This window comes from Mytilus trossulus, chromosome 4 (genome assembly GCF_036588685.1).
Source record: "Mytilus trossulus isolate FHL-02 chromosome 4, PNRI_Mtr1.1.1.hap1, whole genome shotgun sequence".
NCBI classification, from domain to species: domain Eukaryota; kingdom Metazoa; phylum Mollusca; class Bivalvia; order Mytilida; family Mytilidae; genus Mytilus; species Mytilus trossulus.
This window is the reverse complement of record NC_086376.1, coordinates 7,858,735-7,919,682: the sequence shown is the minus strand read 5'-3', so window position 1 is coordinate 7,919,682 and position 60,948 is coordinate 7,858,735. Positions and strand designations below refer to the sequence as shown.

At 31.8% G+C, this 60,948-nt stretch overlaps 2 protein-coding genes across 2 annotated transcripts; both read right to left on the bottom strand.

The window, feature by feature from the left end:
• Positions 1-5,722: 5,722 nt before the first annotated feature.
• On the bottom strand, positions 5,723-22,873 carry LOC134713710 (ficolin-1-A-like). The gene is made up of 6 exons (XM_063575000.1): positions 22,520-22,873; positions 19,559-19,655; positions 18,400-18,533; positions 16,985-17,081; positions 13,663-13,830; positions 5,723-5,969 (listed from the first exon to the last, which is right to left on the bottom strand). The coding sequence occupies exons 1-6, from the start codon at positions 22,838-22,840 to the stop codon at positions 5,767-5,769; spliced, it is 1,020 nt and encodes a 339-aa protein (XP_063431070.1). The 5' UTR covers positions 22,841-22,873; the 3' UTR covers positions 5,723-5,766.
• A 3,974-nt stretch (positions 22,874-26,847) lies between these two features.
• On the bottom strand, positions 26,848-32,276 carry LOC134714427 (uncharacterized). Its single transcript, XM_063575667.1, has 4 exons — positions 31,241-32,276; positions 30,480-30,725; positions 27,313-28,031; positions 26,848-26,949 (listed from the first exon to the last, which is right to left on the bottom strand). The coding sequence occupies exons 1-4, from the start codon at positions 32,274-32,276 to the stop codon at positions 26,848-26,850; spliced, it is 2,103 nt and encodes a 700-aa protein (XP_063431737.1).
• Between the last annotated feature and the right edge of the window lie 28,672 nt (positions 32,277-60,948).

Below are 60,948 nucleotides of genomic sequence, written 5' to 3'. Positions count from 1 at the left end.
GATTGACACCAGAGAGAAACGAAAAACAAGGCCGACCTAAAAAAACACAAAGACGCACCATAGAAAATAAACTAAAGGAAAGAGGATACATTAGGTGTCACAGTTGAAAGAAAATCAAACAACCGAGAAGAGTGGAGGAAACTTGTCCTTGCCCTATGTGACATAAGGCATAGCAAGGACTAAGTAAGTAAATAATTATAACTTCAACTTCTGCTCTGATTACAATGCCCTTTCACTTAAAAGGTTTGTAGACTATCTTGCACGCATCTACCCTATTTCAAATAAAGAATACAACAGATACAGTTAAATCTGCTTTTAACTTGTCTAACTTTATGAAAACGACAATGATGGTTGATTTAAAGTAAACCTTTACGACAAAAAAGATGATTTCCTTTTTCAAATTTTACGACCTTACTATTTCTATTTAGCATCATTCCTGTAGCGCCTGTAGTATATATCTTCAAAGTTATACGATATTTTAGAGCTCAAGGTTACTTTAACTTTTCCGTTGATAAAGCAGCTGCTTACAAAGAAGCTGTTCAGGTTAGGGTTCTTAGTGAACATTTTGAACGTTTAACGGAAATAACAGGAATCTGATGTACAGTAGTTGTCGTTTGTTTATGTAATATATGGGTCATTTTCAAAAAAATGGAAATTTCAGTTGTAATGGTTTTAATGAAAGCTTGTCGGATTTGTGATTCAGAACATTAATAATAAACACACCTTACATCTATTTTGATAAGATTAAACTGCATTTAAGACCGATTTTGAAGGTATTTGTCTGCGTACAGTGTCAGAAAAACACATTTCAAATGATTTTTTTGCGATTTTCTGATCGCCTTGATATCTACAAAAAGGACTTTTTAAGAACGTTAAATATTACTCTAACGAAAAATCGTAGCTTCTTTATCATTGTATTTAACATATTATCTACACACTAAATTGAATCAGCGTACAGGAGGTTCATGTCTTTCCTGTTACCGCTACTTAAATCAGCCGTTAAATTATTCTCCCTATGAATATTGAATCAGTCAGTGTTGATCTCAAAAGTGCAAAGTAATCTTTACATTTAAAACGCCTCGTTTCTAGAACGACAGTGTAGAGAAAGGAAATTTGAAGACATTTAGTGAAAAAAAGAGCGTACTTTTTTTCATGTCTGTGCTGTTACCACCAATTTTGATTAATTACACCAACAGTATACTTGTAAAAAGTGCAAATACGTGTTGGAAACCAAATTCACAATAGAAAAACATAATCACTTAACCAAAGGGAGTAGTTTTTTCACAACAGCAATCAAAAACGATGAAATGTGTCTATCCTGTTACTATAGTTGCTATGGTTACAGTAACAGGATAGACAATTGTAGACAAAAACGTCGTTAATTTTTTTATCTTAACATGTAGGTGCAAAACGAATAAAATATTTCGTTGTTTGAACTCATCTTAAGGTTATAACGTCTTAATCTTCTTATTAAGAATTCGCAGGTGCAATACTGATATCGGTAACAGGATAGACAAAAAGGTAACAGGATAGACTTTTATATAGTGATATATCAGAAACGTACGTTCCTGTTACCAATGAAATACAGAGAAAAGTAAACTAACTTATGAGGAATTTACTTGATGTTGGGTTTATTTGAAAGGGTGAAAAAATGATGAACAATATGAATTGATATCTTAGACTTGCATTTATACTGGTGGTAATTTTTACAACCTTTGAAAACCAATTGTTAGAGGCATTTTTCAGTACAACCTGGAAAATGGACAAATAATCTATTATATTACAGAATGAATATATATTGAAGTTTATTCTCTTGAAAACCATCTAATTGACTACGTAAAACAAGCTTAACATTTTATCTAAACCTTTTCTTAATAACCCAAAATTTCTTTTGAAAATGGTAACAGGAGACAAAATAATGTACCACCGATCAAAAAATGTTTCAACATATTCTTGTTTGACATCATTAAGATTGCATCTTTTAATATGTTGTTCTTAAAGTACTGTTTGTTTTGATTTGCTTATGTAGAGGGTTGTTTGAATAAGAAACTTTTAATAATTTTTCAATTTCAAAATTCGACATTTTTTGAAAATGACCCATATATGTTTCTCGTTTTTTGATATAGATTAGACCGTTGGTTTTCCCCGTTTGAATGGTTTTACACTAGTAATTTTGGGGCCCTTTATAGCTTGTTGTTCAGTGTGAACCAAGGCTCCGTGTTGAAGGCCGTACATTGACCTATAATGGTTTACTTTTTTAAATTGTTATTTTGATGGAGAGTTGTCTCATTGGCACTCACACCACATCTTCCTATATCTATATAATATGAGCTGATTGGCCGTTACTAAACTATCTTTGTCACTGATTACATCCGATATGTTATGATCTTCGTTTCCACAAAACAGTCGTTTTATCCCCGATTGCGACAGAATTCGACTGAACTGTGTGCACTTTCAGATCGCTTGATTTCTTTGAAGCAGAATTAAAACAGGAATTTCACAAGATCAATAGAAGTAATCAGGGATTACAACCATTACACTTTATGTTACACTTATAGATCATAATTACGTACACCCAGAATGGTAAAATTGGCAACCATCTCTTTGAAAATTGTATAAAATTGGCCACCGAAGATCGGTGTCAAAATTTACCATTTTAGTAATCCACTATCCCTGCTTCGTTATCATCAAATGTGTTTAATAATTTAATTTCATAGTTTTTATGATAACGTGTGTCATTGTTGAAGCAGAAACCGCATCTGATAAAACCTGGTTACTGTTTCTTTTCAAATAAACTCAGTGGTTAGTTTTCTATTTAGTCGTTAGTTTATTGTATTTTTTTTATTTCTTTCTATTTTCTTTTAGCTATAGTTTTATTTGTTCTAGTTATTTTACTATCCATTTTGAGACATTCTTATTTTGTTCACCTTGTTAGTACTTATTGTTGCTTTCTGAATTCGAATTAAGGAAAGAAAAGCACCGGCACATGCATTTTAACTGTTTGTTTTTATATTGAATCGAATGGATGATTTTAAACTAAAACCCATGATAAATGAGAGAATTTCAATTTCCTTATTGTTATTCTAATATGACGTGCTTCTTTCGCTTTGTGAATAAAACCATGGTCTAAATCCAATAAAATTTGTTTGCACATGCGTAAATTGACAACTACAGAATAAAGAACTGAAAGTAAAACACTTCCAAACGATTAAATGATGCACATGTTGTTATTAATTCATTTATTATGACTGTAATGTGTTGCAATTCGAAATTGACATATTTGACCTAGAAACGACAACCGTTCATACTGGATGTTCAAAAATCCCCTTTTTAATACAATCACATTGCCAGTCGTATGCTTGTTAACAAACAAAAAAAGAAGTTTCATGAAAGCGCCTACACAAATGCTCTACACTTCGGACATAGAAATAACCTTAATTGTCCTAATCAGAATCGAAATAATTGATGCAAGCTATACTTTATTGTAATTCTAAGATGGGTAGGCATTATATTCGTGTTATTTTAGCTCTCACTATCGCTCAGGCAAAAATAATCGCAAACAGTATGCCTGCCAATGTTAAAACTTTAATAAAAGAGGGAAGAAAGATACCAAAGGGACAGTAAAACTCATAAATCTAAAACAAACTGACAACGCCATGGCTAAAAATGAAAAAGACAAACAGAAAAACAATAGAACACATGATACAACATAGAAAACTAAAGAATAAACAACACGAATCCCACCAAAAACTAGGAGTGATCTTAGGTGCTCCGGAAGGGTAATCAGATTCTGCTCCACATGTGGCACCCGTCGTGTTGCTTATGTGATGATAATTCCGGTATATAGTCTAATTCGGTAGGTCACATTCATGAAAAGGAAGGGGATTGTAGTTACGACGTAAGGAACAAATCACATATCATTTGTGAAACGGTTACAAAAATTTTTCTGAAACCGATATTATCAAGATGCTTGATTTCTTGATTGACAACATATTTGTTACGTTCGAAGGACGTGTTTTTTCAACAGACTGTCGGCATCCCAATGGGAACAAACTGTGCCCCTCTACTTGCTGACTTGTTTCTTTATTATTATGAGGCTGACTTCATGCAGGAACTTCTTAGGAAGAAAGATAAGAAGTTAGCAATATCCTTTAACTCTACTTTCCGCTATATAGATGACGTTCTTTCACTAAACAATTCAAAATTTGGTGACTATGTGGAACGCATCTATCCCATCGAATTGGAGATAAAGGATACTACAGATACAGTTAAGTCAGCTTCATATCTTTACTTACATCTAGAAATTGACAATGAGGGTCGGTTGAAGACAAAACTTTACGACAAAAGAGATGATTTCAGCTTTCCAATTGTGAACTTTCCATTTCTAAGTAGCAACATTCCAGCAGCACCTGCATACGGGGTATATATCTCTCAATTGATACGATATTCCCGTGCTTGCATTTCCTATCATGATTTTCTTGATAGAGAGTTCCAAATGGTGAAGTTGAAATCATCTCTTCGTAAATTTTACGGACGCCATTACGAGTTGGTTGACCGTTATGGAATAACCATTTTACAAATGATATCGGATATGTTCCTCACGTCGTAACTACAATCCCCTTCCCTTTCATGAATTTGACCTACCGAATTAGACTATTTACCGGATTTGTAATCACATAAGCAACACGACGGGTGCCGCATGTGGAGCAGGATCTGCTTACCCTTCCGGAGCACCTGAGATCACCCCTAGTTTTTGGTGGGGTTCGTGTTGTTTATTCTTAAGTTTTCTATGTTGTGTCATGTGTACTATTGTTTTTCTGTTTGTCTTTTTCATTTTTAGCCATGGCGTTGTCAGTTTGTTTTAGATTTATGAGTTTGACTGTCCCTTTGGTATCTTTAGTCCCTCTTTTACTCCATAACGGTCAACCAACTCGTGATGGCGTCCGTAAAATTTACGAAGGGATGATTTCAACTTCACCATTTGGAACTCTTGGTTTAATAGCTTCCTTGTGAGCAGCAACCCTCTATCAAGAAAATCATGATAGGAAATGCAAGCATGGGAATATCGTATCAATTGGGAGATATATACCCCGTATGCAGGTGCTGCTGGAATGTTGCTACTTAGAAATGGAAAGTTCACAATTGGAAAGCTGAAATCATCTCTTTTGTCGTAAAGTTTTGTTTTCAAACGACCCTTATTGTCAATTTCGAGATATTATAATATCTTACATCAATTATTTCTGAAACAAACCATTTCCCAGAAATAACATATCTAAGTTAAAACGTTACGCTCAAGAATGTTCATCCAAAACGGACTGCATACACATGTACGGGATACCTACAAAAAAAACCTGCTAAAACTAGATAGAAGGAAGAGCAACTGCAGTAGACACTACAAAGGTTTACAGTCTCCTTGAACTCACTAGCGACAACTTTTTTGACTTACATTTTTTGATACAAGTATATATGCGTCTGATCTGTATTTTATTTGCTCGGTTTTGGTTGAGATATTCTTACTTTGTATGAATTAATATGGTAGGTGATGTATGCAAAGCAGGAGACGCTAACAGTGTCTTGCTACTGTTGGTTACAACTTTAATCTGGATCTATCTAATCGATTTACATATATAAACTAATTTAGCCTTAATTTGCTTCTTTTTAATTTAAGAAGTGTCACGATACTCTTTAAAGTCTTCCTATATATAAGGACAACACACATTGTTTCATTTAACAAATCTTTATTTTCACCAGATTGAATCCTTGATGTTACGTTGTTCTTTGTATCATCATTTGTGATTGATGAAAGTATGTGCCGCTTCCCCATTGCAATCTGTCACCGAAGTCATCGTTTAAAAATACATACGCACAGCAGTCGTGCCACCACCCATTATAAGAAGCTGCACACATACAAGAGTTTTCCCGGTCATAGGTCGAAAAGTTTTTTCCATTGTTATAAGGCAGCCAGTTTCCTGCAATTTTCATAAGACATTTCAATTTCCTTTCTTCTGTGCATACAATTTTATAAAAGAAGAAATTGGCAAGCCATATAAATCAAATGTATGTGATTATGTAATGCACACAGTATAACAATGCAGCTCTTCACTTCTTTAAGGTAGCACTACAGTCAGAATTTTCTTACTCCAACCAACAGTCTTTAATCGGTATAAGGACATCATTCGTAAATATAGCTTAACATGCAGACTTCTTATGGGCGCACTACGTTTGCGCGCATTTGGGGATTAAAATATTTTACGTTTTTCAGGTAAAAATATAAATAAAAAATATATTAAGTTATAAATAACTATATTTTGTTTTGTATTTTCATATTAATCAATTGTTAATTTTAAAAATAGTTTGTTTATTAGTCAAATTATATACTGTTTATATTGAATTCTAAAAGCAAGTAAAAACTCCGTTATAGCTTAAGGTCAAGTTACAATATTATATGAATGAGTCATGAATGGGCTAGCCTATGTCACGGATTTTCTTAAAATTTTGCATACACATTTGACTTTATGAATTGTGTCTAAAAATCGAAAAATTTGCGGTTGTATCTCTTTTTTCCCTGCCTTATGAGACTTATACTAAAGGAAGGGGTACTGATACTTGTAAAAAATTGAACAAATTAATAGATAAATAAGCATTATTGCCTGTATTTTCCCTAAAAAATTACTGATTGAATGGAAATGGTGAATGTGTCAAAGAGACAACATACTAAGACTAACGGAAGGGGTACTGATACTTATAAATAATTGAACAAATTAATAGATAAATAAGCATTATTACCTGTATACCTGAGTTTACCTAAGTTTACCTGCCAAAAAAAATGCGCGCAAATGTAATGGAAAGCTGCGCGCAAACGTAATGATTTTTGCGCGCAAATGTAATGGTAATGCGCGCAAACGTAATGCACCGCTTCTTATACGTTCAGGTATTTCAATTCCAATTTTCTAGGGAAATATTCTTTATAATACACAAAGGTGTCAGTATTCACCTCAAAAACTAAAAAAAAACTTTGAATAGACTTATTAAGAAGGAATATAGTTACGATACTGTTATCAGGTCATTAAAGATTGCATATTTTAGCGTTAATATTGATTCACTTATAGGGTCTGTGCATCGGAACGAAACACATTTATTCAAAAAACAGTTGTTGGCATGACACGAGTAATGTTTTTCTCATATATGTTATGATGGTATGATACTTAAGGTACCAGTCTTGTATTACAACTCTAATTTCCGGTGCATGTCAAAACATGGAGGGAAACAAAATAGTGCATTTTTTTCTGATTTTTTTTCTGAACTCAATTTTTTCTGTTTGATTATAGGTTTATGCTGAATTGAAACATATATATAGACTTTAAAAAAAATCTTGCATCTTTTGGGGATATCAATCCAGGAAAGTGGAAGGATATCATGTTTACTGGAAGTGGTGCGGCCTAGTAAAAATAGCAAACAGAAAGTAGAAAAAAAATGTTTTGACTTCAGGATTGCGTAACTTTTTATTCTTCGTGGCAACACCCTCTTTTTTTTCGATTAAATCACAATTTCACATTAGTACATGCATGATATGAACATGAAATTTTTTTTCTATGTAGCATTTTTTATTTTTTTATTTTCAAAGATCAGCTGTTTAACATGTAAGCCTATGGAGCAGTCAATTACAAGACTGCAACCTGCATAGGGTAATTTTTTCATATGTTCACTGCAAGGAAGTAGTTCATGTGGACTTATGTGTGCCCAGAATGATAAAACATCATGATTTAAGAACTTTTTAAGAGAAAAAAATTATGGGGTATCAAGTTACACTGAAAAAACTGAAATTATGTAATAATTATGCATTTTCATACTAGACACCATTCAAAAGTATTAATAGATATAAAGCACAACAGTTTGAGGCAAATTGAGATTTTGATGGTATTACATACATGATTTTCAATTAAAAAGAACATAGAAAGATTTTTTTTCTCAATGAAATCTTCTTCTTATGATGCAATTTTTAGTAGCACAGTTTTATTCAAAATAAGAGCAAAGTTGAAGAGACAGCTACATACAAAAGTACTGTTTTTTCTTTAGGGTTATTATTTTCATGGCTCAATTGTTGACATTTAGGTAGAATATGTATAAAATGAACTTTTGGTGAAAAGATTTTCATAAAATGTTCATTTTTCATGAGTCTATACTTCATTTCCTGTCTGCGGCACTGCATGATTAATTGAAATTTCCATATTTGGGTTAAAAATTTGTTTAAAAGGTAGAATTTTTCTAAAACTATTCATCATGACATGGATTTTTGTGATTAGGTGTGACAAGTAATCAATATTCTAACCAAAAACACTCACATGAGTATTCATTTTGTTTTTTCTTGAATTTTATTTCAAATTTTATATGCATTGGTGGGTCAAGTACAGTCTAAAAACCATGATATAGTAGGCATGTATAAAGACCAGTATAGTCAAACAAGAGAAAGGTATGGTCTTTCTTGTGTCCAGATAGTTGTATTGTAGCAAATTCTTCAATATGAAAAAGTTTTGGGTAGTTTTTCAATTTTGACTTAAACAAGAGGCCCACTTGGGTAGATTTCATTGAAAAAAGGGGGAGGGGTAAACTATTGAATGTGGTTCATTTAAACAGGAGGAAAAAAATAAAAATAATAGATTAGAATACTTTTCTAGCTCCACAGTATCCAAATAATAGAAAAACATTCATGAAGATAGACTAGAATGAGATTTACAGATCATTTAGAAGACATGACTGATTTCCAAATTTTGCCTGTTTTCAGAAAGGGGTACTGCTTAAATAGTGGGGTTATTTTCATTAATATAGCCAAACAGTTCTAATAATGGCACTTTTTATGTTCAAATATGGCTACTTAATGAAACTAAGTAAATGAATTATTTTTTTAAGACATTTCATGAATGTTATAGGTACCAGTCTTGTATTACAACTCTAATTTCCGGTGCATGTCAAAACATGGAGGGAAACAAAATAGTGCATTTTTTTCTGATTTTTTTTCTGAACTCAATTTTTTCTGTTTGATTATAGGTTTATGCTGAATTGAAACATATATATAGACTTTAAAAAAAATCTTGCATCTTTTGGGGATATCAATCCAGGAAAGTGGAAGGATATCATGTTTACTGGAAGTGGTGCGGCCTAGTAAAAATAGCAAACAGAAAGTAGAAAAAAAATGTTTTGACTTCAGGATTGCGTAACTTTTTATTCTTCGTGGCAACACCCTCTTTTTTTTCGATTAAATCACAATTTCACATTAGTACATGCATGATATGAACATGAAATTTTTTTTCTATGTAGCATTTTTTATTTTTTTATTTTCAAAGATCAGCTGTTTAACATGTAAGCCTATGGAGCAGTCAATTACAAGACTGCAACCTGCATAGGGTAATTTTTTCATATGTTCACTGCAAGGAAGTAGTTCATGTGGACTTATGTGTGCCCAGAATGATAAAACATCATGATTTAAGAACTTTTTAAGAGAAAAAAATTATGGGGTATCAAGTTACACTGAAAAAACTGAAATTATGTAATAATTATGCATTTTCATACTAGACACCATTCAAAAGTATTAATAGATATAAAGCACAACAGTTTGAGGCAAATTGAGATTTTGATGGTATTACATACATGATTTTCAATTAAAAAGAACATAGAAAGATTTTTTTTCTCAATGAAATCTTCTTCTTATGATGCAATTTTTAGTAGCACAGTTTTATTCAAAATAAGAGCAAAGTTGAAGAGACAGCTACATACAAAAGTACTGTTTTTTCTTTAGGGTTATTATTTTCATGGCTCAATTGTTGACATTTAGGTAGAATATGTATAAAATGAACTTTTGGTGAAAAGATTTTCATAAAATGTTCATTTTTCATGAGTCTATACTTCATTTCCTGTCTGCGGCACTGCATGATTAATTGAAATTTCCATATTTGGGTTAAAAATTTGTTTAAAAGGTAGAATTTTTCTAAAACTATTCATCATGACATGGATTTTTGTGATTAGGTGTGACAAGTAATCAATATTCTAACCAAAAACACTCACATGAGTATTCATTTTGTTTTTTCTTGAATTTTATTTCAAATTTTATATGCATTGGTGGGTCAAGTACAGTCTAAAAACCATGATATAGTAGGCATGTATAAAGACCAGTATAGTCAAACAAGAGAAAGGTATGGTCTTTCTTGTGTCCAGATAGTTGTATTGTAGCAAATTCTTCAATATGAAAAAGTTTTGGGTAGTTTTTCAATTTTGACTTAAACAAGAGGCCCACTTGGGTAGATTTCATTGAAAAAAGGGGGAGGGGTAAACTATTGAATGTGGTTCATTTAAACAGGAGGAAAAAAATAAAAATAATAGATTAGAATACTTTTCTAGCTCCACAGTATCCAAATAATAGAAAAACATTCATGAAGATAGACTAGAATGAGATTTACAGATCATTTAGAAGACATGACTGATTTCCAAATTTTGCCTGTTTTCAGAAAGGGGTACTGCTTAAATAGTGGGGTTATTTTCATTAATATAGCCAAACAGTTCTAATAATGGCACTTTTTATGTTCAAATATGGCTACTTAATGAAACTAAGTAAATGAATTATTTTTTTAAGACATTTCATGAATGTTATAGGTACCAGTCTTGTATTACAACTCTAATTTCCGGTGCATGTCAAAACATGGAGGGAAACAAAATAGTGCATTTTTTTCTGATTTTTTTTCTGAACTCAATTTTTTCTGTTTGATTATAGGTTTATGCTGAATTGAAACATATATATAGACTTTAAAAAAAATCTTGCATCTTTTGGGGATATCAATCCAGGAAAGTGGAAGGATATCATGTTTACTGGAAGTGGTGCGGCCTAGTAAAAATAGCAAACAGAAAGTAGAAAAAAAATGTTTTGACTTCAGGATTGCGTAACTTTTTATTCTTCGTGGCAACACCCTCTTTTTTTTCGATTAAATCACAATTTCACATTAGTACATGCATGATATGAACATGAAATTTTTTTTCTATGTAGCATTTTTTATTTTTTTATTTTCAAAGATCAGCTGTTTAACATGTAAGCCTATGGAGCAGTCAATTACAAGACTGCAACCTTAACCCCTTACGGGAAGGATTGTGCCTGATGGTCATATGATGAAATCATAATCTTTCAGTCAGTTTAACTGAAGTATGGAGCTGGCATGTCAGTTAACTGCTAGTAGTCTGTTGTTATTTATGTATTATTGTCATTTTGTTTATTTTCTTTGGTTACATCTTCTGACATCAGACTCGGACTTCTCTTAAACTGAATTTTAATGTGTGTATCGGTTTGCGTTTACTTTTCTACATTGGCTGTATTTATAGGGTGAGGGTTGAGATCTCACAAACATGTTTAACCCCGCCGCATTTTTGCGACTGTCCTAAGTCAGGAGCCTGTGGTCTTTGTTAGTCTTGTATTATTTTAATTTTAGTTTCTTGTGTACAATTCGGAAATTAGTATGGCGTTCATTATCACTGAACTAGTATATATTTGTTTAGGGGCCAGCTTAAGGACGCCTCCGGGTGCGGGAATTTCTCGCTACATTGAAGACCGGTTGGTGACCTTCTGCTGTTGTTTTTTCTATGGTCGGGTTGTTGTTTCTTTGACACATTCCCCATTTCCATTCTCAATTTTATTTAAACATTAATTTCTTCAAAACTACTCGATGGATTTCTAAACGTGCACTAAGGAATTTGGGTTGCTGTTTCACACTCATTTCTTGTATTATGCACAAATCAAAATAGGTCTCAACATTTTTAAGTATACAACAGATACAGTTAAGTCTGCCTTATCTTGACTAACATGTAGCAATTGCAAATGAATGTCGATTGAAAACAAAATCATTTAGTCTTAGATGCATGATTTTTGTTATGTTAATTGTGAGTACTATCAGATCTGTACTTAGTGTTTGGTTGTTGGGATATACAAGTAGCAGGCCACGTGCAATTCAACTCTGTATTTTTGTAAGATGTAATTCTATTTGTATCAATCTAATGAGTTTAGCCTTTTCAACTGTTTTTTTCTAGTTCGTTGTTGTGTTGTATTGTAAATATATATATATATAAACGAGTCTAAATTGGAAACTACGTTCAAACCTATGATTGCGTTGGATAAAAACCGCAATTTTTATACGTGTGCATGTCAAACAAATTTCGTTGTAGAAGGGTCTAAAAACAGCACAAACAACATATTCCAAAAGACAAACAAAGTGAAAAAGTATATTTAAACAAAACGCATTTGACTAACAGGTCGAACAACTGATGTTCTTTAACCCTGCTGACTGCCATTGCCGACTGCCAAATAAAATTGATCACAAGATGTAACAAACTGGATCTTAATATAAATTTAATACGTCACAGAAAAAAAAAATTGTTAACTTGTGGCCACGATGTTGCACCACAAACATTCGGTGTCAATATTTCTTTAGTACACCAGATCTAGATTTCGACAATATATGTCTCTTTAGTGATGTTAGGGATCGAAACGGTATTTGGAAGGCCATATAATTTACTCTCAATTTAAGATTGACTCTTGAATTTAAGAGTCAATATAGGATGAACGGATCATATAAACCGGAGGGAAAATATGATACATGCCCAAACAAAAAATATATATAAACGAGTCTAAATTGAAAACTACGTTCAAACCTATGATTGCATTGGATAAAAACCGCAATTTTTATACGTGTGCATGTCAAAGAAATTTCGTTGTAGAAGGGTCTAAAAACAGCACAAACAACATTTTCCAAAAGACCAACAAAGTGAAAAAGTATATTTAAAACAAAACGCATTTGACTAACAGGTCGAACAACTGATGTTCTTTAACCCTGCTGACTGCCATTGGCGACTGCCAAATAAAATTGATCACAAGATGTAACAAACTGGATCTTAATATAAATTTAATACGTCACAGAAAAAAAAATTGTTAACTTGTGGCCACGATGTTGCACCACAAACATTCGGTGTCAATATTTCTTTAGTACACCAGATCTAGTATTTCCTATCATGATTTCGGTTATTTTTTTTACACAAATCAGGCTGTTATTTTTCTTTTTCAAATTTTTTGACATTCGTCATTTCGAGGACTTATGTAGCTTTTTAGGCGGTATGTGTTTTTCCTTTTTGTTAAAGGATGTACGGTGACATATAGTCCTTAACTTCCTCGTCATTTAGTCTCTGATGGAATTTGTCTCAATAGCAATCATACCACTTATTTTTTTTTGTTAAGGGTTAGGAATCAATTAATAACAGCAAGACTGTAACTGCATTTACCCCGTATAATCAGTAAAGCATGTTTTAAAACAAACATCATGATGGATGTAACAATATATGGTATAGTTTGTATAAAAAAAGGTTTGTAAAAATGTGATATTATTTTTTCAGAAAGGCCAATGCAATAGGCTGGTCTAGTTACTTTGGATTGCGTCCTTTATGATATTTGTATCATATGCCTTGGACTTACATATAGGAACAGGTGTGGATCCAGCCATTTTAAAAAGGGGGTCCCAACCCAAAGTAAAGGGGGGGGGGGGGTTCCAACTAAATGCTCCCATTCAAATGCATTGATCGACAAAAAGGAGTCCCCCCTCGGATCCGCCACTGATAAAGGAGTCCAATCTGACCTACCTAAATTTCCGCTGTGTCCATTTCTGACTGTTAAAGTATATCGTAATGTTGCATCAGCCACTTCAAATGTACTGTATTCTATATAATAGTTATTGCCGTTGCTATAGACCAGTTCCACCCGCAGTTTAAATGACCCTTTGCTTGTTAGCATGTGTAAGTATTTGTTTCCTGGATAAAGAAAAATAAGCGGATACACGAACAGAAGTCATACTTAAAAACGCTTTTCGGAAGGTATTTAAAAAAAGAGAAAAATATAAAACTTATCCCATCATTATCTTTAATAAGCTGTACTTAATAAACTTACAAATCATTACAGTAAGATACCTCGAAGGAAATAAATGGATTTTACCACATGCAATTCGAAAATCTTATATACTATATATGTAACACTTAGAAACGTGCGTGTCCTCCCCCGTAACGTGTCCGATTCCCTCAAACGTGTCCATATAGACTTCTCTGAACTGCAAAACATGTCTAAAATTAGCAAATACAATATATTATAAGTATCCATTTCGTAAAATATGAAGAGTAAGCATGGAAAAATATCCAATTGTTCAACATATTTGAAGAAATTAAACAAAAGCTCGGTTATTAGACTTTTGACGATGTGAATTTAAGCATGGATGTAATTTGGGTACTCCTCATTACAGAACCATGGATAGTTTGGAGGTTGATACAAACATTTTTTATGACTCAATATGGCTTAAAAATAAAATTGGTGTACCTATACAATAAAGAAGGATAGTGCTACAAAATAAACATAGTATGGACATTTTTTTTCTTGATCATAAAAAAACGTAGGTGAAAAAACTGTCAAAATGGGTACCGTCACGTTATACAAACAATATACATCCAAGTAGAAATTCCATATGATACTGGATTATAATAAACTCACTAAAGTGGAACATTCGGTGGAATTAAACAATTATATCATGCTTACAAGGGGTGTTTGCCAAAAATACCGGTTTCGAGGTAATCAAATTTCCCTCGCCTATCGGCTCTGGAAATTTGTACCTCTCAACCGGTATTTTTGGCAAATACCCCTTGTAAGCATGATATATTTGTATAAAATACTCTATCCGACTGGACGCTTGTAACGTCACGATCATCAATGCGTTGCGGCTCGCGAAATTTAACATTCTCTCGACTGGTATTTTTATTTTTCGCAAGTACCCCTCATTAACACAATATATCTGTTTAACATTACATTCCCAAAAAATGTGGAAAATATTTTCATTAATTTTTGAACAAAAAATACAAAGTTCAGTGTCTTTTAATTTACATTTCAATAAAAATGAATTACATGGTAGAATCCTATGAACAATCTTCTATTGAAAGTTTTGCAAAAAAGAGTTTCTGGTTATAATGAAGGTATGGAATAAAAAGCATTCCAATCCTCAATCTGCATATTTAAATCTCTTTCCCCTTTTTCACGAGAAGATAAAGATATCACTTTATTATCCTCCAAAAATAATTTTAGTTCCTTTTTAACTTTATTTATTATTCATTTTCAAAAAATTTCAGTTTTAAACTATTATTATACTTTTTCATCTCTTTGGAATCGCACTTAAAATACTAAAAAATTCTACAAAATTAGCATTGGTATCATACTTTTTTTAAAATTCATCATATGAGAATAATGTATTATTATCTGACATAAGATCATTAATGAAGAATATATACTATTTTCATCATATTTGAACCTCAAAATCTTTCAAACCATTTTGATGTTCGGATTCAGTCATATGGACTGGGTACAAATTTCAGTATTTTTTTTCAGCTTTAAGCTTATTTTTCAACTTGGAAAAATTCACCAGGATATCATGCCAAAATGGATAAGCATTTTCTGCTAAATAAAGTAAACCTTCTTGACTGAAGTGTAAAATTTATTAAACAATTATATCATGCTTACAAGGGGTATTTGCCAAAAATACCCCTTGTAATTCAAAATCGAATAAAAGTAAAAGTCCTGGAATGTCGTCTTCTTCCATCTTTTCCATCAGATCATAAAAAATTTGTAAGGGTTCCGCGGAACCCAGTGTCTCGCCTACTTTTGCTGAAAATCACAGGCTCAACAAAAAAGAGGAAAAAAATCAATAAAATTTTTCCTCTTGATACTATCTTTCGATTGTAAGAAGCTTCTGTCCAAGTTTGGTAAAAATCCAGGTATAGTTTATGAATCTAATAAATGTTTAAAAACTTTAACTGCAGAAATTTCCTTCTAAATACTAGCTGTAAATCATAAACAAGCTTCTGTCTAAGTTTGGTACACATTAAAAGTAGTATAAGAAAGTTATTATTTTTTTTAAAAATTTAACCACAGTGTGAATGTGTTGTTTCTTGGCAGAAAATCTAAGTCCATTTAAAAGTAAAATACGGAAAAAACGAATTTATTTTTTTACACAATTTACTTCTGTATATTATCTTTTGATCATAAACAAGCTTCTGTCCATGTTTGGTATAAACCCAGGATAATTTAAGAAAGTTATTTAAATTTTAAAAACTTTAACCACTGAGTGAATGTAATGTTTCCCCGCAGAAAAAAACTAAGTCCATTTATAAGTAAAATATAGAAAAAATTGAACTTTATTTTTACAGTTTACTTCTGGATACTATCTTATGATCATAAACAAGCTTCTGTCCATGTTGGAATTAATCCAGTTTAGTTTAAGAAAGTTATTAAAAGTTCAAAAACTTTAACCACAGAGTGAATATTTGTTGACGCCGCCGACGACACCGACGACGACGGAATGTAGGATCGCTTAGTCTCGCTTTTTCGACAAAAGTCGAAGGCTCGACAATAAATCGCCAATATACCTACCTTTAAGAAAACCTTTTTGTGTTTGAATAATTGTGTTTACCAAGACCTTTTTGAATATATTTGCTAGACTGGCTGTAGCTATGTTATAGTCTACACACAGCAGTGTGATAGGTCGCCAGTTCTTTAGATAAAACTTTGACTTACCCTTGTTTGGTATACAGGTAATGAGTCCCTGTCTTTAAGTGATAGAAAACTTTCCATATTCTAAAGCCTCATTTAAACATCTTACTAGTGGTAATTTAATATCATTCCAAATTTTTTTTATAAACTCAACAGTGAATTCATTTATACCAGATGCTTTAGAGTTCTTCATATGTTTAAGAGAAGACAGACATTCTTGTGCTGATATTTTTTTTTGTTTTTCCCTCGCGGGGATTCGAACCCATGCTGGGCTTATATATATACATATTTGTAATTCACTACTACTTTACGCTTAACTCAAAAGATCTTAAAACAACTTTTATCAAATTGAAAAAAAAGAGAATTCTTAACAATACCTACCCAACCAAAATTCATTTCGAAGATCACCAAACCCATTTTCATACTCTAACCAGTTCCTTTGAAAATTTTCACTTCCGTCTACTCTTCGTTGAATAATCTAAACATACATTTGTCTTATCATGATACACAATAATATTAACTATTTAACCATCTTCAAAAACAAATAAAACTTGTCATTTTTTATTTAATGGTACATTTATTTTTACAATAGAATGTATTTATCGTATGTCTGTTTTCCCAGTCTACCGGTCTTGCTCTTACCCCCTGGCGCCACATACTCAGCGGAGAAGCAGCATATGCCAGTTTTACAGTCTTTGGAATGAGTGCTCTATGGGAGCATCAGATGCACATATCGATATTTCGTGACTGTAATTTTCACAATATGCACTTTTCATTTGTATATGCAGCTTCGTGAAAGCACATTGATCAATTATCTTCAGTACTGTAATCAGTTATTTTAAATCTCGCGTTTCTCATCCAGATCTTTTTTGGAGACGACATTCTGCTTATGCTGACAGTTAATGAATATACATGTACGTGTGTGATGACCACGTATATTATCCATTTGTCGTAGCGGATCACTGTCATGAGCAAGGAAACGATTGTCACTTATTTGGAAAACACATTCAGGAACATCTGCACGCACCAAAGCGTTTGATAAGGCTCATGTTTCGAGAACTTAATATATAATATCTACTGTTTCAGATTCGGTTCTTTCCCTTTTTTCTATGTTTCTGTACATTATTATCTTTGCTTGTTGTCGTTTTTTTTTAATTGGCATGTTTTCTGTTGTGAAATTTGTGAGCACTATTTTATAATAAAAACCTAGTTTTATGCTTTGAAATAAGCACCGTTAAAATATATGTAAGTTTTAATGTCAAACAAGTTTATGGAATGCTGAGGTTCTTGTTTAAATTGTATGTGTACATTTTTATGCCTTCAGTGGAGTATCCAGAAAATTTCAGAAGTAAAAAAGGGGGAAGTATATGTCTGTGACTGCACTTAATGGGAGCCCGCTCCATTCATGCTTTAGTGATTCCATATCTGACTAATTAATCAGAATTTTCGCCTAAAAGAGAGACCCGGGATCCTCGCCTCCTTCCTTGATCTGCATGTGCCATTAACCCCGTACGTGTTTTTTTAGTTTAATAAAGTAATTATTAACGAACACATCTCTTTTAATAAGTAGTTAATTGACACACGTAACTGGATGCTTCGTAATCAAAGCAAATCATAAAAAAATCTTTCTCCCAAAAATACCAATTTTGATTTTTTGTAACTGTAATTTTTTAAGAGTTACCCGCCATCTCTATTCAATGGTTTCAAAGATTACTATTTCTGAGAAGATTTGGACGTTTTCTACTATTCATCTATTATATTTATATATTTCTTTTTTGATTATTTGTTAACAATACCGTCCAACCGCCGTTCGTCATGTTGCAAAACACCTGTAGCCCCTCTGCAGTCTTAGATGGGTATATTGTATAAACTCCACTGTCTAAATGTGTGTGGTTTTTTTTTAAGGTAGTACAATCGTCTTCCAGAAATTCTAAAATTAAATAAAATACTTGTTAAGGACTGTGAGTTTCTAAATCAGTAATAGGTATATGGTAGGAGTTTCTAAATCAGTTATAAGTATATGATATGATTACAACGAACAAATATTACATCGTAATCAAATACTAAAAGGAATATATATTTGTATTTATCATAATATTAATATATACTTATAAAAAACAATAGTATAATTGTACCCAATGGACTGAAATTGGTTTCTTGGGGTGATACAGCATGCGATACGGATTTTGCCATGTATTATTATATATATATCATATATAAGAAATAGATTTGTATGTCATGTGCTGCTATTTATAGGCACTTATATATAAAAGAGCGATATAGATATTCTGTAAAAACGAAAATTGTAAAACAAGGGAAAAAATTAACCGTTTAAAGCTGATTGTACGATACACGTTACATGCTCATTGATAAAGGTTGAAAAGTTACCTATTTATGAATACATAAACGCCATTTGATTCTTGTAGATAATTGTCATAGTGATTGTTGTCAAAACTAAAGGGGCATTAGCTGTCAGATCCATATTCACCATATTGACTCAAATTTAAAAAAAATGAATAACCTACTAAAACGTATAATCGTTTCATGAATGGAAGTGTTTTAATGTACCAGTAAAGTGTGTGTACTGTAGAATACCGATGGTATATGATTTCATATCAACAAAAAAGAAAATGTAAAAAAAAACCACCCAGGCATGTTCAATCGAATAAGCACGATCTGTCTAAGTCTTAATTTTTCGGCTGTAAAATTGCGGGAAATTAGTATCTCTAAAGGATTGCATTCTTTTACCTTTGGCACCTTTTTTTCTTTCAAAAACATTAAAAAAATATGGATTTTGTAAGATTTTCAAACAAGGATTTTTAATTTCCATGCAATAATGAAAAGAAAAGTAAGGGTTAGCGGATTAAGACAATATAGATAAAAGCAGAGGATTCTGAATACTTGAAAAAAAGATAAGAAAAAACAGGAGCAAACTTTGATAAAAATTTGTGTTACCTTGTTCTTTGACGCAAAATTCGCTTCCATTCATTGTCTCTTCGCATATTTCTGCAGGTTTACAGGGATTGTTCAGACATGTGTCATACATGGGGTTCTGATATGAAAAATGATAGATATATTTACAACAGTACAAATTCGTATCTCAGCTAGTTTTGCAACCGTTTTTTTTAATTACGAATGACACTGGTGAGTCCTTGTAAAGGAAAACCATTAACATCAAGTATAGTTGTAACCGTCCGCACCATTTCATGGATTCTGTTTTTCAGTTAAATTAAAGAAATAGTTTTTATACCCCCGCTTTAAAAAAGGGGGGTATACTGTTTTACCTCTGTCTGTCCTTCCGTCAGTCCGTCAGTCAGTCCGTCCGTCCCATGAATATTTTTCGTCGCATTTTTCTCAGGAACTACAAAACAAGGATTTCTGAAATTTGGTTTCAGGGTTTATCTAAGTCAGGTATACCGTGTGATGCGTTTTTAGATTCATCACTCGACAACTTCCTGTTTACCGAACACTTGCATATTTTTACACTATTTATATTATCCAATTGCGGCGGGGGTATCATCAGTGAGCAGTAGCTCGCGGTTTCACTTGTTGTTTTTCTTTTATTATATTTTCAATATACTCATATAAAATTGAGAATGGAAATGGGGAATGTGTCAAAGAGACAACAACCCGACCATAAAAAAAACCCACAACAGCAGAAGGTCACCAACAGGTCTTCAATGTAGCGAGAAATTCCTGCACCGGAGTCGTCCTTCAGCTGGCCCCTTAACAAATATATACTAGTTCAGTGATAATGAACGCCATACTAATTTCCAAATTGTACACAAGAGACTAAAATTAAAACAATACAATACTAACAAAGGCCAGAGGCTCCTGGATAAATTGAAAGTTCTAACATGTACACTACTGAAATACAGGATTCCGAGTGAACCATCGCTAACTGAATTTATTAAAGAAACAAATTAAAACCACTAAAATATTCCGATTTTGTTTAAGCTAACTTAAGTTGAAATAGATGTTATTAAAATACATAATTATTTCAAGGCATATATCATGTGTTTCCTCTTTTTTATACCATTTTGACTACTTGTCTGTCTGTAACAGACTTTGAACATTGTTTGTTCACCGAAACTATACTATATTAGTGCAATAATTTGTATCTACATGGATTTGGCTTTTTTTCACAAGTAACGTGACTTTGGAAAGACACCAATTGGCATAAAAAAGAAGAAATACTTTCAAAGCAAATTTTTTTTAGAATTGTCGACCTTTTTATTTCATATGAGTCAAATATTGACACTGCGAATGCAATATTCAAGTGAAATTCGTTATTGTCTTTTCGATGTGTAAATTTCTTAAATGCCTGAATGGGAAAGGGTTAACATTTTTTTTATCTATATGCATTGGCAAAGATGTAGTTTTTTCTACCTTTAAAATTTACAAAACTACAAAAAATTTAACCCTTTTTTAACTCAGAAAGACAAGTCGAGTCATTCTGTTGTTAACATTTCTATTTCCAAGTTAAAATCTCATAGTTTGAACTGATATCTGTCAATTGAAAAGTAAAAACACATCAAGTTGAAAGTGAGAAACATCGAGTTGGAAGTGGATAATGGTCAACACTAACAAAAATAAATCCATTAATGGAACTAACATCTTGAAATTTCAACAATTATGAAATGTCAAAATTAAAAGAAGAATCATTAAAAATAGAATGTCCTTATTAGTATTTAGTATAATATCTATATTTCAATGCGCAATTTGTTTTTCTGCTTTTTCTTTTGTTAACAAATAACAATGCATATATATACGTTTACTTTACTTATTCCTCCCTTATTTTTATTAACTTTGTATTCACATTGTATCATAGAAAAAATATTCGTTCAGTTTTTGTTCATTTGTGTTACGACGTCTTTAGATTTAGTTAAGCCATTTCAATTGATATTTTATAGTATGTCTATAAATAAAGGCAGTATACCGCTGTTCAAAACTCATAAATCCATGGACAAAAACAAAATCGGGATAACAAACTAAAACCGAGGGAAACGCATTAAATATAAGAGGAGAACAACGTCACAACACCGAAACGGACCAAGCATCAGACAAAATACCACAAGAATAACAAATATAACATCAAAACCAAATACATGAATTTGGGATAAACAAGTACCGTGCCACGTCTTATCTTAATATCTCAAAAATAAGAGAAAACAAACGACACAACGTTAAAATGCAACACACACAGAAACGAACAATAATATAACAATGGCCATCTTCCTGACTTGGTACAGGGCATTTTTAAAGGGGTATAAAAATGGTGGGTTGAACCTGGTGTTGTGGCATGCCAAACCTCGCAAGTTAATGGCAAAGTTAAATATAACATTGAAATGACAACATAATATTTCAGGACTACAATACAAATAAATAGGAGAACATATTAGACTAAGAAACACATGATTAATAGATAACAAAAAGCATCTGTGTTGTGATGCAACACTACTTCTTCAGATTTGGTACCATTGAAACGTCTTAAACAGCTGCAATTGCATGCATCTGTTCGAAGTCAGGAATATAATGTTTAGTAAATGTCGTCTGGTGATGTGGTTCATAAGTGTTTCTCTTTTTTTTATTATGAATATATATATATTAAACTTTTGATTTTTCTTGTTTGAATGGTTTTACACTAGTAATGCTTTGGTGCCCTTAATAGCTTGCTGTTCGGTGTGAGCCAAGTTGAAGGCCGAACTATGACCTATATCAGTTTACATTTTCACAAATAGTGACTGAGATGGCGAGTTATCTCATTGACCCACATCTTCCTATGTCTATATAAAACTTTAATTAATATGCTCCTACAAGTCTTTGCATTTTGGAATATCTATATATACAATGTGTAGAACTCTTCCACAGATGTCTTATATCGCTAACAAATAGCACTTTTAATATTATATTTACCCCTCTGTAACGACCGACTTCCACATAAATAAACCCAACCTCGTTCAAGAAGTTACTTGAAGAGACAAATGTTGGTTGATAGTTCAGGTCGCATCGTAAAATACGTCGGTTATAGTTGTAAGAATGACATCTTGGTATCCGTATACATTTGTCAAAACACGCCCTTGGGGATATATTTTCAATTGTACGAATCCTGTATCCATTGAGTTTTGTGTCAGTCTTGTCTGGGTTTACATGAAAAATTCCAGATTTGCATTGGTCTGTGAACACTAGAAGCATGTCAGCTAAAAGTAGCAACAATTGTCCAATACCTAATAACATGTTGTTAGAGAGATTTTATATCGTCCATATTCTTAAAACAATATTTTCAAAATTATGAATGCTACAATGTGTGTTTCAAGCTTTAAAACCTTTCATCGATTTTTGAAATTGATTTTTGTCAACATGCATGTGATAATTTTTTTGCAAAATACTTCAGAGTATCGTTGTCACAATTATCCAACCGAGAATGCATAACTGTATAATTGTAATCATAATACTACAAACGTAGATTGATAACTAGGTCCAGATTCGTCACTCTGAGTAGCCCTTACTGTCTATCAAAATTGCTTCGAACAATTAAAGTGACGTACATGGCTTATACATTGTATATACCTTTTGACTTATTTGCTATTGTATTGTATGTTTCGATACTTTTCCTTTGAAAGAATAAGTTGCATCACAGTGAGTCTTATACCTCTGATACTGTTCCGCCGTTTTGTATTGAAATAGTATTAGGAAATTTGAATGTATCATGGGTACAAAATAAAAAAAAAATAAAGGTGAACAGAAAATGAGAGTGAAAAAAAAAAAGACGCTCGACATCTTAGAATAATAACTATTCTTATATAAGAAATGTATCATCAAACTTTACATTGAAACAATCATTACAATGAAATCGTGTAGACTTTTCTCGTCGTAAAGTGTTAAAATGAGATACATTCTGATAAAGTACACCATGTTATACCAAATATTAAATACTTGATACTCGACGATTCCTTGAAGAACGATCGGTCTCTAACATTGTTATTGTAAATAGTAAAATCACAAAAATATTGAACTCCGAGAAAAACTCAAAACGGAAAGTCTCTAATTAAATGTCAAAACTCAAAAGCTCAAATCTATCAAACGAATGGATAACAGCTGTCATATTCTTAACTTGGTAAACCACATTCCATGAGAAGATATTGATTGACAATGAACAACTCAATTTGTAGTTTGTAACAATTGTTTCAACAAGATGAGTCATCATCACATATGGGATACTTTAATTTAAATCAATCAAAATATAAATTCAATTAAAACCCCAAAATACCACTTTTTATAAATGCATACAAAGCTCTGATTCCTTTTCTGGATTCAGTTTTACCTTTGTTATTTGTTTGTTTGTTCAATAAGCTCTTTAGGGTGTTTCTATTATCAAATATTATGTTGATGAGCATATGTGAAGGCATTCAAATACAAAGAGCCTGACATGGTTAATAGTTTATGTTATTGACTAATCCAGAAGTGTAATTTGGAAATTTGTTTTTGACCCTTCAATCCTAAATTGAGAATGATATATTCTTTAAGGAAATGACATAATTAAGATGATGAGAACGGTCCAGTATTTAAATTTTGTCATCATCCACCCTGATTTTCGACATTTTATATTTATTTGATTGTTAAATGAATATTTGGTATCATCGAATGAGACTCATTATCAAATGTTTAGTTGCATTAACAAAACGAGTGCGAATCGTAGAGCACAAAACTCAGTATTTTCATGAGCATTCATGTTGCTTAATTTTATATAGATAATGAGTATATTAACTCTTTTAAAATATTTTTTTCTGATATTCAAAGTATGATTTATGGAGGATCCTCTTCGGATTAGCAAATTAACTGGACGCTTTAACAAACTTTTTCTACAGGAACCGAAAAAAAAGCTATCAGCGTAAAGTAAAGTTAAACAAATGTATCAAATGTTTCCAGCAAAATCAATTCAAGCTATTTGAATTCCTATAACTAATTTTTGAATACTCGGTTTACAGCTGTTGTGGTCATTTTTCATTTCGATTATTCATGACTAGCGCTTTATTTTAGTGGGGCAAGTATTTATAAAATTAATTAAAAAAGTCCAAATAACGTAAATCGGATAATGAATTATATATAAATGAAAACGACAGCATAATGCTACCGCATAACGTTGCAAATGATCCTTTTTGTCAAATTGCAGAACACGATCTTACTTTTAAATGCCATGATTTAAAAGAAATACATTAATGCATATTGATCAAATCGTAAAAAAAGAATGCATAACTAGGGGTATTCGGGGTATTGAAATTCAATATTAGAATTTCGTCATCGGCTATCAAAAAATATAAAACTATATAATAACGTTCAGTTATCTGCAAAGTGATACTTGATATTGAGTACTGATATTGAAATTTGAATGATATTAAAATAATTTTCAATACTGATATTGACAATTCAAAATGTCAACAAACCTTAGGCGGGAAAATCCACAATAGTAAGATAATAAATGGCATGTAAATTGATTGTTCAAAATACATATTCACGTTTTGACATACAACCTTTGTTCATACATAGATATTTCTCATTTCATCATAAACACATCATTTGAGACTACATCAGGAGTCTGTTATGTTCCAACTTTTAAATTTATTTAAATGCAAGGGTGTTTTACCATGGCTGTTGCCATCTGAAACCTTTAGATCGCATTCCTTTTCTGTCGAGATCCCTAGATCCAAGTCAATATTTTTTTTGAAATTTTGTCAAGTAATTTGTAACCTATTTAAAATATCGAAACCTTTCAGATAGGTTTATAAAACATACAATATTCAATAAAGCAGCCATAATATCTTAGATATGTTACACAATTGCATGGTGTTCCATATTATTAATTATCAAGGAGTATTAATTAGGAAATTTATTAAAAAGGAATTAAACAATTAAATGACAATCATGTACGCTTTGGACACTTTTAAATAACGATTTGTTCAAATATTATAGACATACCATGTATACCCTGCAGCCAATAAATGACCATGTCTATTGAGAAATAAGGGCGATATCTTTTTGCGCCAAAAAGTAACTCATTTGCGCCACAACTTAATTGCGCCAATACCTCTTTTGCGCCACCTAATTTTCAAAACTATGGGTATCATTTGCGCCAATAAAATAATCATCTAATTGCGCCAATTTTTAAAAAAGAAATAAGGGGAAGTAAACAATTTTTTGTTTTTTTTTCCAATTGAGATAAGTTTATCAGTGGGGTTTAGGTGCGATCTTCATTGGAATAGCCATATTTTTGTACTGTTAATTAATTAAGAATATGTCTTGGTTAGCCAAAAAGAATGTTGTGAGTTCTGGTTCTAATGCCACGAACAATTGGTAAAACAAAATGGTGTCTTCGCAATTGGTTGGAATAGATGTTACCGATTCCAGAGAGATGTCTTCCTCTGCGCCATTGATCAAGGACGAAACTTAACAGAAGGCCGATGTTAACAGCCTCTCTTAAGAAGGACGAACCAACCAGCTAGATGCGTCAAATACTACGTAATGAAGATGATGATGACGACATTTGTACAAAGATGTGCGCCCTTGTGTAAATATATCCAGCTATCGGACTTGGTGAATGTAATAAACTTATTATATTCAGATGTTGGACTTGCCGAATTTTATGAACTATATATGTGGTGATGGTTACCCAAAACTTAACAATGGAACTACTGGATTTATAATAGCATAAATGAAGAAGGATTATCGTATTTTCCGAACTTTCGTTCTTATTGCGAGGGAAGGGATTATGTTACACAGATTCAGATTCAATATTTTATTATAGTCTCACCACATACAAACATAAAATGAGATTCACATACATAGATTTAAAACATTAAAACATTTGCATTGCATGTACCAATCTTATAAAGATTTATGAGAGACTTTTAAGATATACTATATACATATAAACATATTTTTACACATTTAGAATTAAAAATTCTGACACAATATACATTTTTACTAAATGATATTAAAACATTTGTTTCTTTAAAAACTAGTGAAATAGAATACTATTTCTTCTTAATAAAATGCTGTTGCAGGTTTTGGCAACTATAGCAGCAACATTGTCATTACTAAATAAAAATATAAATTTTTCATTATCTGATAAAAGGTTAAAATGTTCATTAAAATGTAAAGCTTCATGTATCATGATTTGTCTTAGATCCACATATAATGGGCATTTTAAAATGACATGCATTTCATCTTCAACAATAGAGCTACAGTTAAAAACATGTCCTCTCGTGGACTTCTTTCTTTTCATATCTTCCAGTTTCTAGTTTTAGTGGAGCTACCCCACATCTAAATTTAGCAAATGAACTTCTGTTCTTTAAAGATATAATATTTTGCAAATAATTTTCAGTACAATAGTTATTTTTAAACAATTTGTAAGTTCTTAATTTACTTCCCTCTGCATATGCAGCAACTCTTGAACACCAGTTTGATTTAAAATTATCAAATACATCCTCCTCAATTTGTTTAATACAATTTTTGTTTAATACATTTGATTCAAAATTACAATATTGCTCATAATTATACAATTTTAACATTTCTATAACTCTAAAACTCCAGTTTTTAATTCTGGTATTACACTTTCGTATAGACCACTTAAAAATTTTAAAATTTATCCTGTGTGGGTCCATTATGGAACACCTAGCCCAATGTCTCAAGACACTTGACCATTGTTTAACGCATGGAGGTTTCCAGCCCATATCACCAGCTATGGCATCATTTGGTGTGTATTTGCCAACACCCATGAAAAATCTCATGGCCCTGTTTTGGACTGCATTTATGCAGGAAAAGTCTCTTGTTCCCCAAATACCTGCGCCATAACTAATAACTGACCATACCATTGTATCATACAGTTTAGAAAAAATTTTGTGCTGGAAACCACCATGCATTTTACTCTTTACAATTAATAATCCTAATGCTCTACTGGCTGACTTCGCTACTGCCTTAGCCATTAACTGATAATCTAAATATTCAGTAAGTAATAAGCCTAAATATTGATAACATTTTACACATTCTATACTATTACCACCAATAGAAAAAATACATTTAGTTTGTAGAACAGCTGGATTTCTAAAATGCATGATCTTAGATTTATTTATATTAACTGTCAGCTCATTATTGAGACACCATGTATTAAGCACATTCAACATTTTTTGTAAATCTTCTTCATTCTCTGCCATTAAAATAACATCATCAGCATATAACAATATAGCTAATTTTTCATCATCTATTTTAATACCAATATTCAAAGCATTAATGTCATCAACCAAATTATTTATATATATATTAAACATTATAGATGATAAAACACAACCTTGTTTCAATCCAGAATCAACATTAAACCAGTCAGTCATATTACCATTAATACGTACACTACATTCTACATTAGAGTATAAAGCTTTTAAAGAATACATAAACTTTGAACTTATACCTAGATTTTCTAGTTTTTTGAACAAAAAAAACTCTATTAATTGAGTCATATGCTTTCTTAAAGTCTATAAAAGCTACATATGTTGATAATTTACACTTTTTCCTGGTTTCTATTATTGATGTTATAGTGCTTATATGATCAATTGTACTTTTGCCTTTCATAAAACCGTTTTGCTCGTCGTTAATTATCTCCCTTTCATCTAACCATTTGACTAATCTTTCATTTAAAATACTACAATACATCTTGTATGTGAATGGAGCTAGAGTTATGCCCCTATAAGATAAGGGGTCTCTAGGATCTGATGTAGAACATTTTGGTATTTGGGTTATAATTCCCTTATTCCATATATTTGGTACATTACCAGAACTGAAACATAAGTTAAATAATTTATGTAAAATAGAAATAATAGAGATATTTTTACAAAACTCAGCTTGAATAAGGTCAATTCCTGCACTTTTACAATTTTTTGCATTCATTACAACTTTATGAACCTCATCAATAGTAATTTCCTTATCTAAATCAATACAAATAATATTTTCTTTAAGAATACAATTATCAACCTTATTATAATCTGCATTTACATTTGGGTTTAATAAACTGTGAAAACTGTTTTTCCATTTACTTAAAACAGTTTCTAAATTGTTAGATATAGTTCCATCATCCAAAGTAACTTCATTCGGAATACGCATCTGTCTCTCGTTACCAATACCAATTTGACCAATTCTACGCCAAAACTGATTCGTATCATTGTCACTAAAATTAACCAGCTCTTCCTGACAGCGGTACCAATACTGACGCTTATACAATTGCATGGTGTTCCATATTAATAATTATCAAGGAGTATTAATTAGGAAATTTATTAAAAAGGAATTAAACAATTCAATGACAATCATGTACGCTTTGGACACTTTTAAATAACGATTTGTTCAAATATTATAGACATACCATGTATACCCTGCAGCCAATACATGACCATGTCTATTGAGAAATAACATGTACCCGTCAACCACAGATTAATATTACTCGAAAACCAGACGACTACGTAACCGGCCTACAGCTATGGGCCGTTGTTAATGGACTACCGGACTATATAAGATCCAGCTTTGGACTTGAGGAGGACAGATTGGTACAAGCTATTGGTACCGGAGATTCCGTCAAGGTCTTCCCCCTCGTGGGTAGGCTGGAACTCATGCGCTTAATATCCGAACGTACTTAATTAGGACAGAACATTTATAAAACTATACGATCACGTGCCCTTGTGAGATATTGAACATTCGAACAATTGAACTTTAAAAACAGTTTGTGAACATTTCAACATTTGAACTTTAGTATCTTTCTTGACTTTGTTATTTCGTAATAAAATTATTTAATCCACTGACTATGTTACAGATATATCTTTATTTACCAAAGTCATAACAACTATAGGCATACAACATATAAACTACACAAGTATACATAGATAGCAGAAGGTAATATGTTAAACATATTACATCATGTTAGATCTTAATTTTTGTGCACGAAATATAAATTTACCCAAATTACATAATTCTTTAAGATTATTAGAACTCATTAATTGTATATATTTATACATAGAAGGTTTTCTCCAATAATATGGTTTTATAAAATAAGATCTAAGACCTTGATAAGTAGGGCATTTTAAAATAAAATGCATCTCATCTTCAATGTCGTTTTTACAAAAACTACATATTCTATTACTTCTTGGAATTGCAGAATAGCGACCACATTCTATAGCTAAATCATGACTACTAAGTCTTATTTTGGTAATACATGTCTTATAAATAACTGGAATTGGTTTACATAAATAATTTTGTAAACAAAAATTTTGAACCATATATCTATAACTTGTACATTTAACTAAATTATTCATTTGGCTGTCAAAATCTTGCTTCAGACAATCAAACAGGCGTTCTTTAATTATCAAGTAAAAACTACAGGAGAGCTTACTATCTAAGCATAAACCCTGATTATACCAAATATCACCTAAACCTATGCTGAGCAACTCATTTTTAATAAAATACAACCAATTTGTCTTATTATTTGGACATTTTTGTAAATCGTCATATAAAAAAAAGTAACAGTTTTTCAAAATACAGTTTGTAGTACATAACAGCTTAAACCAGTATTTAAACATTCGACATTTTCTGGTGTGCAATAATGGTAATCTACCTAGCTCATAGTACACCATGACATTACTAGTAGAGCTTTTTACTTTCATAATATTTTTACAATAGCTCAGATGTATCCTTTCTATAGCTGGTGCCTTGTGAGCACCCCAAATTTCACAACCATAACAAAGTACACTGTTTATATAGGTATCAAAAAGTGAAAGTAAAGTTACAAAATTCAAATATATATCTTTTACATTTCTCCTTAAGGCAAACACAGCTTTTCTACCCTGTTCTGAGAGTTTCTGCTGTATCACATTATATCTACCATTAAAATTTAACAAAATACCAAGATAACTAAACTTATCTACAACTTCTATTTCCTGGTTATTATAATACCATTTTTCATTGTCATGTATTTTACCGCCCTTTCTAAAAACAACAATTTTCGTTTTTTCTATATTCACACTAAGTGAGCATTTGGAGGTATAATCATACAAAGTATCAAGTAATGTTTGTAACCCAGATACAGTTTCTGAAAAAATAACCATATCGTCAGCGTACATTAGTAAAAATAAATTTAGTTCCTTCATCTCATAAGGAATAGAGTCACTATTTATAAAAGCCATTTCACAATCATTGACATACATAGAAAAAAATATCGGTGATAAGACTTCACCTTGCATCAAACCTACTTCATTAGTAAAATAATCAGAATTGAACCCATCAACACTTACACAAGAAGTTACATTAGAATACATTGCTTTGATAACCATTAAAAATTTACCTTGTATTCCAATTTTTGATAGTTTATACCATAACATATATCTTTGAATAGTGTCAAAAGCTTTTGTGTAGTCTACAAAACAACAATAAAAAGATTTTTGGCTGATAAAGATTTGAAAATTAATGATGTAAGAGCAAAAATAGCATCTACTGTACCCAGACCGGGGCGAAAGCCGAACTGGGCATCGGTCACAATATCAAACGTTTCCGACCAGTCTATTAAACATTGATTGAGAACGGACGTAAATAACTTTCCAAAATTACTGACTAAACTAATCCCTCTGTAGTTGTTCGGATCAAGCACATTACCCTTCTTGAATATAGGTATAAGTATGGCTTTAGCCCAGTCCGTAGGGAAAATTCCGGACTGTAAAATTCCATTAAAAATGTACAGTAATACAGGCATAAACACATCTTTGTATTCAATAAAATATTCGTTAAGAATTCCATCAACTCCATGACTTTTATCACGTTTAAGGTTACGAATAGCTTTCAAAATGTCATTTTCTGTAATTTCTCTATCAAGTTCCTCATAGACGCATTCACCATCAGTGTTATTAAATTGGCTGTCGTCCAGTACATCATCTGTGTCTGATGAGCACAATGACTTAAAATGTTCATGGAACAACTTTAATGGTACAGCATGTTTAGGAGACGCTTTCCTTTTAAATTTCTTGTAAAACAATTTTGGGTTTGTAAGTCTCATTATGTCTAACATGTTTCCTTCAGTGCGCATATACTCTCGTTTCAGGCGACGTTCTAGTGTTTTATAGTCCTTTTTCGCTCGGATTAAATTACTATGGTTCAGTTGTGATTTTAGTCTATTAAATATATTTAAACATTTTATATAGCGGCGATGAAGGTCTTTACACTGGGCGTTAAACCAAGGTTTATCATCACAAATGTTAGATCTGTCAGATTTATAGTTGTTTGTCCTCTTTTTAAAAAATGGTGCCATAATGTCATTTAACGTACTAGTGAATTCGGCCAACGAATTGTCGAGTAATTGCTGCCCATCAAAGGCAATGCGTTCACGACACATATTTATCTTTTCCATATTATTCAGTAAACAATCTCTACATTGTTCTTTTAATTCATCATTCCATTTAAATTTGTCCTGCGACAGTTTCTCTCTGGCTTCATCATCCGGATACAGTGTTGAATTTTGTTTTTTACACAGTAATGAAAGTTGTATATGTAGAAATGCGTGGTCGGAAAAAGTTGTAAAATTAGACACAATAAAGTGACGCACTATCGGGAAAAGTGACACTGGGACTAATAGGTAGTCTATAACGCTCATTCCATTCGCACCACAAAATGTAAAATCATTCGCAAAACCATTTTTATGCCGGCCATTCAATATTCTCAAACCCGAGGCTTTACATAGCGAGATAAGTTTTGGACCATAGCAGTTCGTATTGTTGTCAGGATTATTTCTTACATTGAGTTCTATATGAGCAGAATAATCAAAAATATCATCAAGTCTACTCCTTATAGTAGTATGAATACTATCGTTACTCACAAAGTCATCTATTGCCCCAGTTCGGCTGTTTGTATCACCCAAAAGTATAACATCACCAAGTGAAGAGTAAAGTTCAATACTATTTTCTAAATCAACAAATAAATCACAATTATAAAGTTTATAAAAATTCGATTTGACAGGGGGTATATAAATGCAGCCAATAAATAAGTTTTTATCACTTGTAACAATATCCTTTTCAATATTCAACCATATAATTGTATCATGAATACATGTTTCAATAGAAATTTTATTAGAAAAACACTCTTTTATTAAAATTACAATACCTCCTCCTTGAGTAGATTTAGACTTGCGTCTAGCATACAAAAACAATCATAACCAGGAATAGAAAAACTAAAATCATGTTTAAACCAACATTCTGTAAGAAAAACTATATCATATGTGCAAATAAAATTCAAAAATGCAATGTTATCAAGTTTATTTTGAATACCACCATTCACGTTCCAAGAAATTACTTTCAAATTGTCACAGTTTTTTGAATGAGACACAAAACCTCCAACGCTATCCTAGTCTTCTTTTGTAGTAGCCTGCTTCTCGTCAGTTTGATGAGTTGTCTTGTCAGTACATGTATCTACATCGATCTTCTCATTCGGTATCTGAGTTTCCGTTTTCGGTATGAATTGTTTGTGCTTAATCTGATCGAAAAGCTCGTTATTTATATACAGTTTATCTCTGATCATCACTGCTTTAGCTTGTTGAGCACGAGCTTCTCTTTGAATTGGGAGCAATTGTTTTCTTTTAGCGAGCACAGCTGGTGTATACTGCACACTGAGACCGAACGGAGAGCTCTTTAATTTGTAAGCAGATGACTTCACTACCTCACGCTGTTTAAAATTGTCAAAAGTTGCAATTATTGGCCTTGGCTTGTATTTGCTATTCATACGTCGAACGCTGCGGAAATTGATATTTGTCTTAACATCCATTTCATCGCGAACGAAACCACTAAGCAGATGTTGGACATCCTCACCTGGCATGTCCACAATACCGTAGAATATTAGATTGTTTTTTGTAGCCTCATATTGCAAATCAGACACGGTAGACTTTAACTCGCTGTTTTGTTTATGTATTTCAGCTATTTCTTTCTTTAATTTCGACCCCTTTCCTGGACTACCAGAACCCCCAGATGCCTGTGCAATCCACAAACTATCCTTTTCTGCATTTAATTCGTCAAGTTTGATATTAAAACTGTCACACGTATTATTTAATTCAGATACTTGAGTAGTGAGTTTTTTAACATCAGATTCGGATGTTTTTACCCTGGTGAATAAACTATCAATTGCCTCACAAAGACCGTCAAATTTATCCAGTTTTTTATCCATACTTCCAAGTTTACTCAATCTAGAATCAATAGAACTGATGCTGTACATAATATGACTGAGAATACTACTATCCGCAACGGGCGGTGTAAATTGGCTAAAATGCACAGGTTGGGGTCTAGAAAAAGGGGGAGGGTATGGATACGGATATGGTGTGCTGCTTTGCTGTTTTTGGTTTTGTATGAAATTGTCAGGTGTCATCTGGGACGAAATATTTCCTTGTTCACTATAATCGACTGAATTACTAGCCTTTTGTTGTTTATTTTGTTTTTTATTTGATTTCTTGTATGGCTGTTTGGATGTTAAATCGAACGAAGAATCGGTATTCTGTGACGAATCCATAAGCTTGCGTTTTGTGCTTGGTTTCGTCTTCTTCCTAGTCATCATTTAAAGTTCAATATTAATCTCTATCGTATTTATCTTTAACAAGACTGTGTAAAGTAATTTCAAATGAGACACAATGTAAACAAACAAACCAGGTACTGTCGTGGTTGGGTGTACTCGAATCTTAAACATAGTTACTGTTTTAATTAAACATATGCAACATGCAAAAATTACTGGTAGACTTTGAACACCGAAACTTGTAGCTAAACTTTCGTTCTACTCCTCCGACTAACGGAAATTGCAATTTGTGTGGACACTTTGTCCAAGATGCACTTTACTATCAAATAAACTTGTACAAAGAACATTAAACACAAAGACACTTGCTATATAAAAGTTGATCAGAAATGACTTTTGTATACACACTGCTTTCAAAATCAGACGAGAACGTGTTTTGGTTTTGCTTGGCAATCAAGAATTCGAAGCTCTCTTGGACAATTTAAACCCAGAGCATTGTTTGGAAGTACTTAACGAAGGATTTAATTTTCTAAAATACTGTAGGCTGTAAATACTTTTCCATCCAAAATATTGAGTGACATTCTATCATATAACTTCAAAACTTTATAATTGTACATTATTTAAATATGCATGTTTTCTATCTCCTATTAAGAAATAAAGTATGATGATGTTGTCTAAAATAATAAATGTTTTTTTTTAACTAAAAATCTTTTTTTTTTTTAGTGAAAATGTATAAGGAAGTACGATATTAAAGTGTCTTAGTAAATCTGTAACACAAATAAAACTAAACTAGAGGCTCTAAAGAGCCTGTGTCGCTCACCTTGGTCTATGTGCATATTAAACAAAGGACACAAATGGATTCATGACAAATTGTATTTTGGTGATGGTGATGTGTTTGAAGTTCTTACTTTACTGAACGATTTTGTTTCTTACAATTATATCTATCATGAACTTTGCCCATTAGTAACAGAGAACTATATTTGGTAAAAATTTACATAAATTTACCAAATTAATGAAAATTGTTAAAAATTGACTATAAAGGGCAATAACTCCTAAACGGGTCAATTGATCATTTAGGTCATGTTGACTTATTTGTAGATCTTACTTTGCTGAACATTATTGCTGTTTACAGTTTATCGCTATCTATAATAGTATTCAAGATAACCAAAAACGGCAAAATTTCTTTAAAAATTACCAATTGGAGGGCAGCAACCCAACAACCAGTTGTCCAATTCAGCTGAAAAATTCAGGGCAGATAGATATTGACTTGATTAACAATTTAACTTCTTGTCAGATTTGCTCTAGATGCTTTGGTTTCATAGTTATAAGCAAAAAACTGCATTTTACCCCTATGTTCTATTTTTAGCCGTGGCGGCCATCTTGGTTGAATGGCCAGGTCATCGGACACATTTTTCAAACTAGATACCCCAAAGATGATTGTGGCCTAGTAGTTTCAGTGGAGATTTTGTAAAAGATTACTTAGATTTATGAAAAATGGTTAAAGATTGACTATAAAGGGCAATAACTCCTAAAGGGGTCAACTGACCATTTTGGTCATGTTGACTTATTTGTAGATCTTACTTTGCTGAACATTATTGCTGTTTACAATTTATCTCTATCTATAATAATATTCAAGATAATAACCAAAAACAGCAAAATTTCCTCAAAATTACCAATTCAGGGGCAGCAACCCAACAACCGATTGACCGATTCATCTGAAAATTTCAGGGCAGATAGTTCTTGACCTGATAAACATTTTTATCCCATGTCAGATTTCCTCAAAATGCTTTGGTTTTTGAGTTATAAGCCAAAAACTGCATTTTACCCCTATGTTCTATTTTTAGCGGTGGCGGCCATCTTGGTTGGTTGATCAGGTCACGCCACACATTTTTTAAACTAGATACCACAAAGATGATTGTGGCCAAGTTTGGATTAATTTGGCCAAGTAGTTTCAGAGGAGAAGATTTTTGTAAAAGATTACTTTAATTTACGAAAAATGGTTAAAAATTGACTATAAAGGGCAATAACTCCTAAACAGGTCAACTGACCATTTTGGTCATGTTGACTTATTTGTAGATCTTACTTTGCTGAACATTATTGCTGTTTACAGTTTATCTCTATCTATAATAATATTCAAGATAATAAACAAAAACAGCAAAATTTCCTCAAAATTACCAATTCAGGGGCAGCAACCCAACAACCGATTGACCGATTCATCTGAAAATTTTAGGGCAGATAGATCTTGACCTGATAAACATTTTTATCCCATGTCAGATTTCCTCAAAATGCTTTGGTTTTTGAGTTATAAGCCAAAAACTGCATTTTACCCCTTTGTTCTATTTTTAGCCGTGGCGGCCATCTTGGTTGGTTGACCAGGTCACGCCACACATCTTTTAAACTAGATACCCCAAAGATGATTGTGGCCAAGTTTGGATTAATTTGGCCAAGTAGTTTCAGAGGAGAAGATTTTTGTAAAAGATTACTTTAATTAACGAAAAATGGTTAAAAATTGACTATAAAGGGCAATAACTCCTAAACAGGTCAACTGACCATTTTGGTCATGTTGACTTATTTGTAGATCTTACTTTGCTGAACATTATTGCTGTTTACAGTTTATCTCTAACTATAATAATATTCAAGATAATAACCAAAAACAGCAAAATTTCTTCAAAATTACCAATTAATGGGCAGCAACCCAACAACCGATTGACCGATTCATCTGAAAATTTCAGGGCAGATAGATCTTGACCTGATAAACATTTTTACCCCATGTCAGATTTGCTCTAAATGCTTTGGTTTTTGAGTTATAAGCCAAAAACTGCATTTTACCCCTATGTTCTATTTTTAGCCGTGGCGGCCATCTTGGTTGGTTGACCGGGTCACGCCACACATTTTTTAAACTAGATACCCCAATGATGATTGTGGCCAAGTTTGGTTTGATTTGGCCCAGTAGTTTCAGAGGAGAAGATTTTTGTAAAAGTTAACGACGACGGACGACGACGACGGACGACGACGGACGACGACGGACGACGCCGGACGCCGGACGCCAAGTGATGAGAAAAGCTCACTTGGCCCTTCGGGCCAGGTGAGCTAAAAAGATAACGTAAGCAATTCAATATGGATGCAGTGGTGATGTATTCATTCGAGGTTGATCTTAAATAAAAGATAAAATACCAGTGTCTTTGTATTCGAGTCCCTTTAAAAAAAAAAACTGTCATTGTATTAAAAAAAGATAGACACTGTTATACTGCTTATATTGATACTGACTTCCCTGTTTGATTATTTCTTTAAAAATCGTCCTTTTCCCCATTACACTTCTTATATATCCAGTGAACATGAGGTTAGTTAACGTCTCTTCATTTATTTAATTTTTGCACTCTTTTTTGTTTGTTTAGTCTGATGTTGATAGATCATTAATAATTTTTTAAATAATACAAACTTTTTAGAGATTAACTTGCACAAAATCGAAGTCATAACAAAAATTTACCGCTAAGAAGCGAAAATGAAAATCGAATAAAGCAATTAGAAGGGGTCATAAAAAATACAGATGATTAGACCGCAATGCATAACATAGCAAAACACACATAATCAAATATAATAATTTGTAAATTCATGAACCTCCCATTAGTTGTACAATTTGTTAAACGAACAAATTCACATACAAGTTATTAAATTGGCCAAGTTGTAATCATGAATTATATCGTCATGTTATTGTTAAACTTGTATATCGTTACAGCTCGGTAAATTTGAAATAAATATCTATAATAGGCCAAATCAAAAATAGTTCATGATGTATTCAAAAGGAACTAAATGTGTTACCCATTTCAACAGGAAGTAAAAATTAGTAATTTGGAGAAAAGACTTATGGAGCCCGCACAAGATAACTATGAACTAATAGAAATATTATACAGTCGTGAAAAGGTATGCAATTATAAGTATTAATTTAGTTTATAATAAATTAATTTAAATAGGTTTAGCATTTTAGTCTTAATTAGAATTGAATTCAAGAAATACTTTGCCTTATTTACATTTAAATGAGTATTGCTTGTATGTAATATCAATTATGTTCATGTAATACCATTCATAGCAAAATATATTTGTCTTAAGTTATGATTCACTGTTATAAAATATATATATATATATACGTACAAGTAAAACTGTAAAATGATACAGAAGTAAAAAGATATGTTGTAATTGCAAATGAGACTACTCTTCATTTGAGACCAAATCACACATAGAAGTCAGCAACTAAAAGTCACCTTGTTGCTTTTATCAAAGATAAAGATAGACTAGCCATCATGCTTAGCTATTGAAGGCTTCGAAATGGCAAATGGAAAACAAATAAATACCTGCCTGATTTATTCTAAAAAAGCATAAACGATAAATAAATATAATAAACGTTAGAAAAAGAACTATATTTCGGAAATCTAACATCAGAACTGTTTTTTTTTTAATATTTCAACTTTGGTTAGGCAATTAATAGATTCATCTTTTAAAGTATTTAACTCTGATTTATAATATCTATTTAATAGCAATGTGTTTGTAATCTATTGAAGTGAAATTTTCATTCTAAATATGTTGAAAGCTATATCTGTTTCTTTGAATTAATAACAATTCGTAACTCATTGCTGCTATGATATTTAGCTTACTAGAAGTTACCAGCAGAAGTACCTTTTGATACATTCATGTTGATTCCAAAGGTTTTGCAGTCATTACTTGACTTTATCACTTGTCAAAATCAATATAAAGTTAGGTAACGATGTCACACCTCCCTGATATAAACATTGCAAGAAAGATAACATGATGAAGGAATGCAGTAAATCAATCAAAATTATCAATACAAAAATATATCAATTAAGACAGCATTACCAAAACATTTTATCACATTTTATTTCTGATATTTTGCAAACATTTGCCATAAACGGCGTTTTGTAGAAGAAATATCATGCAATTTTTTTTTAAAACATACGAAAAACTGATTAACAATTTTTTTTCTCGAACAAATTTGTTGAATCTCTATACTTTATAGAACATCAGTCTAAAGACATACCAAGAAGAAGATATACCTGAACTTTTGTACATCCGAGTGGTAAACATTTTTTTCAATCTTTATTACTATGTAACGATAAACATGTTGATCCGTTATTCACGTGCTTGTTCACACTATACGGACTTCATATACAGGAGTGTGCTCCTTACGCAGAAACTGCTCCAACAAAGTTATGAGGAGGACAGATTAAAATTGACACTCCGTAAATTTTATGGACGCCATCACGAATTGGTGGATCCATATGATGTCTCTTTAACCAAACTAGCTAAGGACATTTTTACCACATGGTAGATCGTGGTTTGTCATTATGTCGTCTAATCTTTTAATTACCAAACGTGACTTATTCCCGATTGTGACTGTTTTGCTGAATGTGAATTCGCATTACTATAAGACGTGTTTCTGTACTTGTTTATCCCAAATTCATGTATTTAGTTTACATGTTTAATGTTATATTTGTAATTCTCATCAGATTTTGTCAAATGTGTTGACGTCTTCTTATTATATATTTAGGTGTGACGTATAGAAAAATTTATCACCTCCTCTTTATTAATTATATTAAATTTTGTACGTTTATTTACGTTTGAAGTTGGATTCATAACAAACTGGACATATATATATATATATATTACAGTTAATTGCTATTAATAAGTATTGCAATATGCATTTTGTTTAAATGAATTATCAGTATTTAGTTCTAAATCAATCCTAATTCTATCTCATTTTTGAATGATAGTTTTTCATATTTGACGTCATGCTGTTTCTAAATTTCATAAATTCTAATGTGGCATAACGTTTCTGCCTTTTCGCCATTGTATGTGACGTCACATTTGTTTAATTACGTTGACGCCTGAACTGATTCGGATGTGTGTCTATTTTGTGATAAACTTGGGTTTAGTTTTCTGTAATTAGTTAATATTTCAGTTTCATTATGTATATCGCTTTCATATTCATTTGTTAAAATTTACTGGTTGCAATAGCATTAAGTATTCTATATTATAAGGATGTTCTTATCCCGTGCATAAAAACAATGCCGTGTTTGTCAAAACCTTTTCAACTTTTGATCTTCAGTGCTGTACAACTTTGTACCTTTTTCACGTTCGATCTTTTTTAATCTAGGCGTTATGTATTCAGGTTTAGTTTTCTGTAATTTTTAATACTTCAGTTTCTTTATGTATATCTCTTTCATATTCATTTGATAAAATTTACTGTTTGCAATAGCATGAATTGTTCTAAATAATAAGAATGTTCTTATCCCGGGCATAAAAACAATGCCGTATTTGGCGAAACCTTTTCAACTTTTGATCTTCAGTGCTGTACAACTTTGTACTTTTTTCACTTTCGATCTTTTATATCTGGGCGTCACTGGTGAGTCTTGTGTGGACAAGGCGCGTTTTTGGCGTATTGAATTTTATACCTGATGCTTTTTGTTATCTATTGATCATGTTATTCTTTGTCTAATATGTTCTCCTATTTATTTGTATTGTAGTCCTGTAATATTATGTTGTCATTTCAACATTATATTTAACTTTGCCATTAAAGTGCGAGGTTTGGCATGCCATAAAACCAGGTTTAACCCACCACTTTTATTCCCCTTTAAAAGTGTCCTGTACCAAGTCAGGAAGATGGTCATTGTTATATTAATGTTCGTTTCTCTGTGTGTTGCATTTTAACGTTGAGTTGTTTGTGTTTTCTCTTATCTTTGAGATATTGAGATAAGACGTGGCACGGTACTTGTCTATCCCAAATTCATGTATTTGGTTTTCATGTTATATTTGTTATTCTCGTGGTGTTTTGTCTGATGATTGGTCAGTTTCGGTATTTTGTCGTTGTTCTCCTCTTATATTTAATGCGTTTCGCTCGGTTTTGGTTTGTTACCCCGATTTTGTTTTTTGTCCATGGATTTATGAGTTTTGAACAGCGGTATACTACTGTTGCCTTTATTTACAAGTATTTTCAACACATTAAATTTACTATAATTCTTTAAAAGAAACATATTTTAAGTGCACTCTGTCTAAGAATCATGAATTAAGAGAAACTCTGTCCTGAACACCTACTGAAATGTGTCTGCACTTACGTAGTACATTATTTTTGAAAAGTTAAATATAACGTTACAAACCACATATCAAGGTGAAAAAAAGTCAAAATAAATGGTAAAATTCATTGATCTTAGTAAACAACAAAGCCATTAACATCACAATACGAAAATTCAACTGTATCATTAAAATCATTACTGTTAAGGGACATGTAAATATTATTAATAAAGATAAAATGACAATATTGAAAAATGAAATATGTTTGAATGGAAAAACAAACTCTAGCTTAATAAGAATAACATCAGTTTAATCTCATTACTATTTTTAGCTCACCTGGCCCGAAGGGCCAAGTGAGCTTTTCTCATCACTTGGCGTCCGGCGTCCGTCGTCGTCCGTCGTCCGTCGTCCGTCGTCGTCCTGCGTCCGTCGTCGTTAACTTTTACAAAAATCTTCTCCTCTGAAACTGCTGGGCCAAATTAATCCAAACTTGGCCATAATCATCATTGGGGTATCTAGTTTAAAAATTGTGTCCGGTGACCCCGCCAACCAACCAAGATGGCCGCCACGGCTAAAAATAGAACATAGGGGTAAAATGCAGTTTTTGGCTTATAACTCAAAAACCAAAGCATTTAGAGCAAATCTGACGTGGGGTAAAAATGTTCATCAGGTCAAGATCTAACTGTCCTGAAATTTTCAGATGAATCAGACAACCTGTTGTTGGGTTGCTGCCCCTGAATTGGTAATTTTAGGGAAATTTTGCTGTTTTTTGTTATTATCTTGAATATTATTATAGATAGAGATAAACTGTAAACAGCAGTAATGTTCAGCAAAGTAAAATCTACAAATAAGTCAACATAACCAAAATGGTCAGTTGACCACTTTAGGAGTTATTGTCCTTTATAGTCAATTTTTAACCATTTTTCGTAAATCTTGGTAATCTTTTACAAAAATCTTCTCCTCTGAAACTACCAGGCCAAATTTAAACAAACTTGGCCGCAATCATCATTGGGGTATTTAGTTTAAAAATTGTGTGGCGTGACCCGGCCAACCAACAAAGATGGCCGCCATGGCTAAAAATAGAACATAGGGGTAAAATGCAGTTTTTTGCTTATAACTCAAAAACCAAAGCATTTAGAGCAAATCTAACAGGGAGTAAAATTGTAAATCAGGTCAAGATCTATTTGCCATGAAATTTTCAGATGGATTGGACAAACTGCTGTTAGGTTGCTGCCCCTGAATTAGTCATTTTAAGGAAATTTTGCCGTTTTTTGTTATTATCTTGAATATTATTATAGATAGAGATAAACTGTAAAGGGAAACAATGTACAGCAAAGTAACACCTAAAAATAAGTCAACATGACCTAAATGGTCACTTGACCCCATAAGGAGTTATTGCCCTTTATAGTCAATTTTTAACAATTTTCATAAAATTTGTAAATTTTAACTAACATTTTCCACTGAAGCTCTTAGGCCAAGTTCAATATAGATAGAATGATTGTAAGCAGCAATAATATTCAGTAAAGTAAGATATACAAACACATCACCATCACTAAAACACAATTTTGTCATGAATTCAAATGCGTCCTTTGTTTAATATTCACATAGACCAAGGTGAGCGACACAGGCTCTTTGGAGCCTCTAGTTAATCTTAATTTGAACCTGCAAAATATCTTAATATCAAATGAAAATTTCTATCAGACTGGGACGATATTATTGCTAGACAAGGCAGGAAACAATTGTCAGCTCTAGATAAAATATCAACACGTTTGATAAGGTTATTTTGATTACAATGGAACAAATCAAAGTTTATAATTCCTTCTCTTTTATTTCTTAAAGCATGTTAAAACTGACAGCTGTCATAACGTTATCCCGTATACATTGGCAGTGGAAAATACTTCCAACACATGTAGATGTGTGAGCGATGTTGATTGGTACGAAGGTGGAAAAAGAGCAATACTGTATTTTCTGACGAACTATGTTGAAACATCTCGAGAGGTTTTTGACAATGTTACCATGCCTGAAAACATGAAAACCACTTACATGAAATTCCAAGATGATCTCACGAAAGAATCTGGAACTGCTATTGAGTTACTTTTCACCGGCAAGTTCACTACCAATTTTTCTTCGCCAGATGAGAATATCATGACTGAATATATATTGTTTAGTACGTATGTTGCCCTCTTCAAAATATGTATGCTGATCAACACAGGCAGAACGATTTGAGTTTAAAAATGAGCCGTTTTTGGTTTTACCATCATAAGTAACACATAAGCTCAATGATACATGTACTACCAATAGACAATGGGTGAAGAGTAATGCAGAAGTAATTGTCACAAGCAGCCAATATCGGCTGATACCTTTGCATGAGGTTAAAAGACTGAAATATTTAAAGCTTAAAAAGTAGTCTAAAAAAATGGCTTAAAATCACAAATTAAATGAAAATTCATGCACTGAAACATGCAACAGTTCATTTTTGTCGAGCCTTCGACTTTGGTCGAAAAAGCGAGACTAAGCGATCCTACTTTCCGTCGTCGTCGGTGTCGTCGTCGGCGGCGTCCACAAATATTCACTCTGTGGTTAAAGTTTTTGAAATTTAAATAACTTTCTTAAACTATACTGGATTTCTACCAAACTTGGACAGGAGCTTGTTTATGATCATAAGATGGTATCCAGAAGTAAATTTTGTAAAAATAAAATTCCATTTATTCCGTATTTTACTTTTAAATGGACTTAGATTTTTCTGTGGGGAAACATTATATTCACTCTGTGGTTAAAGTTTTTAGAATTTTAATAACTTTCTTAAACTATATTGGGTTTGTACCAAACTTGGACAGAAGCTTGTTTATGATCATAAGATGGTATCCAGACTAAATTTTGTAAAAAAATTAATCCATTTTTTCCGTATTTTACATTTAAATGGACTTAGTTTTTCTGCGGGGAAACATTACATTCACTCTGTGGTTAAAGTTTTTAGAATTTTATTAACTTTCTTAAACTATACTGGGTTTGTTCCAAACTTGGACAGAAGCTTATTTATGATCATACGATATTATCCAGAAGTAAATTTTGTAAAAAGATCACTCCATTTTTTCTGTATTTTACTTTTAAATGGACTTAGATTTTCTTCCAGTTAACATTACATACAGTCTGCAGTTACAGTTTTCAAAACATTTATTAGATTCATTAACTAAAACTTGGACAGAAGCTTCTTACAATCTTTAGATAGTATCAAGAGGAATATTTTATTGATTTTTTTCCTCAATTTTGTTGAGCCTGCGACTTACAGCAAAAGTAGGCGAGACACGGTGTTCCGCGGAACCCTTACAAATTTTTGAATGTAAAATGTTTTGATCACATCAGATGAAACTGCTGATATAACATGTATAATAGCAATAGGAATATTTATCATTACTAAGTTTTATAATAAATAGCATTCTATGTCTAACAATGTGGTGTAATAGATTTATACACAATTTCATTTTTTTAATATAATAAGTTTGTTAAATTCTTCGTATAATATGTTTTGTTTTTTAGTAATGCCTGTACATTTTTGTACTTTCTACAATTCACTTATGTGTTCACTAATAAATATCTTTTTATTTCAATTGAAGGAAGTCATGCTCAGAATCTTTTAGCTTTTCACTGGAAGTATCCGCCGAATACTCCTATGGAGATGGGAATGCGATCAATGACTGACATTGACGTCTTGCTTGTAAATACATACCAAATGGTAGCCAAGGAACCAAATTCCTCCATACGTCAATACATAATAAAAGAAACTTCTCATTCAGGATATGTCGAGATGTTAAAAGGAAAGAAGAAAATTTCAAATAAAGGATTTTAAAAATACTGGAAAACAATGATAGACAAAGTTCAAATGCATACATTCCTCAATGGTGTGGCAAAATTTTTTTAGCCAGGGGAAATAAAGCTTCAGGTAAGGTTCAGACGTTTAAAACTTAAATAAGGTATTGTTCCTCAGCCGAGGGATAATGTTTGCTGTTGTAGAAAGGTAAAAAGAAAACTTTAATAGTCCTCGTAAGATTGTAAAGTCTCGATTTGACGTCGACAAAAACAATTGCTTTGTAATCATGTTTACAATAAAACAAAGCGCGGGAGCGAAATAGACACGATTTCTTTTCCGGATTGGGGTACAAAATACTTTTTGTCCACTTTGGAATAAGAATATGTGCGGGCGAGTCCGTCGAACAAGGATTAAATTGGTATGACCTAAATGCATCATGTATTTTGGTTCGAGACAATTACATAAATACCTCAATCAGTTAAAAGACATAACTTCACTATAAAATAGTACTTTGTAATGGTGTTAACAGATTCTAATCTTATTTTTGCTATTGGTGATCTATGCTGCTTTTTGTAGGCCATATGCACATTGAACTGCTAACAATGACAACCCTAAGGTTATTAGGTAATGAACTGCTAATAAAGCTAATCCTAAGGTTGTTAGGTAATGAACTGCTAATAATGATAATCCTAAGGTTGTTAGGTAATGAACTGCTAATAATGATAATCCTAAGGTTGTTAGGTAATGAACTGCTAATAATGATAATTCTAAGGTTGTTAGGTAATGAACTGCTAATAATGATAATTCTAGGGTTGTTAGGTAATGAACTGCTAATAATAATAATTCTAAGGTTATTAGGTAATGAACTGCTAATAATGATAATCCTAAGGTTGTTAGGTAATGAACTGCTAATAATGATAATCCTAAGGTTGTTAGGTAATGAACTGCTAATAATGATAATTCTAAGGTTGTTAGGTAATGAACTGCTTATAATGATAATCCTAAGGTTGTTAGGTAACGAACTGCTTATACTGATAATCCTAAGGTTGTTAGGTAATGAACTGCTTATAATGATAATCCTAAGGTTGTTAGGTAATGAACTGCTAATAATGATAATCCTAAGGTTAATAGGTAATGAACTGCTAATAAAGCTAATCCTAAGGTTGTTAGGTAATGAACTGCTTATAATGATAATCCTAAGGTTGTTAGGTAATGAACTGCTAATAATGATAATCCTAAGGTTGTTAGGTAATGAACTGCTAATAATGATAATCCTAAGGTTGTTAGGTAATGAACTGCTAATAATGATAATTCTAAGGATGTTAGGTAATGAACTGCTAATAATGATAATTCTAAGGTTGTTAGGTAATGAACTGCTAATAATAATAATTCTAAGGTTATTAGGTAATGAACTGCTAATAATGATAATCCTTAGGTTGTTTGGTAATGAACTGCTAATAATGATAATCCTAAGGTTGTTAGGTAATGAACTGCTAATAATGATAATTCTAAGGTTGTTAGGTAATGAACTGCTTATAATGATAATCCTAAGGTTGTTAGGTAACGAACTGCTTATAATGATAATCCTAAGGTTGTTAGGTAATGAACTGCTAATAATGATAATTCTAAGGTTGTTAGGTAATGAACTGCTTATAATGATAATCCTAAGGTTGTTAGCTAACGAACTGCTTATACTGATAATCTTAAAGTTGTTAGGTAATGAACTGCTTATAATGATAATCCTAAGGTTGTTAGGTAATGAACTGCTAATAATGATAATTCTAAGGTTGTTAGGTAATGAACTGCTTATAATGATAATCCTAAGGTTGTTAGGTAACGAACTGCTAATAATGATAATCAGAAGGTTGTTAGGTAATGAACTGCTAACATTGATAATCTTACAGTTGTTAGTTAATGGAACTGCTAATAATGATAATCCTACGGTTGTTAGGTAATGAACTGCGAATAATGATAATCCTAAGGTTGTTAGGTAATGAACTGCTAATAATGATAATTCTACGGTTGTTAGGTCATGAACTGCATATAATGATAATCCTAAGGTTGTTAGGTAATGAACTGCTTGTAATGATAATCCTAAGATTGTTAGGTAATGAACTGCTTATAATGATAACTCTAAGGTTGTTAGGTAATGAACTGCTAAAAATTATAATCCTAAGGTTGTTAGGTAATGTACTGATAATAATGATAAACCTTAGGTTGTTAGGTAATAAACTGCTTATGATGATAATCCTAAGGTTGCTATGTAATGAACTGCTTATAATGATAATTCTAATGTTGTTAGGTAAAGAACTGCTTATAATGATAATCCTAAGGTTGTTATGTAATGTACTGCTTATAATGATAATTCTAATGTTGTTAGGTAATGAACTGGTTATAATGATATTCCTAAGGTTGTTAGGTAATGAACTGCTAATAATGATAATTCTAAGGTTGTTAGGTAATGAACTGCTTATAATGATAATCCTAAGGTTGTTAGGTAATGAACTGCTAATAATAATAATTCTAAGGTTGGTAGGTAATGGAACTGCTAATAATGATAATCCTAAGGTTGTTAGGTAATGAACTGTTTATAATGATAATCCTAAGGTTGTTAGGTACTGAACTGCCAATAATGATTATTCTAAGGTTGTTAGGTAATCGACGGCTAATAAAGTTCATCCTAAGGTTGTTATTTGAACAGATGCATTGTAGATTATGACCCTCTCCATAATTTCCTTTGCCAATAATGTAACAAAACTACCCGATTCCACATTTGAAAATTGTTTGATGATCCTTGTCCTGTGGATTTGTATCTCGATCGCTACTGATGTTTAAGTAGGTTTTTCTCTTCATTCAATGTATTAGAACTTCACAATCATGACACTTTGTATCTTTTATATTTAATAGGACCAGCATTGACTAAATTGGAAAGCATAGGTAGCAAAACCTTTCACGACCATGATTTTGTACCAGACTCAAAATGAGTGAGTTGGCCTTCTAAAGCAGTGGAAGTTAAGAAAAAGACAGAGTGGATGGCCATCGCCAGATCTTATCATGCAGTGTTTGATTTCAGACTGCCATTTTGTGCCCGTTGGTCACAAATGTAGTTCCAAATACTATAAACGAAAGGAATGGCGCATATCGTTTACTGGTGCTTCAAACATACTTGCACATTGTTTGACTTTTAACCAAAGACAAACCTTTATTTCATGTCAACTACTGATTAAAGAAACTATAAACATTCTTTTAAAACGCAGACCTAGTTTGATGAATTTTAGATTAGTGACTTCCCATGAAATAAAAACGACATCTTTATGGTTATGCGAGGAAAAAGTGGCATGGGATAATATTTTTATAGATTGTCATGAAAAAGTTGAAAAACTGATATACTTCGCATGCAAACGGGTTCTCCCTGATAATTTCATTCCGGAGAGAAATATTATTGAAACATTTTCGGAAAAGGCAATTGACCAATGTATCGGTTCCCGTCGTTCCGTAAACGATAATATTCTCACTATTTTAAATAAATGTCTACGGTCAATTTATGCTGATGTCATAACCTATCCTTTACAAATGGTCCCACACGTAAAAGCCTTTTTGTCGGATGTTGATAATTTTATGACTTTAGTTCAACTTGTTGTGGATGCTTTGACTGCAGCCTTTATGAATTCAAATATGTCAGATGACTTTATTGAAAGAGGTCAGATTTATTTGAACTTAACTTTTCTGCAGAATTTACTGATCCGTAGACTACACATTAAGACTTTATTTGATCTTGACCTCATCAAGCAACTTTCTGACCACCTTTTTTCTATTAAATTTGTTCAAATTTCCGAGGAAGAGGTAAATGGCAATGCAAGAACTTCAATAATCAATGAAGAGATGTTCGAGTGTTTAGCAGAAGTGTTTATAGATATATAGACTTTTGTACTGTTCTTTCTGAAGATTTCGTATTTGAATATTTACAAATGAATATATGGGCTCCAGTTTCACTTTTTCTTGGAGATTTATGTATCCAAGCTGGGATTCAATATAGAATGCGTCAGGAAATAATTGATTTTGAATCTTTGATCGAACAAAACTCGGATTAACCAGAACTTGTTGAATCATTGATCGACGGATATGGTACAAAAGAAGATCTTCAGATAAACTCAGCTTTATCCACTCAAAAGGTAGACAATTGGTTCGAAATATATGGATTTTTTGCTGATGTGGATAAGAAATTTATTTTAATACGTGCAAAAAACTAAAATTAGAAGAGAAAATGGCTGTATCGTTTGCAAAATCATTACATAAAAACATTTCAGAAATACTTGATGATGAAATGGTAGGTAGTCTTGTGTTGCGGAACAGAATTCAATCATTGTTCCACGAAAATTTTGATGACCTAGATAACAGTCTTTGACATTTTATTATTCAAGGATAAAAAAATGTTATGTTTCATGTATTCATATGTAATGAAATATAACCAAATCATACTCTGAAATCGTACTTTTGTGTTAATGTGACCTGTTGATACAATTTGCTTTTTTGTTCTTTAATGTTTACCAATGTAGCCCTTTATCACGCCTCTCTGTGTTCTATATATACTACCTTTTATTAAGTGTTTGGTATACATTTTTACGTCTGTTCAACAACAAAAAAAAAAAAGGATTTGTAAAAAAATATTTCCGTTCTCTATTACTGTATACCTTACAATAAAATTATTTTCATTTACCAGTGAACATTATCATATTTGGCAGCGTTTGGTCCATGTTTATTGTTGTCTTTAACTAATAGTTTTCATCCCATCCATTATTTTATTGATTTTGTATTTTACATTGTGGCTACCATCACTTATTTTGGTTCAGTATATGTTTAATAGTTTGTGTTAATATGTCTTTTGATTGAATTAAGCCATTGATATTTTATAGTGTGTCTTTCTATGTTGTGATATTCTCTATTAGTAAGGGTGAAGGTTGGTACCTATTGAAAAGTTTACATCCTCAGATTATTTTTTGACTTTTTACAAGTCAGGTACCTGATATTCAGTGGATGTATTTGTTGATGTGGTTCATAAATATTTCTCGTTTTTATAAAGTGGTTTTACACTAGTTATTTTTGTGGCCCTTGAAAGCTTGCTGTTCGGTATGATCCAAGGTTTCGTATTTTGACCTATAATGGTTTACGTTTACAAATTGTGACTTGGATTGGTAGTTTTCTCATTGGCTGTCATACCATATCTTCTTTAAACAAAAACAGTTAATATATATGAAGATAAATAAATCAATACTATAACACGTTATTAAGATAATAAACCTAGAATCTATACTTGAAGACTATTATTTCTGAAGTTAATACGGAATAGTTATCAAAAAGGTCTTGGTATTTTCATATAATGCAATTTGGAAAAAGGACCACAATTATCCTGGTTCATTTACATTCTGTTTGGGCTCTGTGAATGTGATGTCCCGTTATAAATTGCATGCATCTGAAGCGCATTTCGGGTTTTGCCTTGATCCAGTAGTCGTGTACGCAAATACTTGAAAGCCTATGATGTATGACTATCTAAACACAACATCAAGTATTAGTTTTAAACTGATAATTGTCAAATTCTCGATTTTTCGTTTTAGCTTTGAATAGAGTCCCGATTATTGTGTTATGGTAAATAGTGTACTGGTGTAACGTAGTATGGTGTATGGAGAATATTGCTTTTAAATTTATGATCTATATTAAGATTCACCATAACGTTTTATTGTTAATACTTTTAAAAGTAAGAAAATGTGGTATGATTTGATGATCAAGTAGTGAATAATAAAAATGAGGAGCAAAGTGACATGGGCGTCCTGTAAGACATAATGTATGGTGTATAAGGGGAATGGTGAATGATGTATGGTTGTAATGATAAAATGATGTTTTGTTACTTAAATTGTTCTCTACCAACTGAGCAATATGGCAGTCGTAATACAATATCTCGTTTCTGTGTATGACGGCGTTTGTTTTTTCTTGTTTTTTGAAAATCACCTGAATATAATTTACCTTGTATAACCGAGGGAAGTATACACAAGGGGCCCAGTGTTTACAATGATCTATCATTGGGATATATAAGATTTTTATTATCAGCAAATATAACTTAGCATTTTTAACTTATCCGATTACGCCTATGTTTATAATTACTGAATAAAGATTCGATTGTAGAATTTCAACTTTTCGGAAAATTTCAAATTTTCGAAAGTTAACTGGTTTGTATTTGATGTAATTTTTATTTTTGATTAAAATATTACATCACATGTATATATATTATGTAGTAATTAACTATCATTTAAAATTTGGCTTTCAAGCAAAGTTTTGATTTTTATAATCGATGCACAAAAAAAACTTTTTCAAATTAAAGATATAAGTAGGATGTGGATAAAGAAAGATAACTCTTACATTTTGCAGTATTCTAGTTTATTATATGCATTATTATACGAAGACACCGTCAGTTCTGTTGAATTCTTTTTTGAATTGCAATGTTTTATGTCGTAAAAACATGGAAACATAAAAAGTAAATACAGCCAAACAACATTTTGTTAAAATTACGAAGGTAGACTTACTGAAAACGCTATTTTGTTTTTACATAGTAAACTTTTATCTGTTATAGTAGTTATCAAAGGTACCAGGATTATAATTTACTAAGCCAGACGCGCGTATCGTCTACAAAAGACTCATCAGTGACGTTCGTATCAAAATATATTTAAAGCTAACTATTTATTTAATGATATTGTATCGTGATATTATATTTAATAGGAATACTCTTCATACTGAATAGTTTTGTACACAAAGTCAGTAAGGCTATTGAATGTATTGTATAAAGCAAGAAAAGTGTGTGTTATTATTCGGATTATTCAATCGAGATAATTAAATTGTCAATTTTAAAGGCCTTGGCGAGGACTTAACAATTTATAATTTTACTATCGAGATTGTATAACCAATAATCTACAAGTAAACATGTAAAATCTGTTTCTCTTATGATTAAAAACAAAATCTTCAATTATCTCAAATGAGAAACCACTCTAGTGCCTTCCATATACAATAATGTTGTCTATTTCATAGTTTTATTCATCCATTGAGCTGATAGATATTATGACCCTAAAACTTATACAATGGTCTTTGGCAACCACACGTTGATTATTTTTTAACACAATGGGGGCCGAAAGGGATAAGTTGTCAAAGAATTAGAGGAAATATACCTATTCTTATGTGTTGCTGAGAATAAAAACATCTAAATGTATAAGATTACATCTATGCATTTGAAATTTCATCAATTTTGGATGAAAGTTTAAATTGTACATGTTGCATTGTATACATATATGATGAACAAGGTATAAATATAAGTTCATTTAGAGGAGAGGAATGGTAGCAAATAAAGACGAATGTTTAATTGTCTGGTTTAACATACAATGGTCATCGAAACCAGGGATAAAATATTACATTCAACATTCGTTTATTAATTTTTTATGTTTCTGTAATAGTTTTGGTTGAAAAATGTGTAATATCGTTTTGTTGTCCAAATAGTTATTCAATTGCCTTCCAATACCTCTATTGTCATTAAAACTGCAGGGACGACTTTAGGAAAATAATTGTATAAGTTCTAGATAGCATGTTAGTTATGTAAACGCGGGTCGATGTTTGTTGTATTGTATGGTGTCAGTGAAATAAATTCGTTGTTGTTTTGCGGTCAGAATATTCTGTCGATAAATACATTATATTTTTGTGCGTTTTTCTGTGCTTAATGTTCTTGCGTGTGTTTTTGCTGTTCTTCTGTCACGTACTGTTGTCATATTTTGATGTTTATCTAAAATTTTATAAGGCATAAGGTTTTGCCATTTAACAAGGTTCAACTTACCATTTTTTTTTGGCAATTGATAATTAAACAATTATGGATGGGTCCAGACAGTTTTGACTAAATGAAAAATATAAACCTTGAACGGATAAAACAAAACGAACATTACCAAAGAACATTAAGTAATATTTGAATTCGAAGACCTAAAGACCTAATTATTTTAATACACACTCTCCAACCAACTATCAAACAAAATTTGAAATCTGTCATAGATGTGCCATCGAGTTAATTAAATCCGTTACAATTATTTCTAATCCAGTTTCTATTCAGTAATATAAAGAAGAAAAACAATCACTTAAATTCTAAAATTCAATAATGTAGTATTAATTGATTAACGAGACAATATAATGTTATACAACCTCTATACGGACAAAATTAAATGATAAAATAAAGGTTTCACTGCACCTGAAATGAGTTTAATTGATAATATGCACTTGTTTGAAGTGATTAACCTTGTACTGCATGAAATCTTTGCAATAAAAAAAAAACACAATTTAAAATAACAATGCGTTTTAGTTGTTGCATTTTCATTTCCCCAAACTGTAACAGACAATAATTTCTGTCACAGTGATCAAAAGACTTCTTACCGAGTCCCTGCGAACGTATGCATAGGAAAACATTGTGTCCTTTCTCTGTGCTGCTTAGTTAGGGTCTGATTAGCGCTATGTATAACTAAAGTATTTTTATATTCATCAAAATACGTTACGTTGTTGTAAATATGAATAATTAATAAAACAAGAGGCGACGTATAGTGCCTAACAGTGGTCCTGTATGCATGGGCGACTGTATGTATAGGTATTGCGGATCATCAAACGTAATTAAAAATCTGTACTGTTAAACAAAATGTTAAAATATGTAAGCTATTGAATTTTAGCAGGGGAGAGGGTTGATAGCAAAATGAAACGAATGGTTTACAACTCTGGTTAACAATAAACTTCTCATAAAAAACAGAATTAAAATTTTGTAAGCGAGATGCTCATTTAGTCTACAAAAGACTCATTAGAGACGGCCGATTCAACAATTTAAAAAACAAAAGGCCAAATAGAGTACGTAGTTGAATGGCATTGAGTATTATATCGTTTGTTATCGACTGAGATCTTTGTAGAAGGGAAAACGGTACTATTTATTCTGCCATATGCGACAATATTAACATTTTCTAAATTTACCACTTTTTTTTAATAAAAACCTGGATAAAACAGTTATGTGTGGTGTTAGTACTTTATTATTCTTTTTTAAAAATTGAAGCCAAATAGTATCATGACCAACTGTCATTTTACACCAAATTTATGAGATTTTGGAAGCCTTTTCGAATAATTCTCTAGAAAATATTTCAATAGGTTTTTAAATTTATATTGTAAATATACACACTGCAGTTATTAATAGATAAATAAAAAAAATATATTGTACCCTTACATCCAATCACAGCGCTCTTAAGTTGACTCCCTACGCCCTGTCTTGGGTACACAAAAGGCCAACCTAATGCTAGGAATATGTGATACGACCATGTTCCAAGAAATTGGATTGAATATTACTTCCGTTACAATTGTTTGTAGCGGTAAAAACCATCATAGTAGAATCTCGATAACTACTGCATTTACTAATGTTTGCCGATAATGATATAAGCGTGATATCTGAATATTAATGTGTTTTCCTCTATAAAACACATTGCAAGATCAGAAAGCGAAGCAATCCTAAAAAAATGTCCATGACAATTTCTGTAGTTAATTAGTTTGCTCTTCTAGTAAGAGATGTTTTTTCCTTCTAGTTTTACATTTGATAAAAGTCATTAATTGCCAGTGAAACATCTTGTAAGGAAAATAAATTGATGTTATGCAATATTAAGAAATTAAATACTAGTTAAATACATGTAATTACTTCCAAATCATTATATATGACACAAGACACAGGTTAATCATATAAATTTTACATTAGGATTACGGAAGTTATCCGAATTGCATGAGAATAAATAAAAGACAGGCAATCACAGTTGCTTTTTACAGCATCTAAATACATAAGTTGCTTCTGGCTATTCTGTTAATAACTATTTTTCATTTCATGTCCTCATCATTCTTATATACTTTGTTGTGAAGAATCGAAAGTGCTATTCCAGAAAGACAATTTATGAAATCAAAGGCGTTTGATGAGTCAGCTTTAAAAAACACTATCATGACAAAATACAAATAAATCATTTAGTATTCCGATTCTGCAAGATGGGTTTGACTGCTATCTTTTTTTCTAAGTTAAAGATTGTTGCATTATAGAATTAACCCTTTAGAAAACCCTGCAAGGTGGGGTTGACTGTTATCTTAATTTAAGAGATAACATACAAAGGGTCCGGGGTTCTTACTCGTAATCGGTCTGGTTTTTTTGTTTGTTTAATTGTTTCATCTGCAAACTTTATGTCTCAGGTTTTTAAAGATCCATGTTTGTAGCCTTATTCAACTTTAAGATTTGATTTACCATACACCTCGGATTCAATGTTGTGTTTTGCATAATTTTTCGTACACGCGAGCTTCAAGTAAAAACGGGGTGAATTATGATACGGTACTCAGCAGCTTACGCCACTAATTCATTTTTGTAAAAAGGCATTCATGGACTTCAAATCAAGGTAGAGAGTCGAGATTACAATAAAAAGTAAAAACACAAATACTGAACTCCGAGGAAAAATCAAAAACGAAAGTCCAAATTCAAAAGGCAAAAATCAAAAGTCCAAACACATCAAAGGAATGGATAACAACTGTCAAATTCCTGACTTGGTACAGGCATTTTCTAATGTAAACATGGTGGATTGAACCTGGATTTATAGCTAGCTAAACCTCTCACTTGTATGACAGTCGCATCAAATTCCATTAAATTGTCAACAATGCATGAACGAAACAAACATACTCAAGGAGTAAAAATGTCAAAAAATAGGGATACAGCAGTCAATATTGTGTTATCATCTTAATCACTGTAAAAACAACAAATGTAACGAAAAAGCACAATAAGGCTTACATCGAATTTAACATACTCATTTTGCTTATCTTAAACGACTTTATTTATCTATGTTAAGTCTACCCGTAAAGGATGGATGGTGTTCAGTACTGGTGTAAAATTGCGCGTTTGGAATTTGACAGGTAGACATAAAATAATTTTGTCGTCCAAAGTATAACGGCATACATAAATGCGATTGTAGGAAAAAAGTCACAGGAAAAAAATATATATTGTTTGTATGAAATAGTCCTATGGTCTGCACATACATGTATTAATAGGAGAAACATTCCCAATAAATGGTCATAAGTTCCGCACGTACAATAGATATAGGAAGATATGTATATATTGGGAAACCTTCCCAATAGACATTTTGTATGGACATTGACATTTTTTAATTCATTTTATACGACTTACTTTGGAAATTTAGATATAAATCGCAAAATATTTAAATGAAACGTGTACATGCTGGTGGATTTGTTGTAAAAAAAAAATTGTTTTATATCTCTTGTGAAAGAGATGTGAGTTCAACAACAACAATTTCCTTTAATTTGAATTATAGTTAGAAGTAATTTTGATTTTTGAAGATAAGTATCCTTCAATTTAGTGCTAAACAAACAACTCATTGCCATTAATAATAGCTTTAGTATTTAATTTTGGACTGTTGATATTATTGTGTGGCTTCTTGTGGCACATTCCCCCTTTTGTAGACCTTTCACCTCCTGTCTTCATAGGAAGCCATGACAATGAAATACAAGGTATGCTTAATACTATATAAAAGGAAACAATCAGCTTTCCCTGTTTGTTAAAAAGTCCATTTTGAAAAAAAAGAACATATGCTTTTATAAGTTTATTTATATTTCCTTGATAATTTTCAAAAATTAAAAATTTACCATTAAGATAAGTAATCTGGTACAAGTATATTATGACTTTTTTTCTATGCATTAAAACACACCATGCAGTTTAATTATCTATTGCATACATGTACAGTACCTTTTGATAATAAATTTTTTTTAAACATTTTGTGACTTTTTTTCCTAGGTATTTTTTGAATTTTTTTCCCGTGACCTTTTTTCCTGTGACTTTTTTTCCGTTTACCATAAATGCAGGGTCACGTAAAGTAGATATAACAAAAAACAGACTAAACAGTAAAAGTAATAATAATAAATAAAATAATTGTGTGGTTCAAAGTATGACGGGATACATAAGTATAGTTTCACGTTAAATGTATATCATAAAAAACAGACTTAACAGAAAAAGTAGAATTATTGAATAAAATAGTTTTGTCATTCAAAGTATGTTAAGATCTATAAGTAAAAGTAATATTAATAAATTAAATAATTTTGTCGTTTAAAGTATGATGTTTTACATAAGCACAGAGTCACGTCAAATGAATATCTCAAAAGAGTGACTTAACAGTAACAGTAATATTAATAAAGGCAACTTATTAACCAACTCACTCCATTTTCAGAAAACGACATCTGTAACAAACATAAACTTTTAGCTACCGCTTTACAAACAGAACCAAATACAATGAAAGTCCCTACTATGTATTGGCTTCCGAAGCTACACAAAACACCTTACAAATATAGATTTATTTCGTCTTCAAACCATTGTTCCATTACTAAATTGTATATTCTTCTTACTACATTGTAGTACACTTGGTACAATCAAAAACATGATAATAAGTTGTTCAAATAAGACCTTCGAAAATAGTGGAATTAATTACTTTTGGAGTGTCAGGAACTCGTTGGAAGTACTTGATAAATTGCATGCTTATATTGGTGATTTTGAATCTGTTCAAAGTTTTGATTTTTCTACCCTGTTTACCCCATTGCCTTACATTCTCATTAAGAAAAACTTCCCCCACCTAATTAAATGGGCATTTAAAAAGTCAGAATGTGAATATATATGTTCAAACTCTTTTAGCTCCTTTTTTAGAAGCAATAAACAAAAAAAATTATGTCAATTGGACATGCTTTGATACTATATATGCCCTTGCATTTTTACTAGATAACATATTTGGTCGCTTTGGAGATTTCGTATATCGTCAGGTAATCGGAATTCCAATTTTTTTCCAAATTCCTGTTTTTGTATTGCTATGAGTTACAATTTATGACAAAAATCAGCAAAGACCCATCGAAACAACATCTCGTAAACAAATTTAATAATACTTTTAGATACTTGGATGATATTTTGGCTCTCAATAATGACGACTTCAGTTTGTTTACTAAAGACATTTATCCTGTTGAACTTACTTTAAATAAAGCTAATACTAACAATGACCACTGCCCTTTCCTCGATTTTGATATCTATATCACTAACGGAAAGCTTAATACTAAAATTTATGATAAAAGAGATGATTTTTCATTTCCTATTGTTAATTATCCATATTTAGATGGTGGCGTTCCCTTGTCACCATCTTACGGTGTTTATGTATATCAACTTGTACGATTCGCTCGTGTATGTAACAATGTTTAAGTTTTTAACGAGAGAAATTTATGTATTACTGAAAAATTATTACACCAGGGTTTTCGATATCAAAAACTAGTCAAAACATTTACTAAATTTTATCATCGGTATAAAGACATCATTCGTAAATATAGCTCAACATGCAGACTTCTTATACGTTCAGGTATTTCACATCCATTTTTTTATGGAAATATTCGTTATAAAGCACCAAAAATGTCAGTATTACCTCTTAAACTAACAAAACCTTTAAATGGACTTATCAAGAAGGGATATAGTTACGATACTGTTGTCAGGTCATTAAAGATTGCTTATTTTGGCGTTAATATTGATTCACTTATAGGGTCTTTGCATCGGAACTGAACACATTTATTCAAAACCCAGTTGTTGGCATGATACGGGTTATGTTCTTCTCATATATGTTATGAAGGTATGATACTAAACCCCTAACGGGAAGAATTGTGCCTGATATGCATATGAAGAAATCATAATCTTGCAATCACTTTAACTGAAGTCTGGAGCTGGCATGTCAGTTAGCTGCTAGTAGTCTGTTGTTATTTATGTGCTATTGTCATTTTGTTTATTTTCTTTGGTTACATCTTCTGACATAAGACTGGACTTCTCTTGAATTGAATTTGTTAAATCTGCGTCTTGTTATGCATTTACTCTACATTGGCTAGAAGTATAGCGGGAGGGTTGAGATCTCATAAACATGTTAAACCCCGCTGAGAAATATATTGGGAAATATATATGCCATATGCATGTGAAGTTGATATATTACTACTAAGGTAGGGGAAATTGATAATTTCAAAATTAAAATCGTCTCGTTTGTCATAGATTCTGGTACTGAGGTGACTGTGTATGTCAAATTCGAGGTATAAGTCTAAAAATGAGGCGGAGAAACTGAAAGCCGTTTCTATAGTCTCATTAATTTCTAGTTCTGATGGGTATATTAATGGAGCCCAATCAGAAAAGTTCGGATTGTAAATGGAAAGAACATCATCAATATATCTGAAAGTGAAATTAAATAACATGGCTTCTTTGATCTTCTTGTTTTTGATAAGTGTCTGAAGGAACTCCGATTCATATGAAAATAAGAAGAGGTCGGCAAGGAAAAGCGCACAGTTCGTTCCAATAGGAATACCGACAATTTGTTGAAAAAGTCTACCTCCAAATTCAACAAATATGTTTTCAATAAGAAACTCCAGCATACTTATCACTTGTTCCTCTGTGTAAAATGTTTTACCCTTTTGTTCCTTATTAACAAAATATGCCTTATGGTATCCCACAGTGATAAATTTATAGCGTATGCTACCATTATGATGAAAAGCATTGTGGATTTTTTCTTGTAGACGGTTTTTCAATTTCACATGTGGAGTGGTTGAAAAGGTTGAAAAATCAAAAGTTTTAATAGAACTAATTTCAGAAAAAGACCGAGATTTAATATTATCCAGAAGTTCTTGAGAGTTTTTAAGAATGGTTAATACCACTACGCGAGTAAACAGTTTCACAGTATATCTGAAGACCCTCTTTAACTGCGGACAGATTTTTAGTCAATCTAATGTTGATAAATGAAATAATTTTGTCGTTCAAAGTATGATGTTTCACATAAGCACAGAGTCACGTCAAATGAATATCTCAAAAAAATGACTTAACAGTAAAAGTAGTATAAATTAAGACAAATAAATGAATACTATAACACGTTATTAAGATGATAACCAACGTTAGTACGCGAAATATTTATTTCAAGACCATCGTGTATCATTTGTGAAGTTGATACGGAATATTTATCAACACGTTAAAAGTTAAGTTAGATGGATTCATGATTATTTGTAAAGCACACTGGACTGATCGTTATATTAATTGTTACTAAAGAACGTGGCGACGCTTTCATATACCAAAGCGAACACAATATATTCCCTATGCTCTCATGATTAAAATAAAAACAAGAATGGAAACGGGGAATCTGTCAAAGAGACAACAACCCGACCAAAGAGCAAAAACTAAAAATAGCTAAATTCATGTTAGGTAGGGGAGATAGGTTAACATTGCGAAAATAAAAGCAACAGGAACATATCTTTGTTATATTGTGAAAATCATCTTATAATAAAGTCTTTATCACGGAAATAGCTACAACTGTCCATCACCAGAGAACCGATGCTGGTTTTCAATCTCGATCATTATTAAATAACCTAATGTGTGCAAATGATGACATAAGCGTGACAACTAAACCATAATATTGTTTGTTTTCTTTAACATTCATTGCATAATCGGTTAATGAACTAAACACCCCCAAAAATATGAAAAATGGCCTGACAGTTTCAGTAGATGATTAGCTTGTTTTTATTTCTAAAAAGAATTAGATTTTTCTAGTTTTGAATTTTCTTTAAATCATTTATTGGCATTGAGAGGTCTCGTTAGGAGTAATAAACTGGTAATACGCAATTTTCAGAAAATACCAGTTATTGACACATAGTTTCTTTCCAAGGTATTATATTTCACACAAGAGAAAGTCATTAACTATATTAATTTTACATTACGATTAAGAAAGTTTTCTTAGTTGCATAAGCGTAAAGTAAAGAAAGG

Bases quoted from the DNA above. Each gene is read 5' to 3' on its own strand.
- LOC134713710 (XM_063575000.1), bottom strand. From the start codon at position 22,840: ATGTTATTAGGTATTGGACAATTGTTGCTACTTTTAGCTGACATGCTT. The intron at 19,656-22,519 runs GTAAATATAATA...TTTTCATATCAG, and splicing joins AAGTCGGTCGTTACAGAGGG to AACCCCATGTATGACACATG. The intron at 13,831-16,984 runs GTAGGTATTGTT...TTCTTTATCCAG, and splicing joins TCGAAATGAATTTTGGTTGG to GAAACAAATACTTACACATG.
- LOC134714427 (XM_063575667.1), bottom strand. From the start codon at position 32,276: ATGAGCGTTATAGACTACCTATTAGTCCCAGTGTCACTTTTCCCGATA. The intron at 30,726-31,240 runs GTAATTTTGGAA...TTATTTTTTCAG, and splicing joins CAGAGGGATTAGTTTAGTCA to AAACTGTATCTGGGTTACAA. The intron at 26,950-27,312 runs GTTAAACAATGG...ATATCTTTAAAG, and splicing joins TGGGCTGGAAACCTCCATGC to AACAGAAGTTCATTTGCTAA.